This window comes from Lolium perenne, chromosome 6 (assembly GCF_019359855.2).
Source record: "Lolium perenne isolate Kyuss_39 chromosome 6, Kyuss_2.0, whole genome shotgun sequence".
In the NCBI taxonomy this organism is placed as follows: domain Eukaryota; kingdom Viridiplantae; phylum Streptophyta; class Magnoliopsida; order Poales; family Poaceae; genus Lolium; species Lolium perenne.
Genome location: NC_067249.2, coordinates 24566358 through 24638446, shown reverse-complemented (window position 1 = coordinate 24638446; position 72089 = coordinate 24566358). Strand labels below are relative to the sequence as shown.

The following is a 72089-nucleotide window of genomic DNA, read 5'->3' as shown; positions in this document are numbered from 1 at the left end:
TGAAGTAATTAGTTTGACTAACATAAATGGGTATCACACAAGTCGTTTTATAATCTGCACAAACAGGAAATCTACCTTAGAATTTATGAGGAAAGCAATAAGGTAGTTATCTTAATTATTTGATAAACACAAAACAGAAGGTTAACCCGTGAACAATGCAGGACTAAAAGAAAACGAACATAACTAGTGAGCAACTAAATCTAATGCTTAATGGTGCAAATAGTCCAGCGAGGCTACATATCTAATTAACATTTCCTATTATGTTCTCTATGATGCAAGTTCTTCTAAAAAATGATGGCCACTGTTAATGTATAACAATATATAAGAACTAGTCGCAGCGGAATTTCCCATCCTTATTTAGTACACTGAATCGATGTGCCAGAGCAAATGAAAAGCCACTGCAAAATTGCCCTCCCATTTTCTAAACACAACAAATCTATGAAAGAGATCACTTAACAGCTGTTTTGTCTACCAACTAATAAAAATATAATAACCATCTTAATTCTAGACGCTTTAATCTAACTATTCATGCCAAAAGAAATTTAAATTTTCTGCTCAGTAAAATCATCAACACTGAATATCACATAAGGTACAAACACCACTAAAGTATAGCTCTATGGGTATACATAAAAGATGCGAACACAACATGCATTTACTACTTACTACCGGACCATATATAATATCATATAATCATAAATCTACCATCACATACCTCACCAATTGCTTTTATTTGCTGCTCTTATTTTATGAACCCTTTTTGGTATAGTTTTTAAAACCGGATCAGACCCGTGGTTCAACTAGAACCTAAAACAAAGGTAAGCATACACTGCATGGTACCTCACAAAGTATAAAATTTATTTAAATAGATCAACTCTAACATCTCATATCTTCGTCCTTTAGTCCTTTATATGAGAACCTCGTGACAAAGACAATATATGACAACGAAGACAAATATCCTTATTATAAAAACTGTTTGCAAGAATGAATTCATCAAGACAATTAGAAGTTTAGAGTTTACCATTCTAAGTTGAAAGGTGAGATGCGTCAACCAAAGTCAAGAAGCACCATTGAGGTGTGTGGCAGGCGGTTTCCATTAGATCATAGTCAAAGTCACCTCAAGGATGCGGAGTTGGATGTTGCTTGAGTGGCATATGAGAGCTTGATTATAAAGATAATATATGATGTAGAAGAAAAATGTCCTAATTATAAACCATTTGCAAGAATGAACATCATAACAATCAGAAGTTACCAATTTAGCATACTTAGTTGGAATGTGATCCACGCCAACCAAAGTTCAGAAGCACCGCTTAGGTGATGAGTGGCAAGTGGTTTTCGTCAGATCATAGTCATATTCGCCTCAAGGATGCATAGGACGATGATGCTAGAGTGGCATATGAGAACTTAGTTGCAAAGAAAATATATGATGCTCATACTAATTTTCTTGGGCTGATTCAGTGGGTATTTTCTTGGCAGTGCTCATTGCTTTTATTTTTTCTTCATATTTCATTTCATGCTTAATTTTTTTGTGAATTCTTCTATATCATATTTTAATTTACATCTCCTCATATTTATGTGAATTCCAATACGATCTAAAAGGATTCACAAAACAAATTTATGCATTAAATGAAATATTATAAAAATTAAAAGAAGGAGCAGTACCAAGAAAATACGTGCTTAATCAGCCCAAGAAAATAAGTATGATCACCATATATTTTCTTTGTCACCAAGTTCTCGTATGCTAATATGGTAACATCCTACTATCCATCCTTGAGAAGACTATGGATATAATCTAATGGAAACCGCTCGCCACCCACCTCAACGGTACTTCAGAACTTTGGTTCCAATGGATCACCTTCCAATTCAGTATGGTAAACTGGCAACTTCTGCTTGGTATGATGACTCCATTCTTGCAAAAGGTTTTTATAAGAAGGATATGTGTCTTTGTCACCAAGTTCTCATATGGCACTCTACCAGCATCATGCTCTTCATCCTTGAGGCGACTATAACAATAATATGATGGAAACCGCTCGCCACATATCTCAACGTTTCTTCTGAACTTTAGTTGATGCAACTCACCTTTCAACTTATTATGGTAAACTGATAACTTCTGATTGTTCTGATGAATCCGCTATTGCAAACAGTTTTTGTAAGAACAACATTTTCTCTTCCCGTTCATATATAATATTTGTTAGCAAGTTCTCAAATATAATGCCACTCTTGCAGCATCCTAATCTGTATCCTTAAGGCAACTATGACTATGATCTGATAGAAACTGCTTGCCAGAAACCTCAACGGTGCTTGTAAAATTTGGTTGATGCAACTCAACTTCCAACTAAAAAGAACGACATTCCAAGTCTAGATTCAATCCTGACAAAACGAATGAGGCCTTAGTATGGTAAAAAAAGGTAACTTTGGATTATTCTAATGAATCTACTATCGCAAACAATTTTTATAACAAGGACATTTGTCTTTGTCATCACATTTTGTCTTTGTTAGAAAGTTCTCATATGCCACCCTACAACATCATACTCTGCATCCTTGAGGTGGGTATAACTATGATATGATGGAAACCGCTTGCCACACACCTCAATATTACTTGTGAACTTTGGTTGATGCAACTCACTTTCTAGCTTAGTAAGGTAATTTGGCAATTTCTGATGAATCCATTCTTGCAAAACGGTTATTAAAGGAAGGACATTTGTCTGCATAACATTGGTAAGTAAGAAAAATAGAACGTGTATTAATTGGTTCCATTTCTTCACAAGACTTTGGACTCGAGAGTAATGTGCATGCACAAGATATACAAGCAGACAACATAATTAAAATGCAAAAACACTTGGTTTATACATTGTGAAATGTATAATATTTGTTGGCATCATGTTGAAAAGAGCATAATATTAGGGTGTTGACTCCACAAACTTGAAATAAACACCGTTTGGCCTAGACAAAGGTATCAAGAAGACAACGTAGAATTTGGTTGTGTGTGCGAATGGTAAGGGGCTAACGGCCCATGACTCACATGCAAGGGAGCCCTCCATGCAATACATGGCTGAACTGACAATCCTTTGTCAGGTAACCCTTAGCCAGTTTAATTGGCACACTTAACACATATGATAAACATTAAAACGCCTCATGTTGTTGTTATTGTTGTTTTACTACCACACTGATACAATAATACTTACGACACCAGGTTAAAGGTTACAATGCAGTTCGACTAATGTTTCAATAACAAAGTGCCATGGAGAGTCGAAGAGGTGAGCAAATAATACTACAGAAATAGAGAAGGAAATTAGCAAGCACCTGGTAATCAGAAAATAAGCATTTATTTACCAAAACCACGGCACTACACTATTTACACTTCACGTTAAACAAGATGAAACCATTTGCATAAAAGTAAGCAAAATTTGGGTAATATTCTGCTGATCAAATTAAGTGTGCAACCAAACCCCTCACCATATTCTATGCAAGACTAGGGACCACGAAGGCAGCCAAGCCGGATTCATTTTCCAGTTATCTCACAAACAGCAAACAAACCCGACTAGTGCTTTGCTTGGGCGAAGGGTATTAGATCGGGAGCAGAACTCTAACAAATAGCATTAATCCATCAAGGCCCTAATCATCAATCTGATTCTGTGATTTACACGAAACATATAATCTGGGGGCGTTCCCATGCTGTAGCCTATAGGGCATACTCAAAATGGTCACCAATCTGAACATACCGTCTAATCGATGAGCGCTTATGAGGAAGTCCGAAGACGCTAGAAACAAAGAAAAATAACATAGTATCGGAGAGCAAAATGAATAGCAAATTTTTGTCAACAGCAGGAGTACGTGTGAAGTGTGAAGGAGAAGAGAAAGGGGACACACACACACCAGAAACTAGATGCGGCGGTGCCGACGGGGCTGGGAGCGTGGCGGCAGGAAGGGTGTTCCCGACATTAGGGACAACTAGCAGCTCTGGTGGTGGAGGCTATGTCGGTCTTGGACGAACCCTACATCACGGTAAAGATTTTAGGGTATTTTCAAAACGGATTCAGATACTCGTGTCTCTAAAAGTATTAGGAGCAGTCTGATTGAAGTGCCCTAAAAGGTATTTAGGGGCACTTTGAGATGTTCCCCTAAAGATTTAATTAACTTAGAATTGGTTACCCTATGTTTATATGTTTAATTGAACTTAGAATTGGTTGCTCACACTGTGTTTGTGGTATTTTGTTTTTCAAATTCGAAGTGCACACATCTAGAACTCAAAGTAATATGGGCATGGAACATCTATTAAAATGAACACATATATTGCTTATATTAGTTATAGATGTATTGTTAAGAAAAGTGGGCTTCTCGTGGGGTCTATGTTGCTTAGCTTACATGCTTGTGATATTTCTGCATAGTACTGTTATCACCAGGATTTGACCAAGTCGGAGGTGGGCCACGATCAAGATAAGCTTGAAGGTTATATATGAAGAAAATACGAAGATCGGCCTTTTATGTGGAGTTGGGCTAGGTTGCCCATTTATCTGTAATTTATTAGATCGTGTCTTAAGTTAGAAGTTAGAGTTTGTATCGTGCACGTTGGGATATTCCCACGTTAGAAAGTCCGCTGGACTATAAATATGTATCTAGGGTTTATGGAATAAACAACAACACAACGTTCACCCCAAAACAAACCAATCTCGGCGCATCGCCAACTCCTTCGTCTCGAGGGTTTCAATCAGGTAAGCGACATGCTGCCTAGATCGCATCTTGCGATCTAGGCAGCACAAGCCCCACGTTGTTCATGCGTTGCCCGTACTGAAGCGTCTTTGATGGCGGGCAACGTAGTTATCATAGATGTGTTAGGGTTAGCATAGCTCTTCGTATAAACATGTTTACGTAGTGCAACCCTCGCATGTCTAGCCGCCCTCACGCCTATCTCAGGCGTGGGGGCGGCACCCTGCTTGTTCATCATCTAGTAGATCTGATCCGTTACGATTGCTCCTTGCTCCGCAAGGATTAGTTTAATATCTGCAATAGTTAGGCCTTACGAAGGGGGGGAGGATCCAGCGGCACGTAGGGTGGCGTTCGCAAGTCCTAAACAGGATGTTCCGATGATCAACGTCACGTTGGTTGTGTGGCCTTGTTTAGGATCGGAAACTACGAGCACCGTGCGTGGCCGCGAGGCCCAACCTGGAGTAGGATGATCCGATTATGCGGTGAAAACCCTAAATCGTCGTAGATCTCATTAGCTTTATCTTGATCAAGCAGGATCACCAAGTATTCGTGCACCCCGTACGGATCATGGGTGGATCGGCTCTTTGAGCCGATTCACGAGATAACCCGAGAGCCGATCGAGGCTCTGATTTAATGTTTACGTGTATGCCATGCAGGAACTAAGCGAGGCATCCCCATCACCTTCCTGACCAGGTATAGGTCAGGTGGCACGCCCTTGCACTTCGCATCGCCGCGTGTGACCAGAAGAGCATTGCGGGCCGTCGCTCGGAGGGGTCTCAGCCAGCCGCAGCTCTAGGCTCTTCCCGGCTCTACCGTGTTGACAGGCCGCTGCCCGCCGGTGGGTTTTGGCGATCAACACATTCTGGCACGCCCGGTGGGACATCGAGCAAAGGAAAGCCGATGACGAAAACATCGGCTGGTACGAACGCGGTGCTCGTCCTCCCGACGGAGCCTAGTGCTCCGGCATTGCACGAGGGATATTACGAAACCTTCATGGAGCGCTTCGATCCGGAGTCGGCTAAGATTATTCTCACTACACGGTCTGCTTGGTTTCAACGGTGATCTAGCGATCGGCGGCCACGTCGGCTACACGAATCCCAACAGAGCCTGTGCAGTACGGCGCATGGACATAATACAAAGCCGATATCTGCAGTCACCTGTCAGATTCGGCTCGGGGGAGGTGCATATGGTTATCAGACAGACGCATGGGCAAGAAAATGTCGGGAGCCGATGGAAAATCGGCCAGTAAAAAATTTTTTTGTAGCAAGTACAGAAAGATCCAGTCCAATGAAACATTTTTTTGTCTCTAAAGGCCCTACTGAAGGAACACACCAAGGGCGAGAATGGCGTCGACACGGACGCGATCCGCCTCGGCAATCTCGGCCTTGTCATCCTCGTCCTTACCCGTCACCGGCTGATCGCTCGAGTACGGATTTCAGCCAGATCGGTCTTCGAGACCGGCCGTGAGGCCTTTTGCTTCGTCTTGCGAACGAGCAACAAGGGCTTCCTTGTCCTGGATAAGCTGTTTGGTTGCCCTTACCCTCTCTTCAAGATCCTCCAGCTCCTTGCGCGGGGTCTCGAGTTCGGCATGAGTAGCGAGAGGTATCCGTCTTGGCGTCCCGAGCAGCCTTCTTCTCGTTGAGCCGTCGACATTTTTCGGCAATATCGGCCCTCGGCGGAAGTTGGGAGTGGCGAAGAGCAATCCTCTGGCGAGCCGATTGCACCCTTGACTTAAAGACCGGCGGAGTAACGGCGGGCCGAGCTTCACTTGCGGGGTCATAGGGAGATGAAGGCTGGATATCCTCGAGAATGCCTTTGGCTTCCGCGGAATCTTCAATCAAAGTCTCGGTTGGGGCGAAAGCAAATCTTTGAGGCGTTGGAGTGGACCACGGATCATGCGGGGATCGGCTCCCCACCTGCCTTGGAAGAAGTTGGTTCGATGGATTACGGATCGAACGAAAGCAAGCTCGAAAGATCATAACCCTGGCGGGCAAACAAAGTAAGCTTAGCGAGGCAATGGTGGAATTGATGGAGTCAAGGAAGAAAGACATACCTCTCCCAAGGAAGGGGGACAGCCGATGCGATAACGATCGGCTCTTCGGTGGACTCGAGATGGGTTAACCATTTGGGCAGCCGCTACCGCTGAGGTGGCCGGAGTCCAGAGTGGCGGACGGTATCTGTATCTCCTCAACGTCTCCGCTGGAAGTTTTCGGCTGCAAGAGGAAGCGATTAGCCGATCTTTATGTAACAACCGGAAAGCGTGAAGCATGATCGAGAAGATGATTACATTCGAGACCTCCTGCTTGATGAAGAGGTTCGTGGGTTCTTACGAGCCCTTTTGACGCAGCGGCGCTTCGTGCGTGACCCCGATTTGGTCGGGGCTTGGGGAGCAGGAGGATCGGGGACCGACCTTTTCTTGGAAGCCGGCGCTGGTGAAGCCGTCTGGCTGCGGGTGGTGGACCTCTCGGAATTACCCGAGCTTGAGTCCCCCGACTGGTTTCTTCGGCCCCGGAGGTTTCTTCGGTGGAGGCTTTGTAGGAAAGAATACAAGCACGTTGAGAACAAATTTTCAGAGGTGGACAAATGCCTACGGGGTCTGAATCAACTTACATGCAAGCTTCCTTGGGCCGGGGCTTTACGCTTCGGGGTTTCTGGCAGCCACCTTCCTCAGCTGCCGTCCTCGCTTTGAGTCGAGGCTCGGGGGGCAACCGGCCCCGAGGATGCTTTACTCTTAGCAGCCGATTTCGGTGAAATCGGCTGACTCTGCATTATGACTTTCTTCATAGGTGGAGAGCTCTGGCAGAAGAGGACCACTGGTGCCGGAGGAAGGAATACGAAAGGGGAACCGTCGGTTTGTGTGGGAGCCGGACCATCTTGTTGCTGCCGGAGAATGAATCAAGTCACGGGTGATCGCTATGTGCGGTTACAAGAGATGCTTAAGTAATGGTACCTGGTCTGCGGGGATGTCATATTCGGCGTCAAGCTCTCTCAAAGAGCGGTCCTAGAGCCTTCACGAAGACGTGGGTCTTCCACATAGACCACCAAGTTTCAAAACCATCGGTGGCAAAGGAGAAACGGAGGTCGTGAGGGATCGGGATGACCAAAGCATCAAAGAAGGTATAACACCTTTGGGCAGTGATGATGTCGAGGCAGGTCCGCTCTCTTGGGTCGAGATGGTGTAAGAAGAAGTGTGGAGGCACTGTCAGAGACCAGGCTGTCGGGCTGCCACTACCGGTTGGTAACACTCATAACCGGGCTTTGTGATCCGGTTCGAGGTACTCATGCCAACAGGAGGAAGCAAGGGCGGATCATGATGGAGTACAAATGCTTTGTGTGCGGCGTCGCCGCAAGGTCGTCCAATCGGAAAAAGACGGGGTTTTCAAAGTTTGCCGATTCGGTATAAGGATCAAACAGGGGGTTGTCCGGACCTTGAAAGAAAATCTTGAACCACCCTCGTCGCTTCCTTGGGGATCAGCCTGCTGCCGGGAGACCATATAGGGCTTGGCCGTAGCTGGTGCATCGGATTTCCTTTCCATTCACGTCCGGAAAGGTGCGGTGGTCGGTGGTGGGAAGTGCGGTATTTGGTTTTGGAAGTATAGTTGTGCCCACGGCTGAATGAACCACCGGGGGCCGCCGGTTTTGGTTGTCTTTCGATGGAACGGTTTGACGGACATCGGTTGAAGGGATCGATAAATCTCTCCAAGGAATAGTTTGCCTAGGCCGAGTTGGGTGCCTTTAGCAAGTTCATAAGCCGGGGAGAGGTAATTCTTGGTAGGAGCAAGTGATGGGCCACAGAATATGAAGTGCTCCAGCCAGAAATTCAGAAAGGCTGTGTGCTCCCGCTCCGTCACGGGGCCTTTGTTTTTCATGTAACGATTGAGGTAGGCACCCCACTGGTACACTCTTTTTGGAGGAAAGGGTGAAAGGGACTTTTGGCAGTTTGAATGCGAAGGGCTGGGGGATGCAATGTCCAGCCCGTGATCATGGCCACATCCGGTAAGGTTGGTGTCATAGGGCCATGACCAAACATAAAACGATTCGGTGCATCGGACCAGAAGTAGCCGATGGTTTTCAAGATGTTCTCGTTCTTCTCAAGAGGAGATAATGATAGTGACAGGGCATCGGCTATCCCTATGGTTTCCCAAGTGGCATAGTGGGATTTTGATACTCTATTGTACCATGCCACCCAACCTTCAGGAGGATTAGGCCGGGCTCGTAGGCGGTCGGCCCGGGAAGTTAGATCTAGGTTTTGGCTCACAAAGGGGATTCGGTAGCTTCGCACGAAATTAACAGGCGGGACTCTCGGAAGAACGAGGACCAAGGCACATCGAATTTGCGAGAGAAGGGTGTGGCGAGAAGGATATCTGAAGCCTAAATTAGTAGCAGAGCGAGACATTAATTCGGGTGCTTGCCATTAATCTCATGTAAAGTCGAACGGCGCGAGGGGGTTGAAGATTACCTTCGATCCGGAAGCTGTGGTATCGGTGTTGGATGATTCCGCCATGGGATGCGAAGGAGCCGGAGGCGGCGTGGCCGAGATCTGTGTAGTTGGTTGTGGGTTGGAGCTGCTCAGGCGGCGATTTAGGGATCTGAGTTCGCCTTTTCAGATAGAGGTCGCAGGTTACCGTTTGGAAGGGCGGCTAGGTCGACTTTCCTCGTATTTTTATAATGGAGACCGATGCAATGCCATCGGCTCTCTTTGGAAGCTGCGACTTTGACCATCGGCAAAACAATGGATTGGAGAATACTTTTCCATACAAAGGAGGGTTCGTTGCAATGAAGAGCCGATGGTTCAAAGAGGAACAGAAGAAGAGCCGATTGCTCGCATCTTGTCGGTGCTATGTCCCTAGTCTTCGCTGCCTTCGTCGTCGGCATTGTAGCTGTCACCGCACCTTTGTTTCCGGAGAATGCCTCGTCACCGCTGCTCTAGCCCTCGGCGGAGTTTTTCTTCCTCTGCGTCATCGTCATCGTCCTCACTAAAAAGCCCACTCGGACTCCAATGTTGGCCCACTTGGGGGAATAGATTGGAAAGAAAGGACAATAGCCAGATCAGAGGATGAAGAGGGTTGATTGATTGGCACGGTTGAATGATAGGGAGCTTGGCGGAAATTTAACGCCATTACGGTTTCCAAGGAAATGATGCAGAGCTATCGAGTTTTCCAGAATAACTGACAAGTCATAATGATGACAGATGTTGCGACGACTCTGCTATATCATAACATGACCCGGCGAAGGAAAGCGTAATGATTTTGGAAATGTTATTTCCAAAACCAGGGGGGCATGTGTTATCACCAGGATTTGACCAAGTCGGAGGTGGGCCACGATCAAGATAAGCTTGAAGGTTATATATGAAGAAAATACGAAGATCGGCCTTTTATGTGGAGTTGGGCTAGGTTGCCCATTTATCTGTAATTTATTAGATCGTGTCTTAAGTTAGAAGTTAGAGTTTGTATCGTGCACGTTGGGATATTCCCACGTTAGAAAGTCCGCTGGACTATAAATATGTATCTAGGGTTTATGGAATAAACAACAACACAACGTTCACCCCAAAACAAACCAATCTCGGCGCATCGCCAACTCCTTCGTCTCGAGGGTTTCAATCGGGTAGCGACATGTCGCCTAGATCGCATCTTGCGATCTAGGCAAGCACAAGCCCCACGTTGTTCATGCGTTGCCCATCTTGAAGCGTCTTTGATGGCGGGCAACGTAGTTATCATAGATGTGTTAGGGTTAGCATAGCTCTTCGTATAAACATGTTTACGTAGTGCAACCCTCGCATGTCTAGCCGCCCTCACGCCTATCTCAGGCGTGGGGGCGGCACCCTGCTTGTTCATCATCTAGTAGATCTGATCCGTTACGATTGCTCCTTGCTCCGCAAGGATTAGTTTAATATCTGCAATAGTTAGGCCTTACGAAGGGGGGAGGATCCCGGCACGTAGGGTGGCGTTCGCAAGTCCTAAACGGGATGTTAGATGATCAACGTCACGTTGGTTGTGTGGCCTTGTTTAGGATCGGCTTACGAGCACCGTGCGTGGCCGCGAGGCCCAACCTGGAGTAGGATGATCCGATTATGCGGTGAAAACCCTAAATCGTCGTAGATCTCATTAGCTTTATCTTGATCAAGCAGGATCACCAAGTATTCGTGCACCCCGTACGGATCATGGGTGGATCGGCTCTTTGAGCCGATTCACAGGATAGCCTGAGAGCCGATCGAGGCTCTGATTTAATGTTTACGTGTATGCCATGCAGGAACTAAGCGAGGCATCCCCATCACCTTCCCGACCGGGTATAGGTCGTGTGGCACGCCTGCACTTCGCATCGCCGCGTGTGACCAGAAGAGCATTGCGGGCCGTCGCTCGGAGGGGTCTCAGCCAGCCGCAGCTCTAGGCTCTTCCCGGCTCTACCGTGTTGACAGGCCGCTGCCCGCCGGTGGGTTTTGGCGATCAACAAGTACATATGTTGGTTGCGGGTCCATTGACGTACACTAGGGGTGAGACCATCCCTTTTTGGTTCGGTATGGTCACCAACACGATTCAGATGATCTCAAACTGCACGACAAACACACAAGCAATCTTACTAAGGTTTAGGCCGCTCTTGCGAGCTGACGACCCTACATCCTGCAGTCTGAACTATTATAGAGTGCATCGAGTTTTACAATGGCAATCTCGACTTGCTAGGATAGGCAAGTCAGATATTCTCTGTAGGCAGACAAGGCTTGGTTGTGAAGACTCGCTTCCTTAGCCCAATCGGCAAAGGTCGACACCCCCCCCCCCCCCCCCCCCTCTTTGTCGTCTTGGTCTTCTTTTTATACGGTAAGGAGGTGATGATGTTTTGGCTAACTCATCGGTTGATATCCCTATCGTGGAACACGCCAGACGGCGTGACACTTTGCTAAAAGGCTTCTAATCTCGAGCTAGCACTTAGAAGGCGACGTGTTGGTAGGTGGCCATTCACAGATTGCGTCGATGTGACTGCCTGCTCCATCCCATCGACGGATTGACCATGTCCTGTTCAAGGAGAATACGCTAGGTGCTTTATCGGAATTAGGAGTTCGGGGCTAGAATATTTATCCTTAAGTCAAGATTTATTTGGGTTTTTTTTTTCCGGTACATAGATCATGTCGATGGAAACAACGCCACTAGTGACAGCTGCATGCTATAGAATATGGCTCTTTGAGCCACGACATCTTGAAAAAAAACGTTATTTTCGAAATTACTTCTAAACAAGTTCATTTTTTGTCAAACTTGTCAAAAAAAAAGAGTTGTTTCTGTCGAGGTCCTCGTTGGCCGGCCACGAAAATTCAAAAGTATAGCACCGGGTACATGTCTGGCACATCTTAAGGATGGAATACGAATGAAGTCCCAGATCTGGCTGGGGACCATGAGCACAAAGACTAGGACGAACGGTACTTGAGTAATCTGCGAGACGAAATCCACATGGTGGGCTCTGGTGCCTGCTGGTGGTGGCCGGCCGGTTTGATTCCGAGCCGGTGTCCGTTTGCGCTGTTCGAGCCCAGGCCCCGTGGGCACTCCAGGTCCAGGTCCAGGCTCTGCCCACATGAGAAAGGTGTGACTTACTGACTTTGTGAGATGCTTGTCAGCCATGGTCTCCTCTGCACCGAGCCACCGATGGTCGCACCGGCCGGCGCTGTAAATTCTCTGGCCGTCTGGCAGGATGTTCTGGCGGGCAAGGCATCTAGAGCGGGCTCGTCCATTTTGAACACCAAACCTGTTGGGTTTGGTTTAGGGCGCGAGTAATGGTATACATAAGCTGCTCCATGTAAATTTTTTTTTGTCAGAAATAACATGGTGAAATTTATGTCTTTAATAGAAGCTATACTTTAGTCAGAAAAAAAGAGAAAAGACCCCACAAATATGACACTATGTATCTATTTCTCTCTCAAAAAATCATCATTTTAGCTTAAGATCCCGCTTCCTGAAGAGGAGCTAAAGAGGAGGCTGCATCCTCATCTAAATCTACTTTGAACCACCCGAACTTAGCTAAATGTATAACGCGGTACCTCTAGGGCAGTACATTGAGCATGCCCTTATTTGGCTCGAGCCGCGGACGCAATATTGGCGAGTTCTTTCTCTGGCAGACCGAGCAGCCTAATGCCTATCTTTATATAATTTATATGTAGCAAATTTAATTTACATAGTGCGTAATGCAAATAAAAGTACATAGAAGCTAAAAAGGATCCAAAACCCCTATCTACTATTTATCGTCGTCCCTAGTCAGGTCCACGAGCACATGCATTTTCCACGGCCTTCATAGGACCGCCGATTTGTGCAGCTACGTTCCAAGGCCTTCCACTCTGTGATACCAAGATGATAAGGGGTTGCCCGATCTTCTCAGTAAGCACGGAGGTGATGATGATCACGGGATGAACACATCGGAGATAACTTGATGATGAAGTGGATGATAACTTGTATGACGCAACGAAGTCTCTCGATTGGTCCCTGTCGCCAATGCAACAGCTCTCAACCCTGCAGGATATTCGCAACTCCACACACTTGCGCACGTAGCCGCCGACCACGAAGCAGTAAGTTGCAACCGTCTAATCTCAATGGAACAGCAGATCACACAAGACTTTCAGGGTATACACCAAATCAATGCAATATGGTGTAGGAATTCGATAGAGTTGCAAAGCAATCAACTATGAACTAGGGTTTATCTTAAACATGGTTTAAACCTAATTTGAGGGCGTCTTGGGCACTTATATAAGAGTTCAGGACGACCAGAAGTCGAAAATACACATAGAAAACCGACCCAGATTGGATCTGGTCAAGACAAACTCGGACTCGGCCGGCGTGGGGGCCGGTCGACCGGGACTGGGACCGGCCGGTCCGATTTGGACCGGGCCTGGGACTGGGTCATGACCGGGGCGCCGAATTGTCTTACAGTACATCCTCCGGTTGGCACCAGTGCATGATCCGGTTGAAACCGGGCTCACCCGACGTGTGGGCCGGTTGCACCGGGACTGTGACCGGGTCGACCGGCGTGGCAGCCGATCGGACCGGGCCTGGCACCGGCCTGGACAGCTTCTTCTTCCTCCCTCGCGCATGCCTCCCGCTCCTCCCTCGCGCGTCCATGGGATGTCTTCATGCCCAACTTCACGTCCAGCTGCTCCTCTCCTCCTCGTGCGATGCTTGCTCCCTCTTCATATTTGATCATGCATAAGTAAAAGGACTTAGGCAGTATAAAGTTCTCATCAATCAAAGTATCATTTAGGAACAAGTTCACCTGTTGTTTGAGTAGCTTCGCACGAGCCCTTGTAATGGGTCCAATCCTGACTTCATTGGACTTGAGCTTCACAGCAGCATCGTCTTCATCTTGCAATGACAGAGGTAGTAGTGTAGTAGTGTAGTAGGGATGTCCTCATCACTCGGGCACCTCCTGGAGCTCGGATGCCTTCACGGGGAGCCTAAATGCCTCCTCCTCGTTGGACCCGAACGACATATGGAGGAGTTAGTCCACCATGCCCTCTTCATTTCCTTCTCCGTCAAGTAGATGAGGTAGCCCAGGTAGTCATCTGTGTTGTCCCTGACCTCCTTGCCGAAAAAGAGCTCCCACTTGATCACTGGCGGCACCGCCATGTCCTCCATCATCATGTCCCCATATACGGGGCATCTCCTTAGTCGTACTCGTTGTCACCGAGGAACCCGACGCGACACCGTGGATCCCTTTTCATGTTACAGTAGGTGTCCACATCGACGAGTCGGGCGGTAGGTGGCGTCCTCAAGCAGATCGGGATGCAACAGAGCTCGATGGCTCCTTATCTCCTCGCGCCGCGCCCGACCCTAGTGCGGCACCGGGCTGAGGTGCCACCCACTGGAGAGAGGTGGACGTCATCCCATCTGATACGTCCATTTTGCATCACCATTTTATATCATAATTTACTGTTATTCATTGATATATTTCATATTTAGAGATGATACTTATGTTATTTCATCTATTTTGCATGTTTCATGATTATTGGAGAATCATTCACCGGAGCCAGAATTCTGCTGGAAAAAGCACCGTCAGAATGCAATATTTCTGGAGATCAACAATTGACGGAAATTACACCGAAGATCTTATTTTTCCCGAAGACGAAGCCAGCCAAAAGGAGGGACCGAGGAGAGCCGCCATGGGCCCCCCATAGGCCGGCGCGGGCCCTGGCCTGGCCGCGCCGCCTTGTGGGGAGGGGGCCCACAGCCCCCTTCGGCCGCCTCTCCTTCGCGTACTTCTTCGTCCCGAAAACCTAAGCTCCAGGAAATAATCGCGAGGAGACACAGCCGCCTCTGCGGGACGGAAAACACCAGAGAGAAAAGAGCTCTCCGGCTGGCAGGAATCCACCGGGGAAATTCCCTCCCGGAGGGGGAAATCGACGCCATCGTCATCGTCATCGAGCTGGACTTCATTGGGATCATCATCACCATCATCTCCACCATCGACACCGCCATCTCCACCGCTGCACCTCGTCACCGCTGTAACATCTAGGGTTGAATCTTGATTGTTTGATAGGGGAAACTCTCCCGGTATTGATTTCTCCTTGTTATTGATGCTATTGAGTGAAACCATTGAACCAAGGTTTATGTTCAGATTGTTATTCATCATCATATCACCTCTGATCATGTTCCATATGATGTCTCATGAGTAGTTCGTTTAGTTCTTGAGGACATGGGTGAAGTCTAAATGTTAGTAGTGAACTATGTTGATTGATATTCAATGTTATGATATTTAAGTTGTGGTGTTATTCTTCTAGTGGTGTCATGTGAACGTCGACTACATGATACTTCACCTTTATGGGCCTAGGGGAATAAATCTTGTATTCGTTTGCTAATTGTGGGGTTGCCGGAGTGACAGCAACCTGAACCCCCGTTGGTATATCGATGCAGGAGGGATAGAAGGATCTCAGAGTTTAAGGTTGTGGTTAGATTTATCTTAATTACTTTCTTGTATTTGCGGATGCTTGCAAGGGGTATAATCACAAGTATGTATTAGTCCTAGGAAGGGCGGTGCATTAGCATAGGTTCACCCACACAACACTTATCAAAACAATGAAGATTAATTAGCTATATGAAGCGAAAGCACTAGACTAAATTCTCGTGTGTCCTCAAGAACGTTTGGTCATTATAAGTAAACAAACCGGCTTGTCCTTTGTGCTAAAAAGGATTGGGCCACTCGCTGCAGTTATTACTCTCGCATTTTACTTACTTGTACTTTATTCATCTGTTATATTAAAACCCCCTGAATACTTGTCTGTGAGCATTTACAGTGAATCCTTCATCGAAACTGTTTGTCAACACCTTCGGCTCCTCGTTGGGTTCGACACTCTTATTTATCGAAAGTACTACGATACACCCCCTATACTTGTGGGTCATCAAGACTATTTTCTGGTGCCGTTGCCGGGGAGTGAAGCGCTATTGGTAAGTGGAATTGGTAAGGGAAACCTTTACTGTACGTGCTGATTTTATTTACACTTTCTTCTTGTAATTCATTATGGAGAGATCTTCTCTTGAATTCCTATTTGGAAAATCTACTGCTACTGCAAAGGTAGTGGATGAGGCGCCATGTGAGAAAGAGGTTCCATACAAAATACCTATGAAAATTATTGAACGTGTTGTGGATAACCGCTATGAAGGGGATGGAACAGTCCATCCTGGAGATCATTTACTGTTTTTACATGAATTATGCGGTTTATTCAAGTGTGCAGGTATTGCTATGGATGAAGTTAGGAAGAAACTATTCTCTATATCGCTGTCTGGTAAAACGGCGCATTGGTATAAATTGCTGAAGAATGGTGATTCTCTTGATTGGAAGGATATTGTGCCTCTATTTTATTCTAAATTCTATCCTCCAAGTGAAATTCACAAAGATCAGAACCGCATATATAATTTCTGGCCTCATGATGGAGAGAGTATTGCCCAAGCATGGGGGAGATTGAAGTCTTTAATGCTCAAATGCCCCATTCATGAGCTTCCTGGTAATATTATCATTGATAATTTCTATGCAAGACTTTCTTTTCAAGATAAAACCTTGCTGGATACTACTTGTTCTGGATCATTTACATGCAACAAAGAAGAGTTTAAAAGAGACCTTCTTGATCGGATCCAAGAGAATACTGAAGGATGGGAGAACGACAAAGGTAGAGAGTCAGGTATAAATTATGATTATGAATGCATTGAAACTTTTATGGATACTGATAAATTTCGTAATATGAGTGCTGCTTATGGTCTTGACTCTCAAGTTGTTGCAAATTTTTATAAAGCTTTTGCCTCTCATTTTGAATTGCCTAGGAAGAATTTTGATAAGTATCATGAACCGTACAAAGATAAAACTGATTCATCTATAAATAAATGTGGTGTAATTGAAACTGTTGATCATATCCTTCCTGAAGCTTATATTGAAAAAACTCCTTTCCCTGTTAAAATGAAAGAGTATTCTGTTATAACTAGTGCGGTTCATAAAAGTGCAAAGAAACCTATAGAACCTGAAGAACAAATAAAGGTTGAACCTGCTATTGCAATAGTTAAGGATCTTGTGACTGAAAATGTAGAAGATGGTCATATTATTTTCTGTGAAGATGCTTCTAATATTGTTTCGCATCCTAATAAGTCTAGGAAAGCCAGTGTTCCTATGCTCTCTGTTAGAATTGGTGATCATTGTTATTATGGTTTATGCGACATTGGTGCAAGTATTAGTGCCATACCTTATGAGCTCTATACGGAAATCATGCATGAAATTGGTTCTTGTGAACTTGAAGATATTGATGTGGTTATTCGGCTAGCTAATAGAGAAACTATCTCTCCTATTGGTATCGTTCGAGATGTGGAAGTTCTATGTGGTAAGATTAAATATCCTGCTGACTTTTTGGTACTTGGTTCTGCTGCTAGTAAGTCTTGTCCTATTATTTTTGGTAGACCTTTTCTAAATACTTGTGGAGCTGTTATAGATTGCAAGAAGGAAAAAATTGTGACTAAATTTGCTGGTGAATCTTATGAGTTTAATTTCTCCAAATTTGCCAAAACTCCTTATAAAGCTGATTTGCCTAATAATGATTTTAGAGTTGAACAGTGTGCGTCTATTGCTCTTGCTCCTAATAATCCTTTGCAGCAACATTCGGAGGATAGTGAGAGTGAAGTCTTTAGGGAAGAAAGGAATGAGCTTGATGAAATTTTCCTTCGTCAACCTATTCTTAAACATGACTTGCCGGTTGAAGATTTAGGTACAACACCACCACCAAAGGAAGATCTTGTTTTTGATTTGAAGCCACTACCTGATAATCTTAAGTATGCTCATATTGATGATAAGAAAATATATCCTGTTATTATTAGTTCTAAGCTTTCAGAATTTGAAGAAGAAAGGTTATTGGAAATATTGAAGAAACACCGAGGAGCTGTTGGCTATACTCTTGATGATTTGAAGGGGATTTCTCCCTCTATTTGCCAACATGCTATCAACATGGAATATGATGCAAAGCCTGTTGTTGAACATCAGCGTCGTCTAATTCCTAAGATGAAAGATGTGGTAAGGAATGAGGTATTAAAACTTCTTGAAGCTGGTATTATATATCCTATTGCTGATAGTAGATGGGTTAGTCCTGTGCATTGTGTTCCTAAGAAAGGAGGAATGACTGTTGTGCCTAATGATAATGATGAGCTCATCCCTCAAAGAGTAGTTGTAGGGTATAGAATGTGCATTGATTATCGGAAAGTTAATAAGGTTACTAAGAAAATCATTACCCTTTACCCTTTATTGATCAAATGTTAGAAAGGTTGTCTAAAAATACTCATTTTTGCTTTCTTGATGGTTATTCTGGGTTCTCACAAGTTGCTGTTAAAACTAAAGATCAAGAGAAAACCACTTTCACTTGTCCCTATGAAACTTATGCTTATAGACGTATGCCTTTTGGTTTATGTAATGCTCCTGCTACTTTTCAAAGATGCATGTCTGCTATTTTTCATGGCTTTTGTGAGAATATTGTAGAGGTATTCATGGATGATTTTTCTGTCTATGGGAATTCTTTTGATAATTGCTTGCGAAACCTTGATAAAGTTTTGCAGAGATGTGAAGAAACTAACCTTGTTCTTAATTGGGAGAAATGCCACTTTATGGTTAATGAAGGAATTGTATTGGGACATAAAATTTCTGAGAGAGGTATTGAAGTTGATAGAGCTAAAGTTGAAGCAATCGAGAAGATGCCCTATCCGAGGGATGTTAAAGGTATTCGTAGTGTTCTTGGTCATGCTGAGTTTTATAGGAGATTTATTAAAGATTTCTCCAAGATTTCAAAGCCTCTTACTAATCTTCTTCAAAAAGATGTACCTTTTGTTTTTGATGATGATTGTAAGGAAGTTTTTGAAACTCTAAAGAAAGCCTTAACAACTGCTCCTGTAGTTGAACCTCCTGATTGGAATTTACCTTTTGAAATTATGTGTGATGCTAGTGATTTTGCTGTAGGCGCTGTTCTTGGACAGCGAGTAGATAAAAAATTAAATGTTATTCATTGTGCTAGCAAAACTCTTGATGCTGCTCAAAGAAATTATGCTACAACTGAAAAAGAATTATTAGCTGTAGTGTTTGCTTGTGACAAGTTTAGATCCTATATTGTTGATTCAAAAGTCACAATTCATACTGATCATGCTGCAATTAGGTACCTTATGGAAAAGAAAGATGCTAAGCCTAGGCTTATTAGATGGGTACTTCTTTTGCAAGAATTTGATTTACATATTATAGATAGGAAAGGTGCTGATAATCCTGTTGCTGATAACTTATCTAGATTGGAAAATATTGCTTATGATCCTGTTCCTGTTAATGATAGTTTTCCAAATGAACAATTGGTTGTAATAAAGGTGAGCTCGCGAGATAGTCCTTGGTATGCTGATTATGCTAACTTTATTGTTTCCAAGTACTTGCCTCCAACCTTTTCAGCTCAGCAAAGGAGGAAATTCTTTTATGACTTGAGGCATTATTTTTGGGATGACCCACACTTATATAAACAAGGAGTGGATGGTATTATGCGAAGATGTGTTCCCGAATATGAACAACAAGAGATATTGAGTAAGTGTCATGGTAGTGCTTATGGAGGACATCACGCCGGAGATAGAACTGCGCAAAAAGTTCTACAATCAGGTTTCTATTGGCCAACTCTCTTCAAAGATGCAAGAAAGTTTATTTTATCTTGTGATGAATGTCAAAGGGTTGGTAATATCTCCAGACACAATGAAATGCCTATGAATTATACTCTTGTTATTGAACCATTCGAGTGTTGGGGATTTGACTTCATGGGTCCTTTCCCTTCTTCAGAAGGTAACACTCATATACTTGTCGCTGTTGATTATGTTACTAAATGGGTGGAAGCTATACCCACAAAAAGTGCTGATGGTGAGACTTCTTTAAAAATACTTTTAGATATTATTTTTCCTAGATTTGGAGTACCTAGATATATTATGACTGATGGAGGTTCTCATTTTATTCATGGTGGTTTTAGAAAAACTCTTGCTAAGTATGGTATTAATCATAGAATTGCTTCCGCTTATCATCCTCAAACTAGCGGGCAAGTAGAATTATCAAATAGAGAAATTAAATATATCTTGGGAAAGACTGTTAATAAATCCAGAAAGAACTGGGCTAGTAAATTAAAGGAAGCACTATGGGCTTATAGAACTGCTTATAAAAATCCCATGGGAATGTCACCTTACAAAATGGTTTATGGGAAAGCTTGTCATTTACCTTTAGAACTAGAGCACAAAGCTTATTGGGCTGTAAGAGAACTAAATAAAGATTCTAAACTTGCCGATAAGAAGAGATTGCTACAATTGAGTTCTCTAGATGAATGGAGAAGTGAAGCTTATGAAAATGCTAAACTCTTTAAAGAGAAAGTTAAGAAATGGCATGATAGAAGAATTATCAAAAGAGAATTTAATGTTGGAGATAAAGTCATATTGTATCGGTCTCGTCTCAGATTTTTTGCAGGGAAATTGCTCTCAAAATGGGAAGGACCATATGTCATTGTGGAGGTGTATCGTTCAGGGGCAATTAAAATTAGTTCTCTGCAAGGTGATGCCACACAAGTGGTGAATGGACAAAGACTCAAGCATTATATCTCCGGTGATTCTTATAATGAAGATGTTGATGTTATTCAAGTGGTAACTCCGGAAGCTTTCATCAAAGGCCAAATTGACAGTTCTGCAGAGTTTGACTTTGAATAGGTAACAGTACTGGTAATAAAAATTCCGCGTTTGACTTTCCGAACAATGTTTTTGCTATTTTCAGAAAATATGAAAAATTACGAGATCGAAACGGAGTGGAGGAGGCGCACGAGGGCGTGCCCCCATAGGCCGGCGCGGGCCCCAGCCTGGCCGTGCCGCCCTATGGTGACGGCCCCTCGGTGTCCCTCTCCGACTCTGGTTCGACCTGGTACTTTCCTTCTGTCGTGAAAATTTCTGCTATATAATCCCCCGGACCCCTGGAGGTCCGTATATCGTTTTCTTGTCGCGTTTTGTTTCGAGCTGTTTTCTGCCAGGATCCGTTTTGATCTAGAAGCACCATGGTCTCCAACAACAAGGACAAGGAGCCTTTGAGGGAAGAAGTCGAGAGCGAGGATGAAGGAGAAGTTGAGGAAGTTCCGCGAGTATACCCGCGTGCCACCGTTGCGAGCATCGGAGTGGTGGCAAATCCGTTCAACACCAAGAAAAGCGCACGGATTAGCACCGGAGGAGGAGTCCCACGTCATTACCTAGTGATGGCGTGTAACTCACACGTTCGTTGGGAACCCCAAGAGGAAGGTATGATGCGCATAGCAGCAAGTTTTCCCTCAGAAAGAAACCAAGGTTTATCGAACCAGTAGGAGTCAAGAAGCACGTTGAAGGTTGATGGCGGCGGGATGTAGTGCGGCGCAACACCAGAGATTCCGGCGCCAACGTGGAACCTGCACAACACAACCAAAGTACTTTGCCCCAACGAAACAGTGAGGTTGTCAATCTCACCGGCTTGCTGTAACAAAGGATTAACCGTATTGTGTGGAAGATGATTGTTTGCAGAAAACAGTAGAACAGTATTGCAGTAGATTGTATTTCAGTATAGAGAATTGGACCGGGGTCCACAGTTCACTAGAGGTGTCTCTCCCATAAGATAAACAGCATGTTGGGTGAACAAATTACAGTTGGGCAATTGACAAATAAAGAGGGCATGACCATGCACATACATATCATGATGAGTATAGTGAGATTTAATTGGGCATTACGACAAAGTACATAGACCGCCATCCAGCATGCATCTATGCCTAAAAAGTCCACCTTCAGGTTATCATCCGAACCCCCTCCAGTATTAAGTTGCTAACAACAGACAATTGCATTAAGTATTGCGCGTAATGTAATCAGTAACTACATCCTTGAACATAGCACCAATGTTTTATCCCTAGTGGCAACAGCACATCCACAACCTTAGAACTTTACATCCTTTGTCCCCGAGATATCAATGGAGGCATGAACCCACTATCGAGCATAAATACTCCCTCTTGGAGTTACAAGCATCTACTTGGCCAGAGCATCTACTAGTAATGGAGAGCATGCAAGATCATAAACAACACATAGACATAACTTTGATAATCAACATAACAAGTATTCTCTATTCATCGAATCCCAACAAACGCAACATATAGAATTACAGATAGATGATCTTGATCATGTTAGGCAGCTCACAAGATCCGACAATGAAGCACAATGGGGAGAAGACAACCATCTAGCTACTGCTATGGACCCATAGTCCAGGGGTAGACTACTCACATATCACTCCGGAGGCGACCATGGCGGCGTAGAGTCCTCCGGGAGATTAATCCCCTCTTCGGCAGGGTGCCGGAGGCGATCTCCTGAATCCCCCGAGATGGGATCGGCGGCGGCGGCATCTCTGGAAGGTTTTCCGTATCGTGGCTCTCGGTACTGGGGGTTTCGCGGCGGAGGCTTTAAGTAGGCGGAAGGGCAGGTCAAGAGGCGGCACGAGGGGCCCACACTACAGGCCGGCGCGGCCAGGGCTTGGGCCGCGCCACCCTGTAGTTTGGCCACCTCGTGGCCCCACTTCGTCTCCTCTTCGGTCTTCTGGAAGCTTCGTGGCAAAATAGGACCCTGGGCGTTGATTTCGTCCAATTCCGAGAATATTTCGTTACTAGGATTTCTGAAACCAAAAACAGCAGAAACAAAGAATCGGCACTTCGGCATCTTGTTAATAGGTTAGTTCCAGAAAATGCACGAATATGACATAAAGTGTGCATAAAACATGTAGATAACATCAATAATGTGGCATGGAACATAAGAAATTATCGATACGTTGGAGACGTATCAGCATCCCCAAGCTTAGTTCTGCTCGTCCCGAGCAGGTAAAACGATAACACAGATAATTTCTGGAGTGACATGCCATCATAACCTTGATCATACTATTTGTAAAGCATATGTAGTGAATGCAGCGATCAAAACAATGTATATGACATGAGTAAATAAGTGAATCAAAAAGCAAAGACTTTTCATGAATAGTACTTCAAGACAAGCATCAATAAGTCTTGCATAAGAGTTAACTCATAAAGCAATAATTCAAAGTAAAGGCATTGAAGCAACACAAAGGAAGATTAAGTTTCAGCGGTTGCTTTCAACTTATAACATGTATATCTCATGGATATTGTCAACATAGAGTAATATAATAAGTGCAATATGCAAGTATGTAGGAATCAATGCACAGTTCACACAAGTGTTTGCTTCTTGAGGTGGAGAGAAATAGGTGAACTGACTCAATATTGAAAGTAAAAGAATGGTCCTCCATAGAGGAAAAGCATCGATTGCTATATTTGTGCTAGAGCTTTGATTTTGAAAACATGAAACAATTTTGTCAACGGTAGTAATAAAGCATTTGTATCATGTAAATTATATCTTACAAGTTGCAAGCCTCATGCATAGTATACTAATAGTGCCCGCACCTTGTCCTAATTAGCATGGACTACCGGATCATCGCAATGCACATGTTTTAACCAAGTGTCACAAAGGGGTACCTCTATGCCGCCTGTACAAAGGTCTAAGGAGAAAGCTCGCATTGGATTTCTCGCTATTGATTATTCTCAACTTAGACATCCATACCGGGACAACATAGACAACAGATAATGGACTCCTCTTTTATGCATAAGCATGTAACAACAATTAATAATTTTCTCATATGAGATTGAGGATATATGTCCAAAACTGAAACTTCCACCATGGATCATGGCTTTAGTTAGCGGCCCAATGTTCTTCTCTAACAATATGCATGCTTAACCATAAGGTGGTAGATCTCTCTTACTTCAGACAAGACGAACATGCATAGCAACTCACATGAAATTCAACAAAGAGTAGTTGATGGCGTCCCCAGTGAACATGGTTATCGCACAACAAGCAACTTAATAAGAGATAAAGTGCATAAGTACATATTCAATACCACAATAGTTTTTAAGCTATTTGTCCCATGAGCTATATATTGCAAAGGTGAATGATGGAATTTTAAAGGTAGCACTCAAGCAATTTACTTTGGAATGGCGGAAAATACCATGTAGTAGGTAGGTATGGTGGACACAAATGGCATAGTAGTTGGCTCAAGTATTTTGGATGCATGAGAGGTATTCCCTCTCGATACAAGGTTTAGGCTAGCAAGGCTTATTTGAAACAAACACAAGGATGAACCGGTGCAGCAAAACTCACATAAAAGACATATTGAAAACATTATAAGACTCTACACCGTCTTCCTTGTTGTTCAAACTCAATACTAGAAATTATCTAGACCTTAGAGAAACCAAATATGCAAACCAAATTTTAGCATGCTCTATGTATTTCTTCATTAATGGGTGCAAAGCATATGGTGCAAGAGCTTAAACATGAGCACAACAATTGCCAATTATCACATTACCCAAGACATTTATAGCAATTACTACATGTATCATTTTCCAATTCCAACCATATAACAATTTAACGAAGAAGAAACTTCGCCATGAATACTATGAGTAGAGCCTAAGGACATACTTGTCCATATGCTACAGCGGAGCGTGTCTCTCTCCCATAAAGTGAATGCTAGGATCCATTTTATTCAAACAAAACAAAAAACAAAAACAAACCGACGCTCCAAGCAAAGCACATAGGATGTGATGGAATAAAAATATAGTTTCAGGGGAGGAACCTGATAATGTTGTTGATGAAGAAGGGGATGCCTTGGGCATCCCCAAGCTTAGACGCTTGAGTCTTCTTAGAATATGCAGGGGTGAACCACCGGGGCATCCCCAAGCTTAGAGCTTTCACTCTCCTTGATCATGTTGCATCATACTCCTCTCTTGATCCTTGAAAACTTCCTCCACACCAAACTTAGAACAACTCATTAGAGGGTTAGCGACAATAAAAATTAACATGTTCAGAGGTGACACAATCATTCTTAACACTTCTGGACATTGCATAAAGCTACTGGACATTAATGGATCAAAGAAATTCATCCAACATAGCAAAAGAGGCAATGCGAAATAAAAGGCAGAATCTGTCAAAACAGAACAGTTCGTATTGACGAATTTTATCGAGGCACCAGACTTGCTCAAATGAAAATTCTCAAATTGAATGAAAGTTGCGTACATATCTGAGGATCACTCACGTAAATTGGCATAATTTTCTGAGTTACCTACAGAGAAAACAGCCCAGATTCGTGACAGCAAAGAAATCTGTTTCTGCGCAGTAATCCAAATCTAGTATGAACTTTACTATCAACGACTTTACTTGGCACAACAAAACACTAAACTAAGATAAGGAGAGGTTGCTACAGTAGTAAACAACTTCCAAGACACAAAATAAAAACCAAGTACTGTAGTAAAAACATGGGTTGTCTCCCATAAGCGCTTTTCTTTAACTCCTTTCAGCTAGGCGCAGAAAGTGTGTATCAAGTATTATCAAGAGATGAAGTGTCAACATCATAATTTGTTCTAATAATAGAATCAAAAGGTAACTTCATTCTCTTTCTAGGGAAGTGTTCCATACCTTTCTTGAGAGGAAATTGATATTTTATATTACCTTCCTTCATATCAATGATAGCACCAACGGTTCGAAGAAAAGGTCTTCCCAATATGATGGGACAAGATGCATTGCATTCAATATCCAAGACAACAAAATCAACGGGGACAAGGTTATTGTTAACGGTAATGCGAACATTATCAACTTTCCCCAAAGGTTTCTTTGTAGAATGATCAGCAAGATTAACATCCAAATAACAATTTTTCAGCGGTGGCAAGTCAAGCATATTATAGATTTTCTTAGGCATAACAGAAATACTTGCACCAAGATCACATAAAGCATTACAATCAAAATCTTTAACCTTCATCTTAATGATGGGCTCCCAACCATCCTCTAGCTTTCTAGGAATAGAGGCTTCGCGCTCTAGTTTCTCTTCTCTAGCTTTTATGAGAGCATTTGTAATATGTTGCGTGAAAGCCAAATTTATAGCACTAGCGTTAGGACTTTTAGCAAGTTTTTGCAAGAACTTTATAACTTCAGAGATGTGGCAATCATCAAAATTCAAACCATTATAATCTAAAGCAATGGGATCATCATCCCCAATGTTGGAAAAAAATTCAGCAGTTTTATCACAAGCAATTTCAGCAGTTTTAGCAGTTTCAGGCAGTTTCTCGCGCTTTGCATTAGAAGTGGAAACACTGCTAACACAAATTCTTTTATTATTAATAGTAGGAGGTGCAGCAACATGTGTAGCATTAGCATTACTAGTGGTGGTAATAGTCCAAACTTTAGCTACATTCTTCTCTTTAGCTAGTTTTTCATTTTCTTCTCTATCCCACCTAGCACGCAGTTCAGCCATTAATATTATATTCTCATTAATTCTAACTTGGATGGCATTTGCTGTAGTAACAATTTTATTATGATGATTCTCATTAGGCATAACTTTCGATTTCAAAAGATCAACATCAGCAGCAAGACTATCGACTTTAGAAGCAAGTATATCAATTTTCCCAAGCTTTTCTTCAACAGATTTGTTAAAAACAGTTTGTGTACTAATAAATTCTTTAAGCATGGCTTCAAGTCCAGGGGGTGTGTTCCTATTATTGTTGTAAGAATTCCCATAAGAATTACCATAGCCGTTGCCATTATTGTAAGGATATGGCCTATAGTTGTTACTAGAATTGTTCCGGTAAGCATTGTTGTTGAAATTATTATTTTTAATGAAGTTGACATCAACATGTTCTTCTTGTGCAACCAATGAAGCTAACGGAACATTATTAGGATCAACATTTGTCCTATCATTCACAAGCATAGACATAATAGCATCAATCTTATCACTCAAGGAAGAGGTTTCTTCGACAGAATTTACCTTCTTACCTTGTGGAGCTCTTTCCGTGTGCCATTCAGAGTAGTTGATCATCATATTATCAAGAAGCTTTGTTGCTTCACCAAGAGTGATGGACATAAAGGTACCTCCAGCAGCTGAATCCAATAAATTCCGCGAAGAAAAATTCAGTCCTGCATAGAAGGTTTGGATGATCATCCAAGTAGTCAGTCCATGGGTTGGGCAATTTTTAACCAAAGATTTCATTCTTTCCCAAGCTTGAGCAACATGTTCAGTATCTAATTGTTTAAAATTCATTATGCTACTCCTCAAAGATATAATTTTAGCAGGGGGATAATATCTACCAATAAAAGCATCCTTGCATTTAGTCCATGAATCAATACTATTCTTAGGCAGAGATAGCAACCAATCTTTAGCTCTTCCTCTTAATGAGAAAGGGAACAATTTTAATTTTATAATGTCACCATCTACATATTTATACTTTTGCATTTCACATAGTTCAACAAAATTATTAAGATGGGCAGTAGCATCCTCAGAACTAACACCAGAAAATTGCTCTCGCATAACAAGATTCAGTAAAGCAGGTTTAATTTCAAAGAATTCTACTGTAGTAGCAGGTGGAGCAATAGGTGTGCATAAGAAATCATTATTATTTGTGGTTGTGAAGTCACACAACTTAGTATTTTCAGGGTTGGCCATTTTAGCAACAGTAAGTAAAGCAAACTAGATAAAGTAAATGCAAGTAACTAATTTTTTGTGTTTTTGATATAGCAAACAAGATAGCAAATAAAGTAAAACTAGCAACTAATTTTTTTGTATTTTGATTTAGTGCAGCAAACAAAGTAGTAAATAAAACTAAGCAAGACAAAAACAAAGTAAAGAGATTGGGAAGTGGAGACTCCCCTTGCAGCGTGTCTTGATCTCCCCGGCAACGGCGCCAGAAAAAGAGCTTGATGGCGTGTAACTCACACGTTCGTTGGGTACCCCAAGAGGAAGGTATGATGCGCACAGCAGCAAGTTTTCCCTCAGAAAGAAACCAAGGTTTATCAAACCAGTAGGAGTCAAGAAGCACGTTGAAGGTTGATGGCGGCGGGATATAGTGCGGCGCAACACCAGAGATTCCGGCGCCAACGTGGAACCTGCACAACACAACCAAAGTACTTTGCCCCAACGAAACAGTGAGGTTGTCAATCTCGCCGGCTTGCTGTAACAAAGGATTAATCGTATTGTGTGGAAGATGATTGTTTGCAGAAAACAAGAGAACGGTATTGCAAGAGATTGTATTTCAAGATAGAGAATTGGACCGGGGTCCACAGTTCACTAGAGGTGTCTCTCCCATAAGATAAACAGCATGTTGGGTGAACAAATTACAGTTGGGCAATTGACAAATAAAGAGGGCATGACCATGCACATACATATCATGATGAGTATAGTGAGATTTAATTGGGCATTACGACAAAGTACATAGACCGCCATCCAGCATGCATCTATGCCTAAAAAGTCCACCTTCAGGTTATCATCCGAACCCCCTCCAGTATTAAGTTGCTAACAACAGACAATTGCATTAAGTATTGCGCGTAATGTAATCAGTAACTACATCTTTGAACATAGCACCAATGTTTTATCCCTAGTGGCAACAGCACATCCACAACCTTAGAACTTTCTGTCACTGTCCCAGATATCAATGGAGGCATGAACCCACTATCGAGCATAAATACTCCCTCTTGGAGTTACAAGCATCTACTTGGCCAGAGCATCTACTAGTAACGGAGAGCATGCAAGATCATAAACAACACATAGACATAACTTTGATAATCAACATAACAAGTATTCTCTATTCATCGGATCCCAACAAACGCAACATATAGAATTACAGATAGATGATCTTGATCATGTTAGACAGCTCACAAGATCCGACAATGAAGCACAATGGGGAGAAGACAACCATCTAGCTACTGCTATGGACCCATAGTCCAGGGGTAGACTACTCACACATCACTCCGGAGGCGACCATGGCGGCGTAGAATCCTCCGGGAGATGAATCCCCTCTCCGGCAGGGTGCCGGAGGCGATCTCCTGAATCCCCCGAGATGGGATCGGCGGCGGCGGCGTCTCTGGAAGGTTTTCCGTATCGTGGCTCTCGGTACTGGGGGTTTCGCGACGGAGGCTTTAAGTAGGCGGAAGGGCAGGTCAAGAGGCGGCACGAGGGGCCCACACTACAGGCCGGCGCGGCCAGGGCTTGGGCCACGCCGCCCTGTAGTCTGGCCACCTCGTGGCCCCACTTCGTCTCCTCTTCGGTCTTCTGGAAGCTTCGTGGCAAAATAGGACCCTAGGCGTTGATTTTGTCCAATTCCGAGAATATTTCGTTACTAGGATTTCTGAAACCAAAAACAGCAGAAAACAGCAACTGGCACTTCGGCATCTTGTTAATAGGTTAGTTCCAGAAAATGCACGAATATGACATAAAGTGTGCATAAAACATGTAGATAACATCAATAATGTGGCATGGAACATAAGAAATTATCGATACGTTGGAGACGTATCACCTAGCTCCAAGGACATCTCCTCCAGGCACCTACAAACCCTTCCACATTCTAATTCATAATAATCAAACTGAAAGGGTTCCCAAGGCAGTATTGCCTAGCAATTGGGATATAGATCGTTCTGACACTGCAGGAAGGATGAAGCCTGAAGCTGAAGAGTGGGGAAACAACTCTAAGAGTTGGGACTCACCGTCTGACATACTTCTTAACCGCGTCGAGCAAAACTCGGAGCTGATCCGCAACCTCACTTACGAGATTGATGAACTAAAGGAGCTGGTTAAGAAGCTTATCAAGGATTCACCATCATCACCGAAGGAGGAATTCATCATCGGTATTGGCATCCCCTTGGTTTGTTCCAAGCTTGGGGGAGTGCCGCAGTATCACATCATCACTATCTTTTACCTTTTTACTATGAAGTAGTGTCATATCATGAGTAGGGAAGTTATCATATAAGATGGTTTGCAGTGTGGAAATATCTCTCTTTAGTTAGTTATCTATGTATCCCTTAGTGTGAGTTATCGTTATGGAATATTAATGAGAAGTTTTATCATTTACATATTGCACATCTTATTTTAGTTTGCAATCCCTATTATGTGATTGATCTTGTTGTTAGTATTGGTATCACTTTGGGAGCATTGAGTAAATCTATTTGGTTTTGGCAAACTTAGCATTGGTCAATAGCAACAATACTTTGAGTTTAAGTAGAAAAGAGGAAATACATGTAGATATGTTGTTTCATTATCTTTCTTTCTTGTTAGCTATGAGCTTAGTATTCTGAAGTTAAAATTATTTGTGCTTACAAGAAAGATGCATGATTGTTTCTATCACATGTATATTTGTTTGTTTCCCTCAACTCTTATGCTTGCTAACCAACCTTGCTAGCCAAAGACCTGTACTGAGAGGGAATGCTTCTCGTGCATCCAAACCCTTAAACCAAACCTATGCCATCAGTGTCCACCATAACTACCTACTATGTGGTATTTTGCGCCACTCCAAGTAAATACTTCATGTGCTACCTTCAAACAATTCAAAAGTTATCATCCCTTATTTGTGTCAATGTTTTATAGCTCATGAGGAAGTATGTGGTGTTTATCTTTCGATCTTGTCATTTACTTCTGACAGACTTTCACAATGGACTAGTGGCTTCATCCGCTTATCCAATAACTTTGCAAAAAGAGCTGGCAATGGGGTTCTCAGCCCTAATTAAATTAACTCTCATTAATAATCCTCTTCACATGTTTTGCTCTGATTCATCAGTAAGCAACTTAATTTTGCAATAGACACTCCTCCATGGTATGTGAAATGTTGGAAGGCACCCGAGGATTCGGTTAGCCATGGCTTGAGAAAGCAAAGGTTGGGAGGAGTGTCATCCTTAAATAAACTAAAGTACTTGTGTAAACAAAAGAGAAGAGGGATGATCTACCTTGCTGGTAGAGATAACGTCCTTCACGGGAGCCGCTCTTGAAAGTCTGGTTGATAAGGTAGTTAGAGTACCCGCTACCATTCGTTGACAACAACAAACACCTCTCAAAACTTTACTTTTATGCTCTCTATATGATTTCAAAACTTGAAAAGCTCTAGCACATGATTTAATCCCTGCTTCCCTCTGCGAAGGGCCTATCTTTTATTTTCATGTTGAGTCAGTAAACCTATTTCCCTCCATCTTAAGCAAGCAATTGAATTGTTGTGATCCAACCATCTATATTGTGATATATTTAATCATGCCTTTTATTCTTCCTTGATTAGTACAAGTTTTATCTGAATGAATATAGCCTTTATCAATGATTATGAGGAGATTATTATGATTGAGTATGCAAGTTTTGCTATAAGCTTTAATATAAGAGCGCTGCTCGATAAATAAGTACAATCTGTTAAATGTTCTCTGACCAAGAACGAAGTTTGCCATCACCAATTATGATTTCCTATGCACCTTTATTTGTGATTTCTTTTTACCTGTTTCAAGTTGAATCATATTGGGAAGTTGTTCACTAGAATGTCTTGTGTGAATTAATATGATGCTTCTTGTCCGAATTTTATTTATCGACTCTTCACTCCATAAACATGTGGTCTTGTTTACCGAGTTCAGTTTCGCTTGGGGACAAGCGAAGTCTAAGCTTGGGGGGAGTTGATACGTTCATTTTGCATCACCCTTTTATATCATAATTTACTGTTATTCATTGATATATTTCATATTTAGAGATGATACTTATGTTATTTCATCTATTTTGCATGTTTCATGATTATTGGAGAATCATTCACCGGAGCCAGGATTCTGCTGGAAAAAGCACCGTCAGAATGCAATATTTCTGGAGATCAACAATTGACGGAAGTTACACCGAAGATCTTATTTTTCCCGAAGACGAAGCCAGCCAAAAGGAGGGACCGAGGAGGGCCGCCATGGCCCCCCCCATAGGCCGGCGCGGGCCCTAGCCTGGCCGCGCCGCCTTGTGGGGAGGGGGCCCACAGCCCCCTTCGGCCGCCTCTCCTTCGCGTACTTCTTCGTCCCGAAAACCTAAGCTCCAGGAAATAATCGCGAGGAGACACAGCCGCCTCTGCGGGACGGAAAACACCAGAGAGAAAAGAGCTCTCCGGCTGGTGATGCGTGTGGTTGGCACGTCCGTTGGGAACCCCAAGAGGAAGGTGTGATGCGCACAGCGGCAAGTTTCCCTCAGTAAGAAACCAAGGTTTAATCGGACCAGTAGGAGTCAAGAAGCACGTTGAAGGTTGATGGCGGCGAGATGTAGTGCGGCGCAACACCAGTGATTCCGGCGCCAACGTGGAACCTGCACAACACAACCAAAGTACTTTGCCCCAACGAAACAGTGAGGTTGTCAATCTCACCGGCTTGCTGTAACAAAGAGTTAACCGTATTGTGTGGAAGATGATTGTTTGCAGAAAATAGTAGAACAAGTATTGCAGTAGATTGTATTTCAGTAAAGAGAATTGGACCGGGGTCCACAGTTCACTAGAGGTGTCTCTCCCATAAGACGAACAGCATGTTGGGTGAACAAATTACAGTTGGGCAATTGACAAATAAAGAGAGCATGACCATGCACATACATATCATGATGAGTATAGTGAGATTTAATTGGGCATTACGACAAAGTACATAGACCGTCATCCAACTGCATCTATGCCTAAAAAGTCCACCTTCAGGTTATCATCCGAACCCCTTCCAGTATTAAGTTGCTAACAACAGACAATTGCATTAAGTATGGTGCGTAATGTAACTAGTGACTACATCCTTGAACATAGCACTAATGTTTTATCCCTAGTGGCAACAGCACAACACAACCTTAGAACTTTCTCGTCACTGTCCTGTGTCAATGCAGGCATGAACCCACTATCGAGCATAAGTACTCCCTCTTGGAGTTAATAGAAAAAACTTGGCCATAGTATCTACTAGTAACGGAGAGCATGCAAGATCATAAACAACACATAGATATAACTTTGATAATCAACATAACAAGTATTCTCTATTCATCGGATCCCAACAAACGCAACATATAGAATTACAGATAGATGATCTTGATCATGTTAGGCAGCTCACAAGATCCGACAATGATAGCACAATGGGGAGAAGACAACCATCTAGCTACTGCTATGGACCCATAGTCCAGGGGTAGACTACTCACACATCACACCGGAGGCGACCATGGCGGCGTAGAGTCCTCCGGGAGATGATTCCCCTCTCCGGCAGGGTGCGGAGGCGATCTCTGGATCCCCGAGATGGGATCGGCGTTGGCGGCGTCTCACGGAAGGTTTTCCGTATCGTGGCTCTCTGCACCGGGGGTTTCGTCACGGAGGCTATTTGTAGGCGGAAGGGCAGGTCAAGAGGCGGCACGGGGCCCCACACCACGGGCCGCGCGGCCAAGGGGGCCGCGCCGCCCTAGGGTGTGGCCCCTCCGTGGCCCCTCTTCGTCTCTCCTTCGGACTTCCGGAAGCTTCGTGAGAAAATAGGCCCCCGGGCTTTGATTTCGTCCAATTCCGAGAATATTTCCTTACTAGGATTTCTGAAACCAAAAACAGCAGAAAACTTGACAAGAATCGGCACTTCGGCATCTTGTTAATAGGTTAGTTCCAGAAAATGCACGAATATGACATAAAGTGTGCATAAAACATGTAGATAACATCAATAATGTGGCATGGAACATAAGAAATTATCGATACGTCGGAGACGTATCAGCATCCCCAAGCTTAGTTCTGCTCGTCCAGCAGGTAAAACGATAACACGTATAATTTCTGGAGTGACATGCCATCATAATCTTGATCATACTATTTGTAAAGCATATGTAGTGAATGCAGCGATCAAAACAATGTATATGACATGAGTAAACAAGTGAATCATATAGCAAAGACTTTTCATGAATAGCACTTCAAGACAAGCATCAATAAGTCTTGCATAAGAGTTAACTCATAAAGCAATAATTCAAAGTAAAGGCATTGAAGCAACACAAAAGAAGATTAAGTTTCAGCGGTTGCTTTCAACTTGTAACATGTATATCTCATGGATATTGTCAACATAGAGTAATATAATAAGTGCAATAAGCAAGTATGTAGGAATCAATGCACAGTTCACACAAGTGTTTGCTTCTTGAGGTGGAGAGAAATAGGTGAACTGACTCAACATTGAAAGTAAAAGAATGGTCCTCCATAGAGGAAAAGCATCGATTGCTATATTTGTGCTAGAGCTTTGATTTTGAAAACATGAAACAATTTTGTCAACGGTAGTAATAAAGCATATGTATCATGTAAATTATATCTTATAAGTTGCAAGCCTCATGCATAGTGTACTAATAGTGCCCGCACCTTGTCCTAATTAGCTTGGACTACCGGATCATCACAATGCATTGTTTTTACCAAGTGTCACAAAGGGGTACCTCTATGCCGCCTGTACAAAGGTCTAAGGAGAAAGCTCGCATTGGATTTCTCGCTATTGATTATTCTTCAACTTAGACATCCATACCGGGACAACATAGACAACAGATAATGGACTCCTCTTTTATGCATAAGCATATACCAACAATTAATAATTTTCTCATTTGAGATTTGAGGATTGTTGTCCAAAACTGAAACTTCCACCATGAAGCATGGCTTTAGTTAGCGGCCCAATGTTCTTCTCTAACATATGCATGCTTAACCATATGGTGGTAGATCTCTCTTACTTCAGACAAGACGGACATGCATAGCAACTCACATGAAATTCAACAATGAATAGTTGATGGCGTCCCCAGTGAACATGGTTATCGCACAACAAGCAACTTAATAAGAGATAAAGTGCATAATTACATATTCAATACCACAATAGTTTTTAAGCTATTTGTCCCATGAGCTATATATTGCAAAGGTGAATGATGGAATTTTAAAGGTAGCACTCAAGCAATTTACTTTGGAATGGCGGAAAAATACCATGTAGTATAGGTAGGTATGGTGGACACAAATGGCATAGTGGTTGGCTCAAGTATTTGGATGCATGAGAAGTATTCCCTCTCGATACAAGGTTTAGGCTAGCAAGGCTTATTTGAAACAAACACAAGGATGAACCGGTGCAGCAAAACTCACATAAAAGACATATTGAAAACATTATAAGACTCTACACCGTCTTCCTTGTTGTTCAAACTCAAAACTAGAAATTATCTAGACCTTAGAGAAACCAAATATGCAAACCAAATTTTTAGCATGCTCTATGTATTTCTTCATTAATGGGTGCAAAGCATATGATGCAAGAGCTTAATCATGAGCACAACAATTGCCAAGTATCACATTACCCAAGACATTTATAGCAATTACTACATGTATCATTTTCCAATTCCAACCATATAACAATTTAACGAAGGAGAAACTTCGCCATGAATACTATGAGTAGAAACCAAGGACATACTTGTCCATATGCTACAGCGGAGCGTGTCTCTCTCCCATAAAGTGAATGCTAGGATCCATTTTATTCAAACAAAACAAAAAAACAAAAACAAACCGACGCTCCAAGAAAAGCACATAAGATGTGATGGAATAAAAATATAGTTTCAGGGGAGGAACCTGATAATGTTGTCGATGAAGAAGGGGATGCCTTGGGCATCCCCAAGCTTAGACGCTTGAGTCTTCTTGATATATGCAGGGGTGAACCACCGGGTGCATCCTCAAGCTTAGAGCTTTCACTCTCCTTGATCATGTTGCATCATACTCCTCTCTTGATCCTTGAAAACTTCCTCCACACCAAACTCGAAACAACTCATTAGAGGGTTAGTGCACAATATAAATTGACATATTCAGAGGTGACACAATCATTCTTAACACTTCTGGACATTGCATAATGCTACTGGACATTAATGGATCAAAGAAATTCATCCAACATAGCGAAAGAGGCAATGCGAAATAAAAGGCAGAATCTGTCAAAACAGAACAGTTCTTATTGACGAATTTTAAAATGGCACCAGACTTGCTCAAATGAAAATGCTCAAATTGAATGAAAGTTGCGTACATATCTGAGGATCATGCACGTAAATTGGCTTAATTTTCTGAGCTACCTGCAGGGAGGTAGACTCAGATTCGTGACAGCAAAGAAATCTGGAACTGTGCAGTAATCCAAATCTAGTACTTACTTTTCTATCAACGGCTTAACTTGGCACAACAAAACACAAAACTAAGATAAGGAGAGGTTGCTACAGTAGTAAACAACTTCCAAGACACAAAATAAAAACAAAGTACTGTAGGTAAAAACATGGGTTGTCTCCCATAAGCGCTTTTCTTTAACGCCTTTCAGCTAGGCGCAGAAAGTGTGTATCAAGTATTATCGAAGGGTGGTACTTCTACAGCGGGGTGTGGAGTTTTCTCAACTAGGCATAGTATATTGGATACATAAGTTTCAGCATCTCCCTTTTCATTAGTCTTAGGCGTGCTACTCTCATCAAACAAATTTTCAGGAACTAGCCAAGCATAGTTATTTTCTAATGCATCATTCATAGCTAAGAGCTTACATGGTATTGGTGCTTTGATCTCCCCTCCATCATCAATATTATTAGTGTATCTTATTCTATCCATATCCATCCTTTCAAGGAGACTAACAAAATTAGTAGGAGAACCAAGCATATTAAATTTAGCAAACACCTTTCTAGCTTCTCTTGCTAGACCACCAAATTCTCTAAGAAGGGTTTCTAATACAAAATCTTTCTTTTCCCCCTCTTCCATATCACCAAGTGTGAAAAACATGTGTTGGATTATAGGATTAAGATTAACAAATTTAGTTTCCAACAAAGTAACTAAATGCGCAGCAGCAATTTCATAAGTAGGCGCAAGGTCTACCAAGTGTCTATCTTCAAAATTTTCAATAGTACTAACATGATTGAAAAATTCTTCTATATTATTTCTCCCAACTATAGACCCACGTCCTACCGGTATGTTTTTTGTGGTAAAATTAAAAGGAAACATGATGAATAAAGTAAATGCAAGTAAACTAATTTTTTTGTGTTTTAGATATAGCAAACAAGATAGCAAATAAAGTAAAACTAGCAACTAATTTTTTTGTATTTTGATTTAGTGCAGCAAACAAAGTAGTAAATAAAACTAAGCAAGACAAAAACAAAGTAAAGAGATTGAGAAGTGGAGACTCCCCTTGCAGCGTGTCTTGATCTCCCCGGCAACGGCGCCAGAAATTTTGCTTGATGCGTGTGGTTGGCACGTCCGTTGGGAACCCCAAGAGGAAGGTGTGATGCGCACAGCGGCAAGTTTCCCTCAGTAAGAAACCAAGGTTTAATCGGACCAGTAGGAGTCAAGAAGCACGTTGAAGGTTGATGGCGGCGAGATGTAGTGCGGCGCAACACCAGTGATTCCGGCACCAACGTGGAACCTGCACAACACAACCAAAGTACTTTGCCCCAACGAAACAGTGAGGTTGTCAATCTCACCGGCTTGCTGTAACAAAGAGTTAACCGTATTGTGTGGAAGATGATTGTTTGCAGAAAACAGTAGAACAAGTATTGCGAGAGATTGTATTTCAAGAAAGAGAATTGGACCGGGGTCCATAGTTCACTAGAGGTGTCTCTCCCATAAGACGAACAGCATGTTGGGTGAACAAATTACAGTTGGGCAATTGACAAATAAAGAGAGCATGACCATGCACATACATATCATGATGAGTATAGTGAGATTTAATTGGGCATTACGACAAAGTACATAGACCGTCATCCAACTGCATCTATGCCTAAAAAGTCCACCTTCAGGTTATCATCCGAACCCCTTCCAGTATTAAGTTGCTAACAACAGACAATTGCATTAATTATGTGGTGCGTAATGTAACTAGTGACTACATCCTTGAACATAGCACTAATGTTTTATCCCTAGTGGCAACAGCACAACACAACCTTAGAACTTTCTCATCCTTGTCCCAGGTGTCAATGCAGGCATGAACCCACTATCGAGCATAAGTACTCCCTCTTGGAGTTAATAGCAAAAACTTGGCCAGAGTATCTACTAGTAACGGAGAGCATGCAAGATCATAAACAACACATAGATATAACTTTGATAATCAACATAACAAGTATTCTCTATTCATCGGATCCCAACAAACGCAACATATAGAATTACAGATAGATGATCTTGATCATGTTAGGCAGCTCACAAGATCCGACAATGATAGCACAATGGGGAGAAGACAACCATCTAGCTACTGCTATGGACCCATAGTCCAGGGGTAGACTACTCACACATCACACCGGAGGCGACCATGGCGGCGTAGAGTCCTCCGGGAGATGATTCCCCTCTCCGGCAGGGTGCCGGAGGCGATCTCCTGGATCCCCCGAGATGGGATCGGCGTTGGCGGCGTCTCTGGAAGGTTTTCCGTATCGTGGCTCTCGGTACTGGGGGTTTCGTCACGGAGGCTATTTGTAGGCGGAAGGGCAGGTCAAGAGGCGGCACGGGGGCCCCACACCACAGGGCCGCGCGGCCAAGGGGGGGGCCGCGCCGCCCTAGGGTGTGGCCCCTCCGTGGCCCCTCTTCGTCTCTCCTTCGGACTTCTGGAAGCTTCGTGAGAAAATAGGCCCCTGGGCTTTGATTTCGTCCAATTCCGAGAATATTTCCTTACTAGGATTTCTGAAACCAAAAACAGCAGAAACAAGAATCGGCACTTCGGCATCTTGTTAATAGGTTAGTTCCAGAAAATGCACGAATATGACATAAAGTGTGCATAAAACATGTAGATAACATCAATAATGTGGCATGGAACATAAGAAATTATCGATACGTCGGAGACGTATCAGCTGGCAGGAATCCGCCGGGGAAATTCCCTCCCGGAGGGGGAAATCGACGCCATCGTCATCGTCATCGAGCTGGACTTCATTGGGATCATCATCACCATCATCTCCACCATCGACACCGCCATCTCCACCGCTGCACCTCGTCACCGCTGTAACATCTAGGGTTGAATCTTGATTGTTTGATAGGGGAAACTCTCCCGGTATTGATTACTCCTTGTTATTGATGCTATTGAGTGAAACCATTGAACCAAGGTTTATGTTCAGATTGTTATTCATCATCATATCACCTCTGATCATGTTCCATATGATGTCTCGTGAGTAGTTCGTTTAGTTCTTGAGGACATGGGTGAAGTCTAAATGTTAGTAGTGAACTATGTTGATTGATATTCAATGTTATGATATTTAAGTTGTGGTGTTATTCTTCTAGTGGTGTCATGTGAACGTCGACTACATGATACTTCACCTTTATGGGCCTAGGGGAATACATCTTGTATTCGTTTGCTAATTGCGGGGTTGCCGGAGTGACAACAACCTGAACCCCCGTTGGTATATCGATGTAGGAGGGATAGCAGGATCTCAGAGTTTAAGGCTGTGGTTAGATTTATCTTAATTACTTTCTTGTATTTGCGGATGCTTGCAAGGGGTATAATCACAAGTATGTATTAGTCCTAGGAAGGGCGGTGCATTAGCATAGGTTCACCCACACAACACTTATCAAAACAATGAAGATTAATTTGCTATATGAAGCGAAAGCACTAAACTAAATTCTCGTGTGTCCTCAAGAACGTTTGGTCATTATAAGTAAACAAACCGGCTTGTCCTTTGTGCTAAAAAGGATTGGGCCACTCGCTGCAGTTATTACTCTCGCATTTTACTTACTTGTACTTTATTCATCTGCTATATTAAAACCCCCTGAATACTTGTCTGTGAGCATTTACAGTGAATCCTTCATCGAAACTGCTTGTCAACACCTTCTGCTCATTGGGTTCGACACTCTTATTTATCGAAAGTACTACGATACACCCCCTATACTTGTGGGTCATCACCATCCCGCGCCCATCATGTTTTGGTAAAGCACCCACTGCTTCTTTGGCTTCAACCCGAGGACCCGGCCTTGTGGTTGTTCTTGGGCTTCCTCCATGGCGGGATCTCTTGCCCATTGTAGTCTCGAGGGATTGCTGGTGATCTGAAGATAGGAGGGGCCGAGAGTGAGGAATGGTGGCGTGGTGTGTGCGAGGCAGGCGAAGCCGCTTGGCTTAAAAATGAAGTGGACACAACCGCCATCATTGCGCGCTAGACTCCAAGCACTAGTGGCTTGATAGCGGCTCAAAAGACCATCAGCGCCCGCTAGTCCTAGCGCGAGCGCTAAGGACGAAGCGGGTGGTGCCGTAGTGACCAGCGCATGCAGGAGGCGAAGCGATCGCTGTCGCACTTCCAGGAGGGCACATGTGGTAGAGGGAGGACACACGCGTTGTCTGCATGCGTCCTCAACGAGGTATTTTCAGCCTAAATTTAGGCAGGAAATGGGTCGATGTGAACATGTTGGTTTGTTTGCGTCGGCCTACTAGGCTGGATTTTCAATTCCCTTGTGTCCACTCAGACCAAAACGCATCGTTTGAGAATCGGGCTACTAAAGATGACCGTACAACAACTCTAACTAAAATCCAAAAAACATGGTTGAGATATGCCGGTAAGGGTTTTTCTAGTTCTCATTGGACCGAGAACTAGCCAAGTTCTTAGTCAACCGTTTTGCCGTGTATTTATCTTGATTGATCTATCACCGTCTTAACGGAGCGACTCAAGGTTAGGGAGTTGAGTGTGGGTTTGAAGTGAGATTCTTTTAGTTACAAGTGGGATGGCATCTTGGGCTTTTCTACTAGAATTCAATTCCATGACGAGGAGACTCGATTCCAGCGTTAATCTTTGGTTCCTAGTGAGCAGCTCGATTGTGACCTTATTCCAGGCTAAATAGTGACAAATTAAAAGCTCCTTCCGCCATGGAACTCATCCGAAATATTGAGCTCTCCGGGGTATGAGCGAGCGAGCTAGCGTGGGCGGCAAATCCAATAAAAAATGAAGCACAACGAATCGAAAATATCTGAACAACACCATGCAGTGGTGGAGCTTAGTGCAGTGGGGGGGGGGGGGGGGGGCACCGGCCCCACCCCCGGTACTAAAGCCCCTCTGGAACCGGTACTGATGAGAGATTTTCTACTAGTGATGTTGATATTTAGGCTTTGAAGCCTTACAAACTAGCCTATTTGCCCCTCCCCCTCCCCCGATGATTTGACAAAATACACTCTAATTTTGAGCTCCCCCATGGAGTTGGTCCAAGCTCCACCACAGGAACCATGGACATGATCTCTGGTCGGACCAACAAAGCAACAACACCAAATACTAACTGCGGACTAGCAGTACAAGGTCGTGGCGTAGCACGCCCTCGCCTGCGACCAGGCGGTCGGACACGCGCAGCCATGCGAGGAGCGGGCTGGCCGTGGCACAGTTTAGAGGCAACGCACGCAGGAGGCGGCCGTGAGGAAGAAGAAAATAATCCAAAAAAAAGAGCTAACACGTGGTTCTGCGTGATTTTGAGGAGCGGTTTCCAGTACTTTTTGTGGGGTTCAGTCGACTGAGAACTAGTCGAATGATGTCCTATTTATTTGATTTGGAGCCATCTAATCTAATAATGTCAATCAATTAGTTAACCTAACATTAAGCGTCATGTTTTTTCACGTGAATCCTGCTATTGTCGTCACCTCGGGCCGGTTTGGTCTGCTTGGTCTCTTGCTTTCGCTGGCTTATTGTATTGTTTATATAATAGGTTGATTGTTTTGAGAAATGTACTGCTTTCTTGTTTCTTCGAAAATGGACGTGTCTACAATTAAAATGTATCTACAATTAAAATGTATCTAAAATGGATGTGTCTACAATTAAAATATATCTACATACATTTATATTGACATCAAATAATATGAATCAGAAAGAATATGTTAATACTAGGATGCAATAGTGCCTTGAACGGATGTTTTTTTTCCACTGTTCTTGTCGAAATCTCCACGACGCAAAGTAAATTTTGCAACACTAGCCGTGCAACAATTGCACACGGTATGTAACTGAGTGCGTATATCACAATTTCAGTCGGCGTGGAACCGATAGAAAAATGTATCATCCCACCCGAACTCCCATTCAAAATAAATCACGGTGCAAAATTGAAGAGAAGATTTTCTTGTGTAACCTCACTTGCAACTGAAAAGTCGCAATACCAATCTTCCGTGTAACTAAAATCACAGTTACAACCCCACTTGTAAGTGTGAAATTTCAGTTGCAACCTAACTTACAACTATTAAATCTTAGTTGCAACCCCACTTGCAACTGTAAAATTGTAGTAGCAACCCTACATGCAACTACGAAATCTCAGTTGGAACCTTACTTGCAACTAAACAAATCTCAGTTGTATCTTAGGTGCAACTCTACTTGCAACTAAAAAATCACAGTTAAAACTTAATTTGCAACTGTGAAATCTCTTCCACTTGCAACTATGCAAATATCAGTTGCAACCTCATTTGCAACTATGCAAATATCAGATTGAAGTCACCAATGCTTAAATGCCACATTCATGAGCTCCTCAGTAATATTGTTATTAATAATTTCTATGCAAGGCCTTCTCTTCATGATAAGGATTTATTGGATGCTTCTTGTTCAAGATCATTTACACGTATGAAATAAGAAGCTAAATGGGATCTTCTCGACCGCATTCAGGAAAATACTGAAGGATGGGAGAATGATAAAGGAAGAAAATCAGGTATTAATTATGATTATGAATGCATTGAATCTTTTATGCAAACTGATGACTTCCGTAATACTAGTGCTGTTTATGGTCTTGATTCTCAAGTTCTTGCAAATTGTTTTAAGGCTTTTGCCTCTTATCTTGATGTTCCCAAAAAGGAGTGGAACAAGTATCATGCACCTTATAAGGATATTGTTAATTGTGTCCCTGCTAAAAATATTGAAGTTTGCACTGTTGATCGTGTTTTGCCTGATCCTTGGCAGTGTTGAGGGTATATGAATTGGACTGAAATCCACGAAATCAAGACAACGAATCTGGAAAAGCAAAACAAAATTACTTAGGAAAAAAATAGAAACTAACAAACTAAGTGGCTCATAGCAAACTAACAAACTAAATTAGAGAAGTATAACCATACCGCTAAAAGATAAATACATCCACCAAGAGTTTGATTCTGGCGTTTTGCATTAAGTGGCTCATTCTGGTACTTCCTGATGTAAATCATCATCCACTCATGAATAAATTTGGACCAGTTGCGATCTTTTATTCTATCAACAACTACTAGAGCTCCCATGTACTTGGTACTAATCTTTGTGTTTGAGTTTGAACAGAAGAGAGTTCCTAAACAAACTGCCATGAAACAACGGCAAAAAACATCATCAGGGAGAACCTCCTTAGACAAAAAAAATTCCCAAAAGAATTTGATTGAAGGAACATCAATAAGGCCAAAAAGAGCAAGAAAATTAGTTTTTCCTAATTCTTCATCACTATCAATAGGAATTTCACCAGAAGGAGTTCCAAAGGTATCAACAACTGCTTCAGGTGACAACTTGATTGATTTGGAGCCAAGTTGAATAGCATCATCATCACAAGAAACATTGTATGAAACACACTGAACAAATGCCCTTTGGCACGCAACAATCATCCATATTGAGAATCTCGACAAAACCCATCCACTTGACAAGACACACATAGTTGCTATTAGAACGAACTGCTATTGTCACTTTGTTTAAGAACAAGATACTGCATCTGCTATAAGCTTTCAACTCATTATCTGCTTCACTGCCATTAACTTCAAATATTGCAATATTATACCTCTATCAAAATAAATAAACAAAAAAGGAAGAAGTCATAATTGACAAAAACAATCAAACGCCTTGAAATAAAAGAAAACACATGAAAATTAATACAAAAAGAGAAATCACAGAATTGAACAAATATTAACCTTTCTCTTCTGCTTCTTAGCACTATTACGTCTCTCTTTCTTTTGAACACTATTGATAATCTATACAAAGTAAAAGAGAATGCTGAGAAATTAGCTATCATACCAGCCTGAAACTAGTAGAAAGAAGTTAATATTCATAATGATTGTGTTCACTTTCTACCAAAAAATAAAAGCAAAGCAACAAATTCAGTTTCAACAGCAGCAAAAGCAAAGATCAAAGGATCATACCAGCCTTATAATCTCCTGCGACAAATCATCTTCACTCACATGTTCATAATGATTGAGTTCACTTTCTACAACATTCTGATGGCCATCATTGATATAATACCCATCAAATGAATAATCCATTTGGACTTCAGGATCCATGATCACTACGAAGAATCAGACAAGATGAAAAAAACATCTTGAGAAAATTTACTAACTGGGAACCACAGTGAAAATACACATGTATTCATGCAAATAGTTTGGTACCAGAAACATAGCATCAAATCAACAGCAAAAAACAACTAAATCAATCATTACAAATGCATTAACATACTAGGAGGCAAATACAACATGAAGAAACAACTACAACGGCACCTACAACCATCTTTCTCAATACAAAATAAAGTATTATTGCAGAAGTAGTAAACTGTAAACATCTAATGGCATGACACTATGCTTCAACAGCAAACCAAAAAAAGCATGTGCAACTGAAGTAGATATTGTAGCGTAAGTCATCCGCGAATTCATAAGAAATATAAAATGACTCAAGCATGCCTTCGCATGCTGAAAATGGAAGCACAACAACGGCAGAGCTCATAATCAAGTGTGTCAAAACAAAACACTATTATTTGTCAAAATTCGACTAAAACCTACCTCCTCCGGTCAGATTAAATTCACGCCAGAGACTAGAGAAAGTAGCCTAGGGGCGTGCTTACCTCGCATCGATTAAACATGACCAGAGGGTAGTGCCTTCCAATTTAATTTATATTTTGGAGACAAGCATCCAATATGTTTGAAACTATTTGTTCTCACCACTGATTTTACTTTTAAATACTCATGACAACTTCACGATTAAACATGACTAGAGGCAGTTTGAAACTCTGTTAACCCAATCATTCTGCAACTTAAACAGGACCAGCGTCAAAAAGGAAGGAAAAGCTATTGTACTGTGCACTACAGCCAACCAATTTCACTTCTGAAGAATTATAAACACTACCAGCAAGAGCTCCACGAAATTCGCACCAATTTGACAACGAACCCACACAAAGAGGACAAGTACACAAACTCAAACTACTTTCTCCCTAATCCTTTCAGGTTTCAATTAGCAAGTGAAGGGCATGAACAAACAAGGCAAACACAAAATCCCGTGCTGAAAAACGCGCACGAACATACCACAACCTACCAGATCTCTCCATGAACCTACCTTAATGCTCGAAAAATAAGCATAACCGACCAGCACCATCATATAGACAAGCTATTCAAGGCTGATTACCTAGGGATTCGATGAATTGATACCGAGATTTGGTCCGCAACTAGCAAATATAGAGCCAAAACCAGCAGATACAGAGCCTTCTCACCTTCCCCTGTTGATATCCTGACCGTCTCCAACGCCGGAGATGCCTCACTCCTCCGACGCGGCGAACCCATCCCTCCTTCTTCGCCGACGACGCCTCCCTCCTGTGATGCCGCCGAGTCCTCCATCCTGCGACGCCGGCGAGGCCTCCCTCCTGCGATGCTGGCGACGCCTCCCTCCTGCGATGCTGGTGAGTCCTCCCTCCTCCAACAGCAGCAACTCCTGCCCCCCCCCCCCCCTCGACGGCAACGACGCCTCGCCCCGTCCCCTGCTTCTCCCTCTGCGTCGGTGGTGTCGCTGCGTGGTTTGAACATGGGAATGGAAAAGAGACGAAAGCGAGGAGAGAGGGCAAAATGATACACTCACAACTGAAAAACACTTCCCAGAGACAGACAAGCGGGACCCACAAAGGGCAACGGTAGGCAACAAAAAGGCCCACCAACCTCCCGACCACAGCCCAAATAACAATCTTGGCCAACTAGACAACAAAGCGGGCTGATACGAATCTTGACGCAGACAAACATCCAACGAAGGGAAAACTAACTGAGACATAAGATAAGTTTCAGCTGACTGAAACTTAGCAAATTCGATATTTTTCTAGCGGTCATACATGCAGAAGTTCTTTTTCCCTTGTACACTCTAAACTGATATCAACCTATCATATTACATCTCTTGGTGCCAAGCGGGCAGCTCGGCAGGGTGACGCGTGCAAGCAAGGCAGTTGTGATCGATGCGATGTGGCGGACCCACCGGTGTGACCGGGAGAACCGCACACCGCGCATATCTCCAAGCAACACACAAGCAAAGCAATACATGGTGGAATTCAGACGGCCAAGCAACAATCCATACAAATTTTGATCAAAGTTTTAAAAAAACTAATACGCACTAGACTATACTCCGTATTTGGGTATGGAGGGATTATCAGCTCCCACTCGATCTGTATCACTGGTATAGTATGAAGGACGGTAAGCCGGGATGCGGCCGCGTCTGGAAGAAATCATGCCGTACAAAGCTCTCCCTCATCGTTAGCGCACGCCGCGTCAGCCGAACGGCTCCGGGCCCGACGTCGACGACCCTGGCCGTGCCGCTCCGCACATTGTACACCACCACGCCATTGCTGGTTCCTAGGACGACGTCTCCTTCCACGTCGCCGGCCGCCACGACATCCAGCCACGTCGGCATCGTCCTGGCCTGCTGCCACCGCAGTTCCACCCGGTGCCGCCGCTCCCATCTTATGATCTCCTCCCCGGCGCCGCCACCTCCTCCTCTGTAACCGCCGAGCACCCAGAGGTCGACGCCCAGGCCCAGCTCACCGTCCTGGAATTCGGACGCCATGAGCGATCCGTCCGCGACGACCAGGTTGGTCAAGTGCTCGTCGCTGGTCGGCGGAGAAGCCATCCTACTGAACGTCTCGTCCGCCCAGTCGAACACCGCCATCTCGCCGCCGCCGGAACCGGCCTCCGGGTGCCGCAGCCAGTGCAGGCGGCCGCGGAAGATGGCAGGGGTGATCATGTCGCAGGCGGAGGGGACGCAGTTGCTGTGGACGGGCGTGGCCTCCACTCCGTCCAGCAGGCGGGGCTTACCGGCGGCCGTGGAGAGCACGTAGTAGCGCGCCGCCCGCGACTCCTCGTCCACCGTCACGTGGCACAGGACCCGGTACTCGCCGGACGGCTCGTGGAAGTAGAACCCGGACTCCCGGAACGCGTAGCAAGGCAGGTCGCGGCGGCGGCGGCGTCGCAGACGCGGGAGCTCGGCCCACTGCGACATGGCGGGGTTGCAGATGACGTACTGCCCGCCGGCGGCCGTCCCGAGCAGGAGGAGGCCGTCGCACGAAGCCAGCGCGACGCAGTACTCCTCGCCCGCACGCTCCGACCGTGGCAGGAACGCCGGGAGATGCGCGAGACGACGCCGCGCCGGACGTCGGGAGGAGGCGGAGACGGAAACGGCCTCCAGGTGGCAACCGACGACGCGGCACGTGTCCGGCGCGCCGTTGCGGTCTGCTGCTGCTGCGGCGGCTGCGGCTGCGTTGAAAGTGTACAGGAGAAGCTCGAGCGGGCGGCGGTGCGCGTAGGCGACGCGACGGAAGTCCTTGCAGACGGCACCGGCACGGGCGACAGACCTGATCGGCAGGCGGACAAAGATCTCGGCGATGAGATCGTCGTCAAGATTAAGGATACATGTCTTCTCCGGCTGCTCCATCGATCGTCGATGGCTGTGCTTCTGCATGATCTTCTCCTCCGGGATTGATCAAGCTAGGGTTATTAGTAGTCATCTCGTGTACCTTCACCAGATGGCAGATAGGGGGATTCTTGCTCAAAGTGGACTCTGTTACCATGGTTATTCACGAGTCACGGTAAGATACAAAACACGGGCGCGCACATATTGTTCACATAGGAACACGAGACAAATTCCTCAACTTTCCGGTCATCAGACGTAATGTACCGATTTTAAACAGATGTATTTTCTTGGAGATTCAAAACGAAACTTAGGTTATGTGAACTGACCAATTCCGCCGATATTCATGAGGCCAGGGTTATTTCTCGATGAATTTCCATTCATATGAGGATCCAACCGTCCCTAAGCTCGGCACGCGCCAGGCGACGTTGCCTATTTTGATGAAAATTTGGCCAGGGTTACAGTGCGTCCAGGCTTGAAGAAAATCTTGGGTCCGCCACTGCTTCCATTTATTGACCCATTACCTCTCGCCGCCTCCTCCGGGCGACAGGGGGCGAAACCTAACTCCTTGTCGCTGCCACCCCTCCTTCCCTTATCCCTCCCCTCGTCGCCCCTGGGCAAAGTCGTGCGACGTCGATGAAGGGGTCGGCGGGGGCCTAGTCCCTCTCAACTCCCAGCTCGGTGGTTTAGAGGTAGGCCTCCCTGCTTGGGTCCAGAGGTTGTGTGCGGGTGAGGTTGGCGTTGCCGACGATGTGGGGTGGACGAGGAGTGGCATCGGTGGGGCGAGGCGGCATGGTGATCCGACGGTGCGGGCCTTGCTCGGAGGTCGCATCGGCTTGCCTTTGTATCTGAGGAGGGCTGGCCACAAGGTGGTCCTCCTCCGGCGGCGGTGGTGGTTAGAGTTGCTCTGGTGGCGGCAGCGACCTAGCTACCTCGATCGGACCATCTCGGTCTTGTTTCTCGTTAGTTTTCAGTGGCTGTTGCGGTGGTTTTGGTTGGTTTCTCTCCCCTCCGTCGGTGACAAAGGATTAACTTGTTAATGCCTACAGATTGGAGACTTGGGTTTTCGTAGAAAGTAGAGGGCAAGTAGATCTCGAAGGTTCAGCCGAAAAAGGTGCTCGGCTATGAAAAACTAGGGTTATGTTGACAATGGATTTGATTCGTTCTTTCTCCCTCGGCTCCCCTTTATATAAGAGGTGGAGCCGAGGCTTTTCGTGTCGTACAAGTTACAAATTCCGGGAGACGGACGAAATCCTTCTCGTATAATTACATAACTCTTTATTCCTAATCTATCTCTATCTTCCATATCAAGATAAATAGACGGCTAAATGGTTGTCTAAGAACTTGGCTAGTTCTCGGTCCAATGAGAACTAGCAAAACCCTTACCGGTATATCTCAACCATGCTTATTGGATTTTAGTTAGAGTTGTTGTAAGGGGAGCGGTGTTTTGGAACATGGGTCCATATGCTCTCTATATTTTGAAATGCATCTTACATACATTTTAAATTTTCAAAAAAATTGAAACTAAAAGTTCGCACGTACATCTTCGTGTGCTACGTGCTCACAAAGTCGTTTCATAAAAAATCGACTTATCATGTGACGTGTGTAAAAAAGACAAAATTCAGTGCTAAAAATAATGCTTTTCACAAGATAAACTTTCTCTTTTTTATATAGACCACACAAAATATTGGTTTTTCGTGAAACTTGACGAACGCACGTATATTATATAGATGTACATGTAGAATTTTTTGTCCAAATTTTTCGACATTTCGAAATATAATTTTTTAGTAGAGGGAGCATACGCACCGGGAGCCGAATTGAATTTCCCTGTTGTAAGGTCATCTTCAGTAGCCCGATCGCAGACGGTGCGTTTTGGTCTGAGTGGACGCGAGGAAATGGAAAATCCAGCCTAGCAGGCCGAAGCAAACAGACCAACATGTTCACGGCGACCCATTTCCTGCCTAAATTTAGGCTGAAAATACCTCGCCGAGGACGCAATGGCAGACAACGCGTGTATCCTCCCTCTACCACTTGTGCCCGCCTGGAAGTGAGACAACGATCGCTTCGCCTCCTGCATGCGCTGGTCACTACGACACCACCCGCTTCATCCTTAGTGCCCGCGCTGGGACTGCGGGGGCAATGGTCTTTTGAGCCGCTATCAAGCCACTGGTGCTTGGAGTCTAGAGCGCAATGATGGGGTTATGTCCACTTCATTTTTAAGCCAAGCGGCTTCGCCTGCCTCGCACACACCACACCACCATTCCCCACTCTCGGCCCCTCCTATCCTTAGAGCACCAATAATCCCTCGAGACTGCAATGGGCAAGAGATCCCGCCATGGAGGAAGCCCAAGAACAACCACAAGGTCGGGTCCTCGGGGTCGAAGCCGAAGAAGCAGCGGGCGCTTTACCAGAACATGATGGGCGCGGGGTGGGATGGCGTCCACCTCTCCAGTGGGTGGTACCTCAGCGCACAGAGGGTTCCTATTATGCCGGTGCCGCACTAGGGTCGGGCGCGGCTCAAGGAGATCAGGATCCATCGGGCTCTGTTGCATCCCGATCTGCTTGAGGACGCCACCTATGGCCTCGACTTGTCGATGTGGACACCTGATGTAACATGAAGAGGGATCCACGATGCCGCGTCGGGTTCCTCGGTGACAACGAGTACGACTAAGGAGATGCCCCGTATATGGACATGATGATGGAGGACATGGAGGAGCCGCTAGCGATTGAGTAGGAGCTCTTTTTTGGCAAGGAGGTCAGGGACAACACAGATGACTACCTGGGCTACCTCGCGTACTTGACGGAGAAGGCAAATTAAGAGGGCACGGTGGACTAACTCCTCCATATGCCATTCGGGATCGACGAGGAGGAGGCATTCAGGCTCCCCGTGAAGACATCCAAGGACCAGGAGGTGCCCGAGTGGAAGGCCTTGGCACGTAGTTGCACAAATCGGCGTTCCTTTGAAGGCCGTGGAGAATGCATGTGCTCGTGGACCTGACCAGGGACGACGAGAAATAGTAGATAGGGGTTTTGGATCCTTTTTAGCTTCTATGTCCTTTTATTTGCATTACGCACTATGTAAAATAAATTTTCTCCATATAAATTATATAAAGATATGCATTGGGTCGCTCGGTCTACCTCCGAATCAAACGGACAAGAGAAAGAACTCGTTATTGCGTCCGTGGCTCGAGCCAAATAAGGGCATGCCCAATGCACTGCCCTAGAGGTACTGCTTCACATCTTTAGCTAGGTTCGGGTGATCCAAAGTAGGTTCAGACGAGAAGGCAGCGGGATCTTAAACCTTAAAACCATGATTTTTTAAGAGACAAAGAGATACATAGTCTCATATTTGCGGGTCTTTTTTTAAACTAAAGTTATAGCTTTCATTAGAGAGATAAAATTCGCCATGTTACTTCTGATAAATTTTCGAAAGGCCTTTAGCCGAACTTTATTACGATAGAGAAGAAAGAGTTTTACAAGAAAGCCGGAGTGGCCAGCGTCGGCTGAGGTAGCCGAAGGCTAACAAAAATACAAAGTCTAAACAAAACTACCCTCAGCCATAGCAACACAGGGAGCCACCTCAAGGCCGAACGTTCCAGGCTAACAAAAATACAAAGTCTGATAATTTTTTTAATGAAGCATCTAGTAAGTTACAATCTACTTCCCTTTAGACTACAAAATTATTATGATAAATCCTCTATGGCTTCAGAGTTAAACCGTAACATCACGCTTTGTTTTAGAAAAGCGCACCAATAATCTCAGTGGATGTATAGATAAACAAATTTTGCAAAATATTCGCATGGCTTCAGAGTTCCTTATGTATCTTCTAGTTCTAATATTATGAATCAACAAGCTTCAAATGCGCAAACTATGTTGATGAACAAGATCATAAATCTATAGCGAAATATGTTGTCCTTGAACAATGTGAACAGAATACAAAGATGTCAGAGTTTGCTCGCAGTACAAACGCACCTGATAATTCCCAAAAGAATTAATTAAACATTTAAAATTTCTATGAAATTTGTTTAAACCAAAACAGCACTAATCCGTGCTACTTACTCTATCTGAACCGACGATGGAACAATGATCGATGATAACGGAAAATATACTCGCTTGCGCGTATAATCCCGGCAACCTATCGATTTTTTTTTTCTTATGGGACTGGGACTCAGGGAGAACCTATCGTGTTGTAACTAAAAAAATGTCTAGGTGACTGGTTCTCTAAGCAGCACCTTCTAACTTGCGATACGTTGATCGAGCATCGAGAATGGAGACCTAGAGATTCAAAGCCGCACGCAGTTCTATTTGTTCGTCCTGGCCAAGTGCGAGGTGTGAAATCATTTCTCTTATACCGTAAGTTCCAAGAAAGGTAGAGCAGCACACTCCATCTATTCATAATTACCTTGGTTTTAGGTTTAGCTAAAATCAAACTTTGTGACCCGACAAACGTTTCGTCCGCTCCATGCCTAGCGGGTAGAGACAGGCGACCCCCCTCCCCCCAACCCTACCGTAGCCAGGTCTTTTCTCCCCCTCTCACCCCCACCGCCGCTGTCGGTGCATGCCGCCAGGCCAAGCCCCGTGCGGTGCCGGCGGCGACGGACCGGATCCTACCCGCGCGTGAGGCGGGCTACGCGGGGTCCTCCTGTGCTGGCGGCGGTGCTTCTCGGGCGATGACGACTCGACGAAGGCTGGGCGGTGGCGTCACGGCGGCGCAACTAGGGGCTGTAGGGCGGCGCATGACGACTGGTGGCAAGCGACAGCGGGACAGCGCCGGCCGAGCTCTGTCGGCCTAGATCTGGCCCCTTTTGGTCTAACCTGGGTGGGGGCGGCAGGCTCTTCCCTTCTCTGTTTGCCGTGCAGGTGGAGGGGAAGTGGGTGGTGAGGATTGGTTGTTGCGACACCTAGCCTGTTACAGCGCGGCGATGATCTTTACGAGCCCGTTTTGGGCCTAGCTAGTCTCTCTTGGGACTAGTCTGTCCCCACGGGTTTTTTACGGGCCTACTGGGCTCACCCAGACATAACTGAGACTGCTATGACTGATGCTGCGTCCGGTCGACTACCATCTTGGCGGTGGAGGTAGTTCCCTCCCACGTGGCCGTGGTACCACTTCCTCTGATTCGAGCTACTTTTTGCCTCTTCCTTGTAGGCCTCGTGACGTTATCCGTGGTGGCGCGTGATCATGGGCGGCGAGTCTGATGGTTGCGAGGTCGTGTCCTCGCGAGGCTATGGTGCGATGGATCGCTTGAGGGTGGTGGATAGGGTTTTTTCGGGAGAAACCCTTGTCGGCTCGCCTAACACCGACCTAGTGTCGCCTGCGGGTGGCAACATTCCTTCTTGGAGGGCGTCGTGTCTACCCTTCATTCACTTCCCTCTGTGTGCCGAGGGAAATCCTAGAACCATCTGGTTTAGGTAGCAATGGTCGCTTTCCTTCTTAAAGGTGTTGCTTGGTACGTGATGATTCGGAGCTCAGAGCGTGGTGGTACTTCTCCGGAGGGTGCCACGGTTATGGGTCTCCTTCGTTTCGTTGATCAGCCTTTGTTTTCATTTTTCCTCTTCTTGTTTGGGCGTGTGTTTGCTGATGTCCCAACATTGTTTTTAGATGAGCCCCACCAGCTGGATATAATTTTACCTGAAATCTTACGGGCGGGCGCGTGCCGGATGGACGTCCAGGGCACACGCACCAGGCAGTCCAGTTGTCAATGAAATGGTAGGCTAGCTGGTATCATGTGTCATTTTTTAAAAAACTATAACTTTTAAACCGTGCGACCAAATTACAATTCGTTTTCACTACTAAAATCCCCATGACGAGAGCTTCGAAACTAGACCACATTTTCATATGTTTCGACGAATTTTTTTAACAAGCAACTTTGATGCGCGGCTGAGCAACTTTATTGTGCAGCAAACCAATTTTGATGTGCGACAAAGCAACTTTGATGTGCAACGAACATGTACATTTTTTTGTACACGAAGGCACAACTTTGGTGCCCGACAATAATTTTGGTGTCCATGGGAGCAATTTCAATGTGTGACGAAGCAACTTAAGTGCCCTGCATAGCAACTTTGGTGCCCGGCGACGCGGTTTTTGAACCCTGCAGAGCAACTTTGGCGCCCGAGCGAGCACTTTTTAGTGTCCTGCGAGCAACTTTGATACTCGGCCGAGCAATTTTAGTGTCATGTAGAGTAACATTAGGAGTTGTTGCTGCAGCTGTTGTGAAGCCTACCATCGTTGTAAATCAAGTGTTTTTGTTGGACACCAAAGTTGCTTTGCTGCATACCAAAATTGTTTTCCCGCACAACAAAGTTGCTCTGTCGTGCATCAAAGTTGCTTGTTAAAAAATTGCGTCGAAACATATGAAAATGTGGTCTAGTTTCGAAGCTCTCGTCGTTTGGATTCTAAAAATGAAAACGGACTGTAATTTCGCCGCACGATTTAAAAATTACAGCTTTTTTTAAATAATAAAGTGATATCAACTAGCCTACTTTTTATACTTTTTAGACAGTTGTTCACATCTTTCCGTGTGAGCACTTTCTATTTTGGTTGACCGCTCAGAATAACTAACGAGCATGCAGCCGCTCGCTAGACGTGTTCATAATTTTAACTTGATTTCATGATTTTTGACAAAAATGATGAAATTTAAGGACTTAACATTTTATAAAATATGGCAAAAAAATTCAAATGTGATAAACCCAGAGCTAGGAAGTGGATGTATACCTGTAAAACAAAATCCAATCACGTCGTCTGTCTATGGGCGATCTGTGCCGCTGGCCGCAGCCATCGCCGGCGACGAGCTCCCAGGTGGTGACGTCCAGGCAGGACCGGTTGGCCACTCGAAGGGCATCGTACGGCGTCGGCGGCGGTGGATCGATCGCGGCTGGATCAACCGGAGATTGTGTTCGCCGCCCGCAAGCCGTTCGACAAAATGCGCGAGCTGTGCATGACCGCGCGACGACAGCGCCTCAAAGAGGGTTTTCGTTCGATTGCACCGGATCACCGGCGGGAACAAACAGCGACGCGGATCAAGGACACGCGCGTGCCTCCTTGGTGCTGGTTCGCCGGTGCTGCTTCTACTTTAGCTGGCTGGTTCGGTGGCGCAGGCACGCCCCCGCTGCGGCCGGCCGGCCGGCTGCTATGGGGGTGATCAGCATGTCACATGGGGGCCGCGTCATCGATTCGACTTCATCATGCGAGGCTCACAGGTGAGCGTCAGCAACCCAATAATTTTGTTAGACTACCATCTCGTTTCACAAGAACAATTTGATATTCTTGTCTAACGCAAAGTGCCCATCGGGTCATCACCATGTGTAATCGTTGGCTTCCACCACCACGCGATGCATTGCTACCTCCGTCCACTAGTATATTCTACTGGCTACCTAGCCGTCCGAGGTGCCTCGGTAGTCTGTTGATTAGCACTTGTACAGTGAAAAGTCATTGATGGTTACTCAACTTCTTGACTACTGATAACATCCCCCCCAGGTTCCTAGCTCCAACTTGGATGAATAGAGTTCGCGTTTCAACAAAGACAAATATTTAGTTTTTTTTATAAGTACAATCTTGGCAGTACGCATCGTGTCCTTTCATCCGCTGCCGTACGTATTATTAAGGATATCACACCGGCATGGCAACAAAGAATAGTTGTGGACTGCACCAGGTCCGGGCAGCCTCCAGGACTATGCTGCCTTCACTGATAAATGGCTGCCGGGAAGGCTCCAAAATGATCGGCGAGGGACGGACAAGCAAAGCCACATCAGTGGCAGTGATCTTCCTACTAATTTATCAGCGTGTTTGCTGAAGTTTAGGTGGAGACGTTGATTTTTCTTATCAGTTACAGGTTTGCAGCTGTAAAGCTGCATATCAGACTTCGTATATATAGGAGCAAGCGCTGAATAATTGGCATAGGATAGGAGGACCCTTTTATGGGGGAAAGGGTAACCTTGTGTTAAAAATTACCAGTGGCTAGACCTCCAGGTTTGACGGGTGGCCAGATCCGTGATCGTGCTTAATATATGCCTCGGTTCTTGAGACAATTCTTTCGGGTTTTCTTATTCTTCCTAACTGAGGCATTGTGTTAGGCTGAAGTTACCCCTGTGGCCCACCTGTAATCGAGGCATTGCTTACCCGAGCTTGCCAAAATTGCAGTAACTGGTTTGTCTATCTCCAAAGAAGAAAAGAAAAAAAGCAATCCTGAAGAAATTTACCAAAAAACACCTTTTATTGGTGGTGACAGTTCAAGTGTGAGTGAAGTTACTGTCTTTGAACAGGTTAAACTAAAGTCCACCTTTTATTACGGTGCTGCCTCTATACTAATCGCACCAGCTCAAGTGTTACCACGACCATACATGGCCAAGTATAAGAGCAGCATATTTAAGAGGCATATATCACCAGGGTGGAATCGGCAGGAGCCACCATGACATCTACTCGCCATCCTATACTGTATTTGAAGTTTGGGTTTCATATGGCACAGTCTTCTTTGCAGGTTCATGTGGCACAGTCTGCAACTGGTCGCCGATCTATAAAATACAGAAGAAGTATGTTGCTGTGTCGAAAAGAACAAGGCATTGTCCTTCCAGAGTTAGGCACCTTAGAAATAGAAAATGGAGGGGGGTAGTGAGAGGGCAGAGGTTGGACGAGAAGTTCACCATGGAGGTGTGGTGGAGAGTGGCAGTGACACAGGCGATCACAAATACAGCACTGCCGATGGCGAAAAAGATGGGAAATTTCAGGTTCAGGTATACTGCTACATTTAGGTGTATTCGGGTGGTTCTAAGGTTGAGTTGAGTTGTGTAGTTGTTTCTGTTCAGTGCTAACCCATTTTCTGGGTGGTGGCAGCCAAAATGGAGGAAATTCTTGACTCATGTTGGGCCTGGAGCTCTTGTGGCCGTTGGCTTCCTGGATCCTAGCAACAGTAAGCTCCTGTTATTTCTGCAGTGTTGTATAAAGTGTAAATACATTTTGTTGACAAGTAGGAGAGAAATTGTTTGTCATGGTGGTAAAGCTTGTTTCTGATGCGTGATTTCAGTGGAAACTGACATGCAAGCTGGGGCTGACTTCAAGTATGAGGTACATTACATTTGTTGGTTTCTTGTATCGAATGGGCACTGCCACTATTATTACCAACTAATTGCTATCTATTTGTTGTTTAATACGGAAAGAGAAATATATACTTACAGAACAGAGGCATTGCAATTTATTTGGGTTCTGCAAAGAAACAAGAGTGCTTTTAAATTATGTGGCATGCTATGCAATAGCGAACAAAAGTTTACAAATTCATATGAGAGTATAATTTGAAAATAACTAGTTTAGTAGACTTAATGTGGAGTAGGAGTATATCATTTGTGTCCCGTGACTGTCTATCTGATGTCACATAAGTGGAAGTCCTTTATTACAAGTTAGTGACACTTACAGAACCAAATTTGACTTCTTCAAATAAAGAATCATCTGGTAGTTAACAAAAGCTCTGAAGCTTCGAATCAGTTTTTAGTTGGAACCGGTGGATCATTCCCTTGCTTGGCCATTGAAAGATTTCTCCAATTTGCGCACCTGTTACTGATCTATGTTTCCTCAAATGCAAAGCACCCACTTTATACATGAAGAACATGCTGGCTTGGGCATGCAATCTAAAAATAAGAAACAAAGATCGGCATGCAGAGGGAGTGACTTCCAAAATGCATTTTGAGAAACACTTTGATTTTAGAAATGAGCCCATGGTTTTATCCTTGCTCTGAGCTTATGTTTACACTGAATATTTATCCTGGCCTGTAAATACAAATTTTGAACTTAAGTGTATCCTTAGTGAACAAGAATCTAAATTTAAAAGCATGTTTTTAATGCTTATTACTTATGTAGAACACAGTATTTGAAACACTTTACCCCAGACCTCCAGACAAGGTAGACTTAGATTACTTGTGAAGGAATATGTACATATCAATATTGCGCTATTATGGGGAAGCACTATCAATAGTTGACTCCTTTAGGACAATAATATTAGTAATACGAGAAATAGAAACAAGTCTTGCCTATTACCAAACAATATTTTTCACTAATTTTAGTTATAAGTAAAATAGATGACAGATTTGATCAAGAGAAATAATTCTTCTAATACCAATATAGAAACGGAAAAAAAGTACACACTCAACCATCCATATATTTTTATCTCCTCTACTTTTTCTATGTATCTGGCATACTTTCTTCACCAATCTCAGTATTATTAATTATACTGAACAGCTTCTGTGGGTCGTCTTAGTTGGGATGATCTTTGCGCTCTTTATACAAACATTAGCCGCCAACCTGGGAGTGAAAACAGGTAATTTTCACTGAGCTATTTTCCTTGATTTATGTACATCAAATCCACACTTACTGCTGAATCTCTGTACAGGGAGGCACCTGGCTGAACTCTGCAGGGAAGAATACCCCCGCTTTGTCAATACTTGCTTATGGATTGTTGCTGAGCTGGCAGTGATTTCTGATGACATCCCTGAAGGTTGATCAGTAAACCAGTATTACTTTTATTATTTATTTATTTTCTTTGCGGCGTTTTGCATTTACTTAACATACTGTTTTTTAGTGCAGTGTTGGGTACTGCTTTTGCATTCAACATATTGTTCAAAATTCCTATGTGGGTTGGAGTTATCCTCACAGTGTTCAGCACCTTCTTGCTTCTTGGGGTGCAGAGATTTGGGGTACACAAACAAAAGCGCCTCCTTGAAAATTTCTCAGCTATCTACACAGTTACGCTATCGTGTAGGCTGCTACTAGGTTATTGCTTATTTAACCTTACCATGTAACATCATGTGTAGGCCCGGAAACTGGAGTTCATCATAGTAGCGTGCATGTTCACCATGGCAGGATGCTTCTTTGGAGAGCTGAGCTACTTGAGGCCATCCGCAGGGGAGGTGGCCAAGGGCATGTTTGTTCCCTCTCTGCGAGGGAAAGGTGCTGCTGCCAATGCAATCGCGCTCTTTGGCGCTATCATCACGCCGTAAGGACCTTATTTAGTCATCAGGGTATGATCACCATGGTTATTGTGCATCTATCCATGGATGCAAAGTTCATGATGCTCCTGTCTGTGACATGCATGCAGGTACAACTTGTTCTTGCACTCTGCCCTGGTCCTCTCAAGGAAGACCCCACGGTCAGACCAAAGTATCAAAGTAGGTTGTAGAACCCAGAGGATATGAGAGAGTGCTGTAGAGGCGACTAGCTACAGTTTGTTGCTGAGTGGCTAAATGGCCTTGTTGTTATCTTGTTTTGGACAGGTGGCCTGCCGTTACTTCCTCATCGAGTGCAGTCTCGCCTTCATCGTGGCGTTCCTCATCAACGTTGCGGTGGTTGTTGTTGCTGGATCCATTTGCAGTGCGAACAGTCTCTCCCCAGCCGATGCCAACACGTGTGGCGATCTTACTCTGCAATCTGCACCTCTGCTGCTCAGGGTATGCCGTGCTTGAGCTGTTGAAATGGTCATTCCAGCTTCAATAGAGTCTCTTACCTTATGCTGTGTAGTATGAAAGGAATTAACTGCAGCAGATCTAATGTTAAGAGTTCCAATATCATTTTAATTCTTTCAGAATGTTTTGGGGAGATCGAGCTCTGTTGTATATGGGGTTGCGCTGCTAGCTTCTGGGCAAAGCACCACAATTAGTTGCACATTCGCTGGGCAGGTCATCATGGAGGTAACCACTTTATGTATACAGACTATTCAAAAGACATTTTTTTTGAGAGACTATTCAAAAGACATTTGTGAGCATTATTTCCCAGCGAATATAGGCGACTTGGATCACAATTTACGATATATATATTTTTTAGGGGTTTCTGGACATGAAGATGAAGAACTGGATGAGGAACCTCATCACCCGTGCAATTGCCATTACTCCGAGCCTTATTGTCGCCATTGTCACCGGTCCGTCAGGGGCTGGCAAGCTAATCATCCTGTCCTCGGTACTCCTCCTCGACCTTTTCCTAGTACAAAATGGTCATTGCAATGGGAGGTCACTTAATTTGCACTTAATACCGAAAGAAGAAATCTTGCAAGCTAACTAACGAACTTTTACTTCCTGAACTTTTTTTTTCTGACACAGATGATTCTGTCTTTCGAGTTGCCGTTCGCTCTCATCCCTCTTCTCAAGTTCTGCAACAGCAGCAAGAAAGTAGGACCCCTCAAAGAATCCATCTATGTAAGCCCCAGCAAAAGCACACCCACACAATTACATCTACACATAGTAACTGATATCTACACACAATTTCCCCAAGATCTCAACTTCAGAGATCCTAATTACTAACATTTACACATATATGATGACGATGGGCGCAGACGGTGGTCATCGCCTGGGCCCTCAGCGCGGCGCTCATTGTGGTCAACACCTACTTCCTGGTGTGGACCTACGTGGACTGGCTGGGGCACAACCACATGGCCAGGTATGCCAACGCGCTCCTCTCCATCGTCGTCTTCGCGCTCATGGCCGCCTACCTCGTTGCCGTCGTGTACCTGACGTTCAGGAAGGACACGGTGGTCACGTACGTCCCGCTGGCGGAGAGGGTGCAGGGGCAGGCGGAGGCCGGCAAGGCCCCAGCGTCCGCATCAAGTGAGGATGGAGACCAGCCGGCGCCGTACAGGAGGGACCTAGCCGATGCCTCCATGTAGCTAGTAGATGATGGTCGATGAGTGTGAGATGCTTGGTGCTACCTGCTTGTTGCGTGTCGTGGATTAGTTTGGTGGTAAATATGTATTAAGATATGCCGAGGTGAGATGTTGTAGGGTTGTTTGTTGTACCTGTTGGGACTGCTTGCACATGCTGAGCTGAGAGTTGGATTGGTAGCTGGTGAGGATACCACCACAGTTGTGAGATATATGCCGAAAAAATAAATTTGTGTACAATTCTAGAAATATTGCCACAATTGTAAACCAGCATTCGCCATAGTTCTTCAATAATAGAGCGACTTCGTTTTGTAGAACGTGACAGCCAGGATACTGAGTAGTCCAGGACTGCGGAACGTGCTCATGCAGATTCAGGTAGAACATGATACTGTAATTCTGTAAATCTGAGTTAACTCAGAACAGCCTTCTTCAGAAAAGATAAGTGAAGAAACAAAAGCAATGGAAGAGGGGAACAGGACGAGTCACGCAATCAGCATTTTCGTTGCTAGTTGACCTCACCAGCCACTCTCACAAACACAAAGGAAGAGAGGTGTCCAGAGACTTCACTCTCACTGTCGGATCTACAATGAGAAGTGTTTTCTTTTCAGAAGCAAAGTGCAGAACGTGTGATTAGAAAGGGAGGACTTGGGAGTAATCTAGAGTTCCTGTGTTGGACTTGTGGTGGCTGTATGTGTGTGTGCGGATGAACTGGGAGCTCTCCGTTATGTGTGTGTTATGTAAGCTGGATGGTTGTATCGTGGATTATGCCGGTGTGGCTTTATTAAGTTAAAGCAGGGCCTAAGGGCCTTACCTCTAAAAAGTAATCTAGAGTTTGAGGTCGTAAGCGTGAACGATGGAGAGCGAAGCGCCACCAACCTTGTTCCTTCACACACTTCCCCTAGCTCAGCTCTACCACCGCTTCATCGCCTCCTCACCTCAATCACACCATCCACCCTTGCTGGCTGCTGCCCTCCACTGCTCATCACCTTCATCCTCCTCCTCCACCGCGCAGTGATCATCGTCGCCGGAGTTGTCCGAGAAGAGGACGATCAACGGAGGATGTCGGACTGGGGGCCGGTGGTGATCGCGGTGGTGCTGTTCGTGCTGCTGTCGCCAGGGCTGCTGCTGCAGCTGCCGGGGAAGCACCACCTCGTGGAGTTCGGCAACATGCACACCAGCGCCATGGCCATCCTCGTCCCTGCGGCAAGACCATTTAGAAGACATGGGCCCCAGCCAAGTGCAAGATCCACATCTGGCTTGCAATGCAACGGCGTATTTGGACGGCGGATCGCATGTTGCGGCATGGTATGCAATCCCACTCCAACTGCCCTCTTTGTGAGCAGCCCCTGAGATGGCGAATCATCTCGCCCTCGGTTGCGTCCTCGCTAGGGAGGTCTGGCATACCACGCTCCAGCGCTGCAACTTGTCGCACCTGACGCCCTTGGCCAGTGACATGCTCATCAAGTGGTGGCCCGACTCCAGGCGGCGCGTCCCGCAGCAGCTGAGGAAAGGGTTCGACTCCCTTGTCCTCCTCATGGTATGGACACTCTAGAAGGAGAGGAACAACCACGTCTTCGAGCTTTCGGCGGAAACTGCTCGAGGTATCTGCAAGCGCATCACCGAAGAAGTGGAGCTTTGGAAGCTATCAGGGCAATATTTGGAGATAGGGCTCTACTTTCTTTTTCGGGCGTTGTACTCTCTTGGTATGCTCATGGTCGCCCTACCATTCTAACACGCCTTGTACCCGCATTCCCTCTAGAATGCCGGAACGGCTGTAGTCCGTTTCTTTTTCTTCTAATGCAATGACACGCAAAGCTTTTGCGTGTTCGCAACAAAAAAAATCGCCCTCATTGCCCTCTTCGTCATCGTCATCGGAGTACACATCACCACTGACCAGACGAGAGTACCAGACCGGCTGGCAATAGATTTTCATCCATCGTCCTCGTCGGCTTCTAATTTGTTCCTCCCGTCACCTTTGTTTTCGTGTTCTGGCTCCTCTCTGTTTGTTCGATACGTGAAATGGGCAGGAAAATTAAGCCCACTGGACCGTGCAAATGCTCCCATATATTGACGACAATTCAGGCTCTCCACAGATTGAAAATCACCTCGGATCCTTCAAAATTCAGTGGCAGCCCAGGCAGCTATTTTGGCTACACAAATCTACGTTAAGAAATGGTAAACAAACATCTAAACTTTTTGAGAATTCAGAGGCAGATGGTTTACCATTCAACTCGAAGATATGATTTCTCTGCATCTTATAGCATAATAATGTAGTGCTAATAAATACGTGCCAAATGCCATGCCGTCCTTTCCATCTTTGTGCCCAAAGCCAAGTCATGCCATGGTAAAAGCTAACACCACTAATCCTTCCTATCACTAGATCAACAGTTTAAGTGGCATCTGGTGGACTAACCCCAAGCAGAAGGCGGGAATGGCCGGCATGGGGGGGAGCAGTTGGCAATATAAGCTGGAAGTTTGCGATATGAACAAAGCGAATCCAGGAATCTGCACAGCGCAACACTAGTTGCAGCATACATGGAATTTGTTGCCAAAGTGACTTCAGTCTACAAAGTTCTGGGTAGCCTCCCCTGCAAAAAAGATCATATAGTTGTCAGGTCATAATCTTCAGGAACATTGCAGAGATAGTGTCAAGGGTACCATGCAACATCCAATTCTATGGAATGTGGCATGCCCGTATTGTTATGCATGTGACATTCTATTAACCCCAAACGGCAAAACATGATATACCCATAAAAATCAAGAAGACATAGTGAAATAGTGGTGCTAGGAGGGAGTGACAAAGTGACAAACTGATACTAACCATGCATACACTTTACAAAGGTCTCAAGCTCTGAGAAGCAAACATTTCCCTGCAAAAGGAATGGAGTCTTCTGACGGTATGCAAAGAATGAGACATGGTGACGGTCAGGATCGTTCCTAGGCTTCGCTGTGTCAAGGATCAGAGGGTACATCTCATTGTCGAAACATGGAAGAGCACTCTCTACACTTATAGATAGACCCTGATCCCATGCTGCATTCATAACCTGCATAGTTTCATGTGATCAAAATTAACCCATGGAAAATAATTAAACATTTAAACATAGCTGCAGAGAAATTCTTAGAACATCTCACCTGCCAGGTTAAACCTTCTGGATCAGCAAATGCTTCATCATTATCCTGAACTGTATATTCTGGCCCATAACAGACTACTTTCAGAATTACGGAATGCTTCTTGAGCATTTTGAAAACTGGAGAGTATCCATCCCGATTTGTAGGGTTGTAGTACCCTGCCGTAAGCTCTGCAGCATGGCTTGCAGTTCTGTACCACCAATACATCGAAGGGATCTGAGGAAAGACAATTGTCATGTCATGGAACAACCAAACTGGCAAGAGAACTTATCTAATGAACCAGATAGTTTTGTATGGAAGCTCTCTTCCACTGGTATTTTCTCAGTTAAATCTTTGTATGCTGATTATTTGAATGGCCATACGATTTTTTTGAAAAAATACTTGTGGAAGATAAAGGTACCACTCAAGATTAGGATCTTTATGTGGTTCCTTTATAACAAGGTGATTTTAACAAAAGATAACCTGGCAAAACGAAGATGGAATGGATGTACTGATTGTGTCTTTTGCGGTCAAAGAGAAACAATAGATCATCTTTTCATTTCTTGCCATTTTTCTCGTTTAGTTTGGAGAGTAGTACATTTTACTTTTAATATACCTCCACCCATGAACATAACTAATTTGTTTGGTAATTGGTTAAATGGGATTGATAAAAAAACAAAGGAACGAATCCGTATTGGGGTTTGTGCTTTAGTTTGGACAATTTGGAATTGTCGGAATGAGGTCGTTTTTAATAGGTGTGCTAATCCAAATTTCTTACAGGTTATTCACAGGGCGGCTTCGTTGATTCACCTATGGTCATACCTCCTCCCTGTGGAGCAGCGGGAACCTTTGGATACCGGATGCAATCGTTTGATGGCGGTCGTTCGGGCTATTTTCAGCCAGGGTGGCTGGTTGCAATCTAGACGCATTGGAGATGGCACTTAGACTTTATATGGCTTCATCTTTCTTTTTGTGGCTGATTTTTACAGCCACTTTGATTGACCCGTGAGCGGGGTGTAATATTTTTTTGCTGGATGATTTGATACTTTAAAACTATGCCATAATAAAACGGCCGTGTGCATCTTCTAGATGCAGAGGCTGGGGCTTTAAGCTCCCATTTCGAAAAAAAAAAGTACCATGGACTTATCAGGGCAGCACATGCTATATTGAAAGCTTGTACAATAAGATCAGGCAAAGTATCCACTTAATGTATGTGTACGTGGATATGGATATGATTACAGTATTTCTCAAGTTTGCTTAGGAATTTGAACTAATTTCAAATAGTCGATCTAATTATTAGCATTTTGAGCTTCTTTACCATTTCTCGCCTAAACTCGAGGGATGTCTCATGATTAGGCATTCAACTCCACTCCACATGAGTTGTCAAAGCTATAATACTATGCCAGGTTTTTAGCAATCTTCGGCTGCTTGGGACAGAAGCGCAATCCAGAATAAAATAAAATAAAATAAAATGTTTAACAGGAATACCCATTTTGTGCAAAGTTTTATATGATAATTACATGGTAACCTAGAGAGAGAGAAAGCACAAGGAATACATGTGAAGTTTTCTCAAAATTAGAGAGAAGAATATTGTGCTTGAAGGCCCAACCAACAACTATATGGAGAAATAGCATACCTTCACCATAATTACTGCTCCATCAAATGCAAGAGTAGCAAGTGAGAGCACCTGATCCACATGATCAACAAGGATTCCAGAATACCAATTAAGGAAAAAGCGCCCGTAGTAGCTGTCATAATCACCTCCATCACAAAAAAAACCAGTCTCGTGTGATCTTGAATTATAGTAGCCAGCATTATCAGGTCCACGGGCCCAAAACAAATGACCCCGTGTCAAGGCTGCTTGCCGCAAGTTCTTTTGCATGTACCTGTCGTAACACTGTCAACAAAGCAATCAACAAAAGAGTGTATTATGTATGCAATCACAAAAATATACATGCCACTATACACCACAGATAATGTAGCACATTACATTTTGGATATGTACAATCCAAAAGGTAAGCTCAAGTCATAGCGCACTAGTCTAAAGTTTGAAAAGATAAAGCAGTATTATAATGTTCTCCAAGGGTGCCTACTGTGCATATATATTCGTCTACTGCAGCATAATAACAACAGAACAAGGTGCCAACAGGATTGCCACCACCAATCTTATCACATATCACATGTACTTCTAGAGTACTCATGAACTTTGTTCAACACAATATGAAGTCCTCTTAATACTATAACGAAAAATTGCGCAATATAATAATATTTTACACTTCTTCAGGCTCAATGAATAAAAGGAGAAAGGTTCAGAAGCAGAAAAATCGGTAACTGGAGTATGTTTCTCTTTAATGGCTCAAACTTGGAGTTAAGCAAATACCCTCTTTTTTTAATTTGAGAAAAATGCAAAAGCTTTGGAGTTTTAGGTAAATACCTGAAATTCACCAATACCAGGATATCTCCAGCCCATCTTTTCTGGACATGAAGGATATCTTAACTCTCCAGAAGCACCCAATCCAATCTCAATAGCAGAAATAAGACCCTCTTCAGACAAGCTTCTGAATTCCATATGAAAGCTCCTCATGAAATCAAAATAAACCTGCATATAATATTATTAAGTATCAGTACACAAGTTTCTCCTTCTATTAGAGTTGATATGAAACAAGATTACAGATGCCAATGTGCAAGTTTAGCATATCCAATGAGAGAACAGCTAGTTGTTATCTACAAGATATAGTACTCCCTCCGATCTAAATTATTTGTCGCATATTCAATGCACATAGACAGATTTTAGGCAACATTTTGCCTAAACCTGCAACAAGTAATTGGATCGGAGGGAGTACTATAGTTACTGATGTGTACGAAGACTATGAATTAATATTAAAAAAATGTCACTAGGAATAGGCCGAAGTAATGCTTGTCTAAAGAGAAGAACAACTGTTTGTTTTCGTAATAAAAACATATGCTAAAGGAGAGTTTGAAGAAGAGAGAAGAAAAATTACCAAGGATGACCCAATACCTCAATGCCAGTTCTCCCTCGAAGGACACGCTCTTTGTCAATTCCCCAGGAAAGGCATTCTGTATTTCTCCTACCTACTCGATCAGTGAAAAATATATCCTGGTTCTCTTGTGCAATTTCCATGACCCACCTAGGGAGCGAGATTAACACATCACCAGATCCACACTTCCCAGACCCATGAAATGATAATACAACCTTGCATTTGTTGAAAAACACTTGTTAGTCAATGTTAGTCCGAGTTCGATATAACAGAGGAGAATAGAGAAGCCTATCTAGTTGTGTCATGCTCATAACTGAAAACATATAAACTCAAATGGTTTAGTCATGTTACTTGCTTGGAAGGTCAAATGTCTGGTTATATCAAAAGTCTAGAAAGTTATAGTCCATTCAAATCCAATGAATGGATGCCTTTTCTCCATGGTTTTAAAGGCGTCGCCTAGGCGTCGCCTTAGGGACGCCTAGGCGTCCAAGCGCTCCCCCTCCGCCTTAGAAAAACGCCCGCCTTAGGCGCCTAGGCGTCCAAAGCGTCCGCCTAGGCGTCGCCTAAGCGTCAGAGCGCCCCCCCTTCGCCTTAGGACGCCTTGGCGCCTTTAAAACCATGCTTTTCTCTATATCAATACTTAAGGTTTGAGAGACCCAACTATAGTTTAATTGTTATATAAGTCAATGACCAGTACTTAATGTAACAAAACGTTGGATGAAAGTATGCAACGTCATTTGTCAATCTTGTAACAAAACTTATGCCTACTATGAAACTATGGTACGCAATTGCATACTCAGTGTACAAAGTTACTACAAATGAAAATATCAGATGTGTGAGTAATAGGCTAATAGCATCCTACAAATGTCACAAAGTTATGATAGTATGCTAACCTGAACTTTTAGCTTGAACTCTTTAATGATACCAAAAAGGTCCCTGTAGCCAGACCATTCGTACTTCTGAGGAGTCCAGGCTTCCACAATTCCCCACCAACAGTCAACAACAACTCCGTCAACATTCAAAGACTTCAGATGCCTTAGTTCAGCACGTACAGCCTCTGGATCAACCAATTGGCAATAACTATTGATAATGCCCATCTACAGCAACAGCAACAATGCTAAAGCATGGCGTGGTACATAGATCATAGATTTGCAAATTTCAGGAATATACGGTTGGCAGATAAGAACAACAACTATCTGAACTTACAATTTAATTTAAACACACAGTTCTAATTAAGAATGGGCTGCATACAGCACAGTCCTATAGTTATCAGTCAGCTTCATACAATTTGTGTGAAGTATGAAATTTGGTGCTACATCTGAAATTCAAGTTACAGATCCACTTGGCCATGACAAGAGTCACAAGTAGGGGCAAACCTGGTAAAAACATACGATCAAATCTTCACATTTGGCCATCCATTTTAGCCTATTATGTGACATCCAATGAATAAGCCAAAAATGGCCTGGCATCACATCAGAGCACATGACTGTCAACTGCCAAGTTGATCGATCTAGCACTAAACCAGTAGAAAGGGGCAAGAAAAAGGAGTCCATTTTGCACACACTTTCCTCTTGTATCAGCAAATGACACGGCGAACAGAGTACTGTAGCAACTTAAAGAGTGAACCAGTCCCACAGTTCTCGCACTCCCTGCGCTATCCATTGCACAGCAAAGTGGAACCCATCCAGATCCAGGGCAGCAACGGGGGATGTAAAGCGGTGATGGCAAACAGAGGGAGGCAGAAATAAAGACAGATGCATCTCAATCGTAGAGCCATGGGAATTGACCTTCGATATATGCTCAGTTAGTGATTTCTACCATGCTTAAGTAGAGCACCAGGACTTATCAAAAAAAAAATCTAGAGCACCATAAGGTTTTGGTCACATCTTCATATATTTGCATGGACTTGTGATGGCTGGTAGTGTTAAGTTCTGTTGATTGGCAATGCGTGCCTGCCTTACTTGGGATAATATGGCATCTGTTGTGTGGCCGTATTTAGATGGTTGTCATATATGTCTAAGAATGCAATTGATGAGATCTGCAGTCCATATAGGCTGCAGATTACAAAACTTCAAAAGGAAACAACAAAGCCACCTCATCTACTCACTTAGCCCAGCTGAAATAACATGCCATACCTTTGGATTTGTTGTAAAAAGGTAAATGACCAAGGGTGACTGTAATTGCAAGCCCCAACACTAAGTGATACAAGCTTGCGAATTTAGGGTGCAAATTTGCAATTTCTGAAACATAAACTTCAGAACTCTACTCACAGCATGTAAATACCATGTGTATATTGGAAATGGTGTGAATGTGAAGAAACCGAGAAAAGAAAAGTAACACAGCAAAAATGTGATCAAGAGGTTGAACAGGAACTTACAGACAGAGAGGCATAGACTGGTATATATGGAGTTCTTGTGTAATCACCCGCCCATACTGCTGATGCTCTCATTAACTGTTACAATTGAACAATCACAGAAAAAGATGATGTTTTCTCCCAAATGCTTTGCTAAATTAAAAGCTCAAAGGAATTGTAGCTGGGTTGCGAGATGAAGACTCAGTGATCTTGATAACACAATTCATTATATTGATGTTCACTGTACTCTAGCCTCATATATAAGTGGTCCATATAAATACTTCAACTAGAAAACTACTGCAAGCGTCTTTAAATAAAAAGTTACTGCAAACTGGAGGAGCTACAGCATTGTAGGCCCTAGCATTGGCAAAATGGTAACTAGCTTTACGGTTTATAAACTACGAAGAGCTGATAGACACCAAGATATTATAGCGATGCTTAGACCCCAAGGTCCTCTGGTTTACGATTACAAACATCGGCGTATCACTGTCATCCGTAAAGTGAATCAAAGGCACCACTGTGCTCACCTGATCACTACCCATACAACTCAACGAATTGGCCGAACTCGAATTCCCATAGCTCTCATTCTTAATGCTTTGCTCCGCCACCACGACTGAGTCCAACGACGACGGTGACAGGCTAAGGCTGTCGTCTGTCTGTAGGCCAGAAGCCTGGGAGTCTAGCGGCGTCCCGATGGCGTAGCTGTTCAGATGGCTAGTGAAAGCTGGGGTTTCCACAGAAGCAGCCTGGAAAGCTCCCTGCTGCAAATCAGAAATGACTCATCAGCAACACGAATGTGTTAGGGATGCAACACAATGCTAGTAACTATTTCTTGAAAACTCTACGCATTTGGCACCACATAATTGTAAATTAAGCAAGGGACTGATCCAACACTAGAATTACCATACGGAGCATCTAAGTAAGTGAAGGCAATGAGATGCTGGAGAGGGCGCGCGCGCACGTACGAATTGGGCAGGGGGAGGGAGAAGCGGCGGCTGGGACAAGGAGGAGGAGCGGAAGGTGGTGCCGTCGGGTTGGACGGTCCATCCGGCGGCGCGGGCGAGGGCGGCGAGGACGTCGTTCATGTCGGCGCGGGCGGGGAGGGGGAAGTTGCCGTGCTGCCGCAGCCCGGCCAGCATGCGGCTGGTGATGGAGCGCCGGTGCCGCTCCCGCAGCTTGGTCCGCTCCTTCTCCCGCTCGCCGCTCCGCCGCACCGGGGCGGGGGACGAGGCGGAGGCGAGGCCGCGCGGGCGTCGGCTCGGCGGCGGGGGAGGCGATGCCGCGGGATCGGCGGCCTGGTGGGGGTGCTTCGTGGCCATGGCGCGCCGCCCGGCGCCGATCTGCGAGCGCGGGTTGGGAGGGGCGCCGCGGCAGCTTGCCGGTGCGGACGCTGGTGAAGGAAGCGGGTGGGGAGTGTAGAAGAAAAGTGTAGAAATGCTGACATGGCGCAGCTGACCAAGCGCAACCGTGGATGGGAAGCTTTTTTTACTACTTTTTTTGCTTTGACAATTCAGCGAATCCGTTGAAATGAAAAGAGGATGTAAACCTAAATGACGTCTGACTTTTGGGGCTGCTACAAAGAGTAAGGGCCTTTTGATTCAAAGGATTTGAATAGTATGTCATGGTAGGTAAAATCTTAAAAAGAATATAAAATGCAAGAATTAGTTGTTGCTGAAGTTGTGTAGAAAAACGCAAAAAAAATTCTACAGAGTTTGAGTACATGTCATAGTTCTCATAGAGATGTAGAAATTTTTCAAGAGGTCTAACTTCTTGCTAGTAATACTAGTATTAGATTGTAGTACATAAAAAGCGCGAAAACTGCAAATGGAGGCCCAGCTACATGTAGCCCTTTATTTTTAAAAATTCGGAATCATAGTTTTAAGTTTCAAAAAAAAACTGAAAAAAAATCCCGGATGTAGACAATGATGAAATCTACAAACGCGCAAAATCTCAATGTGAAATTCTTTGTATTATAGAGTACACAAAAATGACAAAATCTGATAGGTTTTACCGTTTTGGAATGTGCATTATTCACTATTCTCAGATCCACACGTTTGTCATTTTTGTGTAGCCTAAAGTACTAAGAATTTCACATTGAGATTTTGCATGTTTGTATATTCCATCATTAGCTATATCTAGGATTTTTTTCTCAGAATTTTTGGAACTTAAAAATATGATTTCCGATTTTTAAATATAAAGAGCTACATGTAGCTCGGCCTCCAGTTGTCCACTCTCATAAAAAGCATCCATAACTATTTTGGAGGGTTTAATTCTTCGAATCAAATAGCTCATATAGAAAAAAATTCATATAGGTAAGATCCTATAAAATTATTTTGGAAATTCTTTAAATCAAATAGCCCCTAAGGTTTTGAGAAAGGTTTGCTCCTCCTGCGGTGATTTGTTCTTCAACACTGGATTTGCTTCGGTGCCGGGAGAAAATTGATGCCTCCGTAGCAATTATTAGACGGATGCACCATTTTTGGCCTATGCCAAACTTTAAACCACTTTGGCTCTTTGCAAAAACTTTCAACCACTTATGGCCATTCCAAGTCCCACCGGTTGACTTGATTTATTTGGGCCACTAGACATATATCTGTTGGTAGCTGAACTCAAATGACTTGGAATCTTAGGGTCTATTGAAACGATCCTGGACCTAGTGGATAACAATAGCTAACACATAGTTGGTTTTGCTAATTTCCAAGAATCTGGGGCCTATGGAAACGATCCTGGACCTAGTGGATAAAAATAGCTAAGACACGCCAGTTGAGTTCGATGGTTTTCAATAACTTTGACATCTTGAGCACAAACTTTGAAAAAACTAGCCAACACAACTAGTTTGTCATGTAGTTTAAATACGCCAACTCAAATGGCGCGACAACAAGGGACCATAACTGGCTGAAAGTTTTATCACTGATCAGAAGTGCCTAAAACTCTGCTTAATGGAAATTTATGGAAAATAAGTGGCGTTTCTATCTCATGTGGTGCTTGTTTGTACTCATGCCCTTACATACAATGCACTTCTGATGGGCACTATTACGCATGTGTCATTGTACCATGTGGACCTTCAGACCAACATGGCCCATTGATGCATCTAAAATGCATCTATGTTCTTCATAGTTTTATTGTGTCATATTTTATTATTATTTATTCATACAATGGGATCAATCAGTAATGATGTAATTGCTCTTGTATATGGTTGCACATATCTATGGGAGCGCTGCTATACACACGACAAATTTTATCCGATCTCTGTACGATCGAATTTATCAGACGCGGGTAAACGAGCGGCCGGTTTGGCTTTGGACTGGAACTGTGACTTTAGAATCGGCAAGATAGACCCCCTCCGGTGCGCGTATAAACATATCTCAAATAGCCCTAGGCTTTCCGGAAAGAGCTAGTAAAAAATAGGTGTAGACTTAAAAGTTTATTTAACAT

The 72089-nt window shown here is 43.9% G+C and overlaps 3 protein-coding genes across 4 annotated transcripts; 2 read left to right on the top strand and 1 right to left on the bottom strand.

Moving 5' to 3' along the window:
* The first annotated feature begins 55927 nt into the window (after positions 1 to 55927).
* LOC127308583 (metal transporter NRAT1) lies at positions 55928 to 60395 on the top strand. The gene is made up of 13 exons (XM_051339444.2): positions 55928 to 56292; positions 56393 to 56468; positions 56583 to 56623; positions 57788 to 57866; positions 57939 to 58043; positions 58133 to 58242; positions 58360 to 58541; positions 58644 to 58713; positions 58819 to 58992; positions 59128 to 59232; positions 59366 to 59497; positions 59638 to 59733; positions 59871 to 60395. The coding sequence occupies exons 1-13, from the start codon at positions 56158 to 56160 to the stop codon at positions 60198 to 60200; spliced, it is 1635 nt and encodes a 544-aa protein (XP_051195404.1). The 5' UTR covers positions 55928 to 56157; the 3' UTR covers positions 60201 to 60395.
* Positions 60396 to 61106: 711 nt separating this feature from the next.
* LOC139832063 (uncharacterized) lies at positions 61107 to 64428 on the top strand. The gene is made up of 2 exons (XM_071821493.1): positions 61107 to 61499; positions 64083 to 64428. Exons 1-2 carry the CDS (start codon positions 61254 to 61256, stop codon positions 64245 to 64247), a joined length of 411 nt encoding a protein of 136 aa, XP_071677594.1. The 5' UTR covers positions 61107 to 61253; the 3' UTR covers positions 64248 to 64428.
* On the bottom strand, positions 62408 to 70056 carry LOC127308585 (beta-amylase 8). 2 transcript variants are annotated; one of them, XM_051339447.2, is made up of 10 exons: positions 69620 to 70056; positions 69182 to 69412; positions 68679 to 68753; positions 67195 to 67398; positions 66322 to 66516; positions 65737 to 65901; positions 64939 to 65199; positions 63327 to 63539; positions 63016 to 63238; positions 62408 to 62782 (listed from the first exon to the last, which is right to left on the bottom strand). In XM_051339447.2, exons 1-10 carry the CDS (start codon positions 69971 to 69973, stop codon positions 62754 to 62756), a joined length of 1950 nt encoding a protein of 649 aa, XP_051195407.1. In that variant the 5' UTR covers positions 69974 to 70056; the 3' UTR covers positions 62408 to 62753. The 2 variants fall into 2 exon arrangements, with proteins under 2 accessions (XP_051195407.1, XP_051195406.1); XM_051339446.2 differs by having other exon boundaries at positions 62409 to 62782; positions 69182 to 69415.
* Between the last annotated feature and the right edge of the window lie 2033 nt (positions 70057 to 72089).

What these genes read in the sequence shown, in the direction of transcription:
- LOC127308583 (XM_051339444.2), top strand. Translation starts at nt 56,158, where the DNA reads ATGGAGGGGGGTAGTGAGAGGGCAGAGGTTGGACGAGAAGTTCACCAT. An exon ending in GGGCTGACTTCAAGTATGAG is followed by an intron (nt 56,624 to 57,787) that starts GTACATTACATT and finishes TATACTGAACAG; the next exon opens with CTTCTGTGGGTCGTCTTAGT. An exon ending in CAACCTGGGAGTGAAAACAG is followed by an intron (nt 57,867 to 57,938) that starts GTAATTTTCACT and finishes ATCTCTGTACAG; the next exon opens with GGAGGCACCTGGCTGAACTC.
- LOC139832063 (XM_071821493.1), top strand. Translation starts at nt 61,254, where the DNA reads ATGTCGGACTGGGGGCCGGTGGTGATCGCGGTGGTGCTGTTCGTGCTG. An exon ending in GGATCGCATGTTGCGGCATG is followed by an intron (nt 61,500 to 64,082) that starts GTATGCAATCCC and finishes AATTTCTTACAG; the next exon opens with GTTATTCACAGGGCGGCTTC.
- LOC127308585 (XM_051339446.2), bottom strand. Translation starts at nt 69,973, where the DNA reads ATGGCCACGAAGCACCCCCACCAGGCCGCCGATCCCGCGGCATCGCCT. An exon ending in TCCCTCCCCCTGCCCAATTC is followed by an intron (nt 69,416 to 69,619) that starts GTACGTGCGCGC and finishes TCTGATTTGCAG; the next exon opens with CAGGGAGCTTTCCAGGCTGC. An exon ending in CAGTCTATGCCTCTCTGTCT is followed by an intron (nt 67,399 to 68,678) that starts GTAAGTTCCTGT and finishes CTGTTGCTGTAG; the next exon opens with ATGGGCATTATCAATAGTTA.